Raw genomic sequence first — 71,890 nt, forward strand, 5'->3', positions numbered from 1 at the left:
AAACATTTCAACATTTGTCAGTGAAATGGATTCATTCAGGACAGACAGCAGGGATTATTTCAGGAAATTACACAGTGCCGTTCCCTGATCCTAACCGCCCCCTCTTCACCATGGATGTCCAATCCCTCTGCACCTCCAGCCCCCACCAGGGTGGGTCTGAGTGCCCTCCACTTCTTCCTTGAACAGAGGCCCAAAAAATCCTCATCCACCACCAATCTCTGTCTGGCTGAACTTGATCTCTCACTGAACAATTTCTCCTTTAACTTGTCTCACTTCCTCCAAATAAAAGATGCGGCTATGGGTATCCGCATGGGCCCCTGTTATGCCTGTCTTTTTGTTAGGTATGTGGAACATTTCTTGTTCCAGTCTTACTCAGGCCCCCTCCCACAACTCTTTTTTCGGTACATTGATGACTGTATCGGTGCCACTTCATCCTCACGTCTGGACCTGAAAAAATTTCTATCAATTTTGCTTCCAATTTCCACCTATCACCTTCACATGGTCCATCCCTTCCTTGACCTCTCTGTCTCTATTTTTAATAATAGACTGTCCACCAATATTCATTACAAGCCCATTGACTCCCGCAGCTACCTTGACTACAGCTCCTCACACTCTGCTTCCTGTAGGGACTCTATCCCATTCTCTCAGTTCCTTCGCCTCCATCATCTGATGATGATGGTTCTGATGATGCCACCTTTCAAAACTGCCCTTCTGACATGTCTTCCTTCTTCCTTAACCGAGGATTCCCGCCCCTCACTGTGGTTGACAGGGCCCTCAACTGTGCCTGACCCATTTCCCGCACCTCTGCCTTCCCTTCCCCTCCCTCCCAGAACCATGATAGGTTCTCCCTTGTCCTCACTTTTCACCCCACCAACCTCCACATTCAAAGGATCACCTCCCGCCAGCTCCAGCATGATGCCACCACCAAACACATCTTCTGCTCACCACCCCACACCATCAGCATTCCGTAGGGACTGTTCCCTACAGGACACAATGGTCCACTCCTCCATCACACTCAACACCTCATCCCTTTCCCATGGCACCTTCTCAGGCAATCGCAAAAGGTGCTCCTTTACCTCCTCCCTCCTCACCATCCAAGGTCACAAACTTTCCTTTCAGGAGAAGCAGCGCTTCACTTGTACCTCCTTTAATTTGGTCTACTGCATTCACTGCTCCCAATGCGGCCTCCTCTATATTGGGAAGACTAAACACAGACTGGGTGACTGCTTTGCGGAACACCTTCGCTCAGTCTGCAAACATGACCCAAACCTTCCTGTCACTTGCCATGTGAACACACCACCCTGCTCTCATGCCCACATGTCCATCCTTGACCTGCTGCAATGTTCCAGTGAAGCCCAACACAAACTGGAAGAACAGCACCTCATCTTCCGATTAGGCACTTTACACCCTTCCGGACTCAACATTGCATTCAACAATTTCAGACCATGAACTCTGTCCTCCACCTTTACCCCTTTTTAAATATTTTTTTCCCATGGTATTTATTTATTTATTTTATCCTTTTTACACAAACACTCCCCCTCCCCCCACAGGGCCATCTGTCACTTGTTTCTATGTTGTGCTTTCAGACCGCTGTCCCTTGTTCCGCTATTAACACTTTCTGCTTTCTTACTTCTATGCCACTATCAGCACCTTCACTACTACCATTAACACCCCTTTTGTCTTGTGTCCATGACACTGTTGTCAATCTCTCCTTAGCGCCCAGCAACGCTGATCTTCTATCCTGCCTTACCTGCTACACCCCACTTAAACAGTATAAATTTCACCACATTTTACTTCTCTTTAGCTCTGGAGAAGTTGTGTGGACTCGAAACACTAACTCTGTTTCTCTCTCCACAGCTGCTGCCAGACCTGCTGAGTTTTTCCAGCATTCCCTGTTTTTCTTTGACATCGTGCAATGATTGTTTCTCTTTGAACTCATCCCTTGGAGAACAGTGTAAAATTAATGGAAGGATTCACAGCCAGTTTAATGCTCCTTCCATGTCTGGGACCATTTAATTCCAGCCGATCTGTTGGACTGGCTTCAACCTGGCTCTGGCTATGAACTGAATCAAGCCGCTCCAATGATCATTCTAATTCAGCTTCCATCTTGTTTAATTGTGAACAATCACATCTGCTTCTGTTTTTGTCTTGACTTCATGTTCACTCTGGTTTTACTCGAGTGAAGTTTCTGTGGTCAGAATTCAGAGAAGTGACCTGTCCAGCTGCACATGTTCTCTCAGGGTAACCAAACCAGCCCCTGGTGCCTGTGTTAGACATTTAGTCATGGTTTAATACTCAAATTGTATAAAAGATTATTTGTTTTCCAGCAGAAACTGTGTTCAATATTGGGCACCAAACCTCAGGAAAGACTTAGCAACAGTCCATGCAGATTCACAAATCCATGATGCAACAAATGTGAAGTGATGCCAATTAAATGGGCAAACCCCTTCCTACACATGGAGATAGTGAACTCTCCAGTGTGAATACACCGGTGAATTTCCAGGCCTTATTAAATCCTATTTCACAGCCCCCAGATTTCCACTGTTTCTCCCCAGTGTGACTGTGTATGTGTTTTGAAAAGTCAGGTGATTGGCTAAAACACCATCCACACTCAGAACATGGGTATAATTTCTCCCCATTTTGAACAGGGCTTTTTGCTTCCATGGTCAAATGCCGAGGTTTGTCAAGTCCTTATCATTCGAGTGACTCTAAGGTCTTGAGATGATGCTTGTTTTCAGAGCCCTGTCTGAACCCTGTACCCATAAAAGGATTTTACAAAAACTATCACTGTAAGTACAGGATAGAAATTCAGGACAAATATTTATCATGCTTTGAATTAGCTGCGTGTAAATCCTTCTCCTGTAAAAGAAGTTTCTAAAAGCCAACACTGTCATAACACAAACAGGTAGAGACAACATAGTTTACTGAAAATGAAATCGTGTTTGACAAATTTATTAGAGTCCTTTGAGGATGTAACAAGCAGGTTGGATAAAGGGAAGTCTGAAAAGGGAAGTAGATAAGTTAAGTAAGTGGGAAAAATTTGGCAGACCGAGCATAATTTGAGAAAAAATGAGGTTGTCCACTTTGGAAGGAACAATAGAAAAGCAGAGTATTATTTAAACAGAGAGAGAGAGAGAGAGAGAGACTGCAGAATGCTGTGATACGGAGGGATCATGGTGCCCTGGTACACGAATCACCAAAAGTTAGCATACAGGTACAGCAAGTAATTCAGAAGGCAAATTCAATGTCGGCCATTATTGCAAAGGGGTTACAGTATAAAAGTCATAAGGTTTAGTACAAGTGTACAGACTATTAGTGAAACCACACCTAGGGCGGGATTTCCCGCACCCTCCCAGTGCCGGGATCTTCCGGTCCCGCCGCAAGTCAATGGACTTCTGGCTGGGGCACTGCCTGGCCTGGGGCAAGTTCCACCCACAAAGGGGCCGGAAAATCCTGGCCCCAGAGTACTGTGTACAATTTTGGTCTCCATACTTAAGGAGGGATAGACCCAGCGTGTCCACTCTGAACCAGGTTTGCTGCTCCCTCTGTCTCCGGCACTGTCCACGTCCCTGGCACAAGGGAATGGGATTTCAAAAGGAAGGAAGGAATCTGTCAGCACTTGAAAGAGATTTACAAAGGATTGAAGGTGTTTCTCAGAGGGTTGAGATCTTCCTTTATTGTCAGGGAGTTGGACATCAGACTGTCTCCTGTCAACATAGAGCTGCATTGTGGGGCTGGGACCACCGTTGAAGGAGCTGCCGATGGGTCCTGCACCCCTGCCCTTTCCCCAGAGCCTTCATCAGAATCATAGAATGGTTACAGCATAGAAAGAGGTCATTCGGCCCATCATGTCCATGCCCACGCCGGCTTTCTGAAAGAGCTACTCAGCCAGTCCCACTGCCCAGCCATTTCATCGTAGCCTTGTACATTTGTTTTCTTCAAATAGTTATCCAATTCTGTTTAGAAAGACATGATTGAACCTTCGTCCGCCACACTCTCAGTCAGTGCACTCCAGACTCTAACCACTCACTGCATAAAAAGGGTTTTCCTCATGTTACCATTGCTTCTTTTGCAAATCATCTTTAATCTGTGTCCTCTGATTCTCGATCCTTCTACCAATAAGAACAGTTTCTCTCTGTCTACTCTGCCCAGATCCCACATGATTTTGAGTGTTTCTATCAAATCTCCTCTCAATCTTCTCTTCTCTAAAGAGATCAGCCCCAGCTTTGCCAACCTATCCTCTTAACTGAAGTTGTTCAGCCCTGGAACCATCCTCATGAATCTTTTCTGCCTCCTCTTCAATGCCTTCACATCCTTCCTAAAGTGTGGTGTCCAGAATTGGACACAATACTCCAGTTGAGGCTGAACCAGTGTTTTATTCTGGTTTCTCATAACTTGCTTGTTATTCTCGGGGAGTTGAACACCAGCCTTTCTCCTGTCGACATAGAGCTGCCTTATAGGGTTGTGATCACCTTTGAAAGAGCTGCCAATTAGCCCCACTCCCCTGCCCTTTCTCCAGAGCCCTGCAAACTTTACCTTTTAACTAGAGATCGAATTCACTTTGGAAAGTTATTATTGAATCTGCTCCCATCCCCTTTCAGGCAGAACATTCCAGATCAAAATTTATTGAGTAAAAAATGGTTTCTCATCTTCCTGATGGATTCTTGCCAATTATTTGATGTGATGTGTTTAATTGTTGGTTTTATGTTAAACACATTTCCTGAGTGGATTTAGGGAAACACGCTCATGGCATCTTAGAGAGATCAAACACACGACACACTGTATATTTGAAACAAAGCTGATTTATTTGAGGTATTAAAGTTTTAAACTCCAGCCACATTACAGAAGTTATCAACATCAGCAAAAAGATAAACACCCCAACTGTCAGAATTAATATGGTTCAGTCCTGAATGTGACTAACAGCAGCAATAACAGAGAATCCAGCTCCTGCAGTGACTTCTGAGCTCACGGGTATCTCTGCAGGGTGGATAACTGACTGAATCCCATCCCACACTCAGAGCAGGTGAACAGCCTCTCCCCAGTGTGAACTGGCTGGTGTCTCAGCAGACGGGATGATTCAGTGAATCCCACCCCCTCCCAATCATCTGTTAAATACTTTAAATTTAACCCCCCACCCCGGGTTACTGATCACTCTGTTAACGGAAATAGGTTCTTCCTATCCACTCTTTCTGGGCCCCTCATAATTTTATACATCTCAGTTAAATCTCCCCTCAGCCTCCTCTGTTCCACAGAAAACAATCCCAGCCAATCCAATCTTTCCTCGCAGTTAAAATTCTGTTTTCCTGGTAACATCCTCGTAAATCTCCTCTGTACCCTCTCTGATGTGAACAGATCCTTCCTGTGATGCAGTAACCAGAAACTGTATTCAGTAATCTAGCTGCAGTCTAACTAGTGTTTTATAAAGCTGTAGTATAACCTCCCTGATCCTGTAATAAAAACAGAAAATGCTGGAAATACTCAGCAGCTCTGGCAGCATCTGTGGAGAAAGAGGAGTTTCAGGTCTGTGACCTTTCATCAACAGAAAATGCTGGAAATATTCCCTGTTCTTGTATTCTATTTCTCAGTTAATAACAGAAAGTATCCTGTCTGACTTTTTAATCACCTTATCTATCTCTCCTGTCACCTTCAGGGATCTGTGGATAGAGATAGAGGTCCACAGCACAGAAAAAGGCCCTTCGGCCCATCGAGTCTACACCGGTCAAACAAGTACCTAACTATTCGAATCACATTTTCCAGCACTAGGCCCATAGCCTTGTACGCCATGGCAACACAAGTGCACATCCAAATATTTCTTAAGTGTTATGAGGGTTTCTGCCTCTATCACCATTTTGGGCAGTGAGTTCCAGATTCCCACCATCCTCTGGGTGAAAAAATTCTTCCTCACATCCCCTCTAAATCTCCTGCCCCTCACCTTAAATCTATGCCCCCTGGTCATTGATCCCTCCACCAAGGGGAAAAGTTCTTTCCTGTCTACCCTATCTATGCCCCTCATAATTTTATACACCTCAATCATGTTCCCCCCTCAATCTCCTCTGCTCCAGGGAAAATAACACCAGTCTATCCAATCTCTCCTCATAACTAAAACTCTCCAACCCAGGCAACATCCTGGTAAATCTCCTCTGCACTCTCTCTAGTGCAATCACATCCTTCCTATAATGCAGATTCCAGAACTGCATGCAATTCTCTAGCTGTGGCCTAACCAGCATTTTATACAGTTCCAGCAAAACCTCTTATATTCTATACCTTGGCTAATAAAGGCAGGTATCCCATATGCCTTCTTAACCACCTTATCTACCTGTCCTGCTACCTTAAGGGACTGGTGGACATGCACACCAAGGTCCCTCTGATCCTCCGTACTTCCCAGGATCCTACCATTGATCGTATATCCCAGTGCCTTGTTTGTCCTGCCCAAGTGCATCACCTCACACTTATTCGGATTAAATTCCATTTGCCACTGATCAGCCCATCTATATCCTCCTGTTATCTAAGGCTATTCTACTCACTATTTATCACCCCACCAATTTTCGTGTCTTCCGTGAACCTACTGATCAACCCTCCTACATTCAAGTCTAAATCGTTTATATATACCACAAGCAATAAGGGACCCAACACCGATCCCTGTGGAACCCCACTGGACACAGGCATCCAGTCACAAAAACCCCCCTCGACCATCACCCTCTGCTTCCTGCCACTCAGCCAATTCTGGATCCAATTTGACAAACTGCCTTGGACCCCATGGGCTCTTACCTTCATTATCAGTCTCCCATGTGGGACCTTATCAAAAGCCTTGCTGAAGTCCAAGTAGACTACGTCAAATGCATTGCCCTCATCTACACACCTGGTCATCTCTTCGAAAAATTCAATCAAATTGGTCAGACATGACATCCCTTTAACAAAACCATGCTGACTGTCCTTGATTAATCCCTCCCTCTCCAAGTGTAGATTAATTCTGTCCCTCAGAGTTGCTTCCAATAGTTTCCCCACCACTGAGGTTAGACTGACTGGCCTGTAGTTGCCTGGTTTATCCCTTCCTCCCTTCTTGAGTAACATTGGCCGTCTTCCAGTCCTCTGGCACCTCTCCTGTGGCCAGAGAGGTATTGAAAATGATTGCCAGTGCCCCTGCTATCTCCTCCCTTGCCTCACTCAACAGCCTGGGATACATTTCATCCAGGCCTGGAGATTTATCTACTTTTAAGCCTGACATGCACTTAAGCCTCCTCCTTTTCTATGCTAATTTCTTCAATCATATCACAGTCTTTCCGCCTGATTTCCATATCCATGTCGTCCCTCCCATTTGTGAACACCGACACAAAATATTCATTTAGAACCCTACCTACATCTTCCGGCTCCACACACAAATTACCACTATGCTCCTTAATGGGCCCTATTCTTTCCCCAGTTATCCCCTTAATCTAAATGTACTTTAAATTAACTTTAGATTTTCCTTTTTTTTTACCTGCCAATGCTTTTTCATGCCCCTTTTTTGCTTTAAGTTTCCCCCCTACACGTTCTATACTCCTCTAGGGCTTCCGCTGTTTTGAGCCCTCGGCATCTGCCATAAGCCTCCCTTTTTCTCTTTATCCAATCCTGTATATCCCTCAACATCCAGGGTTCCCTGGATTTGTTGGTCCCACCCTTTGTCTTTCTGGAATATGTTGGCCTTGTACTCTCCCTATTTCCTTCTTGAATGAGTCCCACTGCTCTGACGCAGATTTACCTAAAGGTAGCTGCTCCCAGTCCACTCTGGCCAAATCATACCTGATCTTATTAAAATCGGCCTGCCCCCAATTTAGAACTCTGATTTCTGGCCCGTCCTTGTCCCTTTCCATAACAACCTTGAATCTAACAGAATTATGATCACTATCTGAAAAACGTTCCCCCACTGATACCTCTACCACTTGCCCAGCTTATTTCCCTAAAATTAAGTCCAGGACTGCCCCCTTTCTTGTAGGACCTTTTATGTACTTGGCTTAAAAAGCACTCCTGGATGCATTTTAAGAATTCTGCTCCCACTAAACCTATCACACTATGACTAACCCAATTAATGTTGGGGAAGTTGAAATCCCCCACTCTTACTACCCTATTATTATTCTCTGAAATTTACCTACATATCTGCTCTTCTATTTCTCTCTGACTGGTTAGGTGCCTGTAGTACACTCCCAGCAATGTGATTGCTCCTTTTTTTTTGTTTCTCAGTTCTACCCATATGACTTCAATGTAGGAGCCTTCTAAGATGTCATCCCTCCTTACTGCTGTAATTGATTCCTTGATCAATATTGCAATACCCCCTCCTCTTTTACCTCCTTCCCTGCCTTGCCTGAAGATTCTATATCCTGGAATACTGAGCTGCCAATCCTGCCCCTCTCTCGACCATGTCTCTGTGACAGCAATGACATCATACTTCCATGTGTTAATTTGTACCCTCAGCTCATCTGCCTTATTCGTCAGATTCCTTGCATTAAAATAAATACCATCCAACCTTGCCAAACTCCCTTGTGCCTTAACTGGCCTATAATTTCTACTCCGGACTCACTTGCTCTCTCTTCTAATTTTGGCTGTGCATCTCCCCCTGCTGAACTTCCTCTCAGGATCCCATTCCCCTGCCAAGTTAGTTTAAACCCTCCCCAACAGGACTAGCAAACCACCCCACAAGGATGTTGGTCCCATTCCAGTTCAGGTGCAACCTGTCCGCCTTGTACAGGTCCCACCGCCCCCAGAAACGGTCCCAATGTCCTAGAAATCTAAAGCATTCTGTCCTGCACCATCTCCCCAGCCACATATTCATCTGGACTAACCTCCTATATCTATATTGACTACCGCGAGTACCGAGAGTAATCCAAAGGTTACTACCTTTGAGGTTCTGTTTATTAATCTGCTTCTAGCTCCCTAAATTCTGTTTGCAGGACCTCATCCCTCTTTCTACCAATGTCGTTGGTACCAATATGTACCGTGATCTCAGTCTGTTTGCCCTCCTCCTTCAGAATGCCCTGCAGCCATTCAGTGACATCCTTTGCCCTGGCACCAGGGAGGCAGCATACCATCCTGGAGTCACGTCTACAGCCGCAGAAATGCCTGTCTGTTCCCCTTGTCGAGTCTCCTTCCACTATTGCTCTTCCCCTCTTTTTCCTGACCCCCCCTGAGCAGCTGAGGCCACTCACAGTGCCATGAGCATGGCTGCACTCCCCAGAGGAACTGAACACAGAAAAACAGTTCTCGAGCGAGATTCACCCTGGGGATTTCCTGACTACCTGCCTGACACCTTTCTTCTGACTGATGGTCACTCATTCCCTCTCTGTCTGCACTTCCGTAAGGGGTGACCATGTCATAAAATGTGCTATCCACAAAACCCTCATAGATGCGCCTCAGTGCCTCCAGCTGCCGCTCAAGCTCCGAAACCTGGAGCTCAAGTAGTTGCAGCTGGTGGCACTTCCTACACACGTGGTTGGTCAGAGCGCAAGGAGCGTCTAGGACTTCCCACATGTTGCAGGCAGTACATAACACAGGACTGAGCTGACCTACCATGCCTCTAGTTGAAAAAAACCCCCTTTTTTTAAGTTAAATACAGTAAACAAAATTAAATTATTTATGTGCTTTAAATAAAAACTAGAACTCTTACCTTTCCTTAGCTTAATCTATTTTAAACTGGAGAAAAACACTCACCGGTTACTCACCAATCAGCTCTCACTTTTGTGTGGATGTCACTTTTTGAAGCTTCCCCGCACTCGCGCTGGTTCTGATCTCTCTCGCAATGTCTTGTGATGTCACTCTTGTTATTTTCAACAAGAACTGACTGCAGGACATCCTTCCCAGACTGCTTCACCGCAACGCTGACTGCAGGACACCCTTCCCAGATTGCTTCACTGCAATGCTGACTGCAGGACACCCTTCCCAGATTGCTTCACCGCAATGCTGACTGCAGGACACCCTTCCCAGACTGCTTCACCGCAATGCTGACTGCAGGACACCCTTCCCAGACTGCTTCACCGCAATGCTGACTGCAGGACACCCTTCCCAGACTGCTTCACTGCAATGCTGACTGCAGGACAGTCTTCCCCTCCAATGCACTCCAATGTCCCTCTGTTCCTCTACACTTCTCACTATCATACCAGTAATATTCTTTCCCTTTGCCATGTTTGCCATCCCCAAATGTATTTATTATCTCACACTTCTCCAGATTGATCTCCATTTGCTACTTTTCTGCCCACCTGATCAGACTATTGCTAACTTCCTGCAATCTACAGCTTTCTTCTCCACTGTCAATCACAAGGCAGGATATCATCCACCCCCCAAACAATGTTAAAGTTTAACTCATTGATATATACCACAAAAAGCATGGAATCCTGTCCTATGCCATCCAGAACATCACTGGAAACAGTCTTCCAGTCACAAAAACCCCTCTCGTCCATTCCCCTTTGCCTCCTCCTGCTCCAACTGATGACAATTCCTGCAATCATGACTGTCCTGGACATGAGAAGTGTCCTGCTTTCCCCACATGGAACTGGATGTGCATTCCAAGGGACTGGGTGCCTTGCAATGCCTTTACCTCCTTGATTATTAATTGACTTAAACAAAATAAAGTTAAGATTAAAATAAATAAATATCCATCAGCTTCTCATCAATCAGCTTCTTCCATTGTGCCGAAGTCACTTTATTTTTATAAGGAGTTAAGTGAAACTAGAATTTCTAGAATTCCTTGTTAGTTAGCTTTATCTTCATCCCCTAGATTTGATTAATGGAACACTGACTGCAATTATACAATATATTATCAATTGACTTCAGTTTTATGATAATTCATTAATCTAGTCTTACTTTATAGTTGATTAATGCAATGACCAGAGCTGTACTCAGTACTCTAGCTGTGCTCTAACTAATGTTTTATAATATACTACGTTAACTTCCTGTTCTTATATTCTAGGCCCCAGCAAAGAAAGGAAAGTGTCCAAAATGCCTTCTTGACCACCTGATCTACCTGTCCAGCCACATTCAGGGACCTGTGGATATGCACCCCAAGTTCCCTCTGTTCCTCTACACTTCTCAGTGTTAGCCCATTTATTATCTTGTTTGCCCTCCCAAATTCATGATCTCACATTGCTCCAGATTGAATTCCAAGTCACTTTTCTGTCCATCTGACCAATCAATTGATATCTTCCAGCAATCCAAAGATTTCTTCCTCATTGTCAACCACATGAGCAACTTTTATACCATCTGCAAACTTCTTAATCGTGGCCCCTACATTTGAGTCTAAATCATTAATATAAACCACAAACTGTGGAACCCCATTGGAAACAAGCGTCCAGACAAGATTCAATCCTGGATGTGATTAACAGCAGCAATAACAGCAGAATCCATCCCCTGCTGTCGCATATGAACTTGCTGGTGCCTCAGCAGGTTGTTTGACTGAGCGAATCCCTTCCCACACACGGAGCAGATGAATGGCCTCTCCCCAGTATGAACTCGCTGGTGTGTCAGCAGATTCTGTTTGCTTTTAAATCTCTTCTCACAGTCAGAACATTGAAAAGGTCTCTGATCAGTGTGAACAAGCTGGTGCGTAGTGAGATGGGATGACTGAGTGAATCTGTTCCCACATAAGGGGCAAGTGTACGGTCTCTCCCCAGAGTGAACTCGCTGGTGTATCAGAAGGTTGGATGAATCAATGAAATCCTGCCCACACTCAGGGCAGGTGAACGGCCTCTCCCCAGTGTGAACTCGATGGTGTCTCAGCAGGTGGGCTAACCGAGGGAATCCCTTCCCACAGATAGAGCAGGTGAACGGCCTCTCCCCAGTGTGAGTGTGTTGGTGTTTCAGAAGATCCTTTACGCTTTTAAATTTTTTCTCACAGTCAGAACAATTAAAAGGTCTCTGATCAGTGTGAACAAATTGGTGTGTTAGAAGGTGGGATGAACAAGTGAATCCCTTCCCACACACGGAGCAGGTGAATGGCCTCTCCCCAGTGTGAGTGCGCTCATGGTTCAGTAAATCTTTTTTACTTTTAAAGCTCTTCTCACAGTCAGAACATTTAAAAGGTCTCTTATCTGTGTGAACAAGTTGGTGTGTCAGGAGGTGGGATGACTGAGTAAATCTCTTCCCACACACTGCGCAGGTGAAAGGCCTCTCCCCAGTGTGAGTGCGTTGGTGTATCAGCAGATCCTTTCTGCTTTTAAAGCTCTTCTCACAGTCAGAACATTTCAACGGTCTCTGATCAGAGTGAACCTGTTGGTGAGTCCGGAGGGTTGATAATGCATTAAATCCCTTCCCACATTCAAGGCAGGTGAATGGCCTGTCACCAGTATGAACATGCTGGTGTGTGTAGAGGCTGGATGACTGAGTGAATCCCTTCCCACACACAGAGCAGGTGAATGGCTTCTCCCCAGTGTGAATACGTCGATGAGTTTCCAACTCAGATGGGTAATTGAAACCCTTCCCACAGTCTCCACATTTCCACGGTTTCTCCACGGTGCGGGTATCCTTGTGTCTCTCCAGGTTGGATGATCAGCTGAAGGCTCGTCCACACACACAACACGTGTACAGTCTCTCCCCGCTCTGAACGGTGCACTTTTTTTCTAGGCTGTGTAACTGCTTAAAACTCTTTCCAATCAGTGCACCGGAACACTCTTACTTGTGTGTGTGTGTTTCTCAGTGCTATTCCAGAGACAATATTGCCTGAAATCTTTTCTCAGTCACAACAGACAAACATGTCTCCTTCCACATTCAAAAGCTGATGATATTCAGGTTCTGATTAATCGAATGAATCTGTCAGATCTTGATATGGTGTTTGGTTTGAATTTCCCATCTGCAAATCCAACCCCCTGAATACCCTGTAAAAGGAGTTTAAATTGAAAAATTCAAAATATGCAACAAACAAACAGGCCATTGTGTCCAAATACTCTGCTGGTTTTTATACAACACAATCTTCTCCACCCATTCTGTGCACCTCACCTCAGCCTTTCAGCTTATCTTTCTAGTTCCCTTTTCCCTCATGTACTTATCTCATTTCCTTTTGAAATTATCTCAGCTTTTTCCCTCAGCGGTTTCCTGAGTTCTGCATTGTAACCGCTCTCTGAGTTTCAGGTGGAAACATCCTCTCCAACCCTACCCCGTCCAACCCATTGATCATTGTAAAGACCTCTATCAGCTCACTGCTAACTCTTCCTTTTCCCTAAAGCAAAAAAAAAGCCCCAGCCTGTTTAATCTTTCATAACAGGTGTATTTGTTTTGGTTTACAAAACTCATCACTTTCAATCCAGGATAGAAATTGAGAAGAGACAAACATTTCTCTAGGTTTGAGTTTGCTACGTGTAAATCCTCCCCTTCCAACCCCCTGTAAAAGGAGCTTCCAAAATCCCATCCCTGTCAGTCCAAGATAGAAATGCACAACATTCTCTCCTCCTGCTGACAGGGATGACCGCGCATGCGCACCGCTGCATTCGCTGATCAAAATGTCGGCGGTGACCGGGGGTCTGTCATCAGAAACCCCGCAGCTGCTTCATGAAAACGCGGAACCAATGACTTCGTATTCGGAGCTTGAAGCCCACATTAGGTGTTTGTGATACCTCCCTGTCCGTGCGCCCGCCCTATCCCTCGCCTGCCCGGGGATATTTCTCACCTCCGCGGATCCCACACCACTGCTTCCATTCGATTCTGGCACCAACACCGCTCATGCGCGGGGGGGCGGGGGGGCTCCCGTGGCGAAGTTAGGGCACCGCCCCTCATTCACACTGATTGGTTGGAGGACCGCCAGCTCGCGTTCGGTCCTCCAGCCCCGCCCCCTCGTCCACTCCGATTGGTCGGAGGACCAGCCGCACCCATTCGGTCCTCCAGTCCCGCCCCCCCTTCTCTTCCTATTGGTCTGGAATAACAACCTGCATCTTCCGGCCTCTCTCCAGCCTCGACCCGAACCAAAGGCCCAACTGGGAAAAGGTGGTTATTTCTATTTAATTAAAATTACTGATAGATGCATGAAAGATAATTTGTTGTTTTGAGCCAAAGTATTTGGTGGAATTAGAGTGAAGGAGTGGAATGGATCCACAGCCTGAGTCACCAGTTTAAGGACAGGAGGAGAGAGAATCTGGAGAGAAAAGAATAAGTAGGAGACTGGACACTGAATCTGGAACAATGAGCAGAGAGGGAGAGGAGTGTGTGGGACAGAGATTTATAGATTTGGGGGAATGAAAGGGGAAAAATGTTGCATAGAAACCAGAATTGTCTGTTCTGAGTTTCTATCCTGTACTGACACTGATAACTTCTGTAAAAATAAAAACAGGAAATGCTGGAAAATGTCAGCAGGTCTGGCAGCATCTGTGGAGAGAGAAAAACAGAGTCAATGATTTGAGTCCGTGTGACTCTTCTTCAGGAGAAGCTCTGAAGAAGAGTCATGCGGACTTGAGACGTCAACTGTTTTTCTCTCCCTGCAGATACTGTCAGACCTGCTGAGTTTTTCCAGCATCTGCCGTATTTTGCTTATAACTCCTGTAAACTGCTTTTACAGGGGGGTTACAAAGGGAGGAGTTCCAGGCGAGAAAAGTCACAGCAAACATCCCGTCCGGATCTGACACGGCCACTCAATTCATCAGGACCTGAATGTCGTCAGCCTTCACACAGCAAGTGGTTCGGGTCTGGAATGCGCTGCCTGGAAGTGTGGCGGAGGCAGGTTCAATCGAGCCATTCAAGAGGGCATGGGATGGTTATTTAAATAGAAACAATGTGCAGGGTTATGGGCAAAAGGCAGGAGAATGGCACTAAGTCATAATGCTCATCTGGAGAGCCAGTGCAGACACGATGGGCCGAATGGCCTTCTGCATCATAACAATTCTGTGATTCTGTTTGAATGTGGAAGGAGAAATGTTTGTCTGTTTTGACTGTGGGAAAAGATTTCAAACATCAGTGTAACTGGAAAAGCACTGAGACATTCACACACCCGAGTAGGAATGTTCCAGTGAACTGACTGTGGAAAGAGCTTTAACCAAGTACACAGTCTGAAAACACATCGCATTGTTCACAGCGGAGACAAACTATCCATGTGTTCTGTATGTGGACGAGGCATCAACTGATCATCCAACCTGGAGGGAGACAAGGACACCCACCCCATGGAGAATCCGTGGAATTGTGGGGACCGTGGGATGGGAGTCTTTTCCCCGTTTGAGCTGGGAACTGATCAACGCAGTCAGACTGCGGAGAGACCATTCACCCAGTCCATGTGTGGGAATGGACCTACTCAGTTATCCAGTGCATTGACAGACCAGCAAGTTCACACTGGGGAGAGGCCGTTCAGGTGTTCTGTGTGTAGGAAGGAATTTGCTGAATCATCTGACCTACTGGTACATGAGAAAGTTCACACTGAGGAGAGGCCATTCACCTGCTCTGTGTGTGGGAAAGGATTCACTCAGTCATCCCACCTCACTGAACATCAACTTATACACGGTGATCAGAAACCTTTTAAATGTTCTGACTGTGAGAAGAGCTTTAAAAGCAAGAAGTATCTGCGAGTACACCAGCGAGTTCACACAGGGGAGAGACTGTTCACCTGCTCTGACTGCGGGAAGGAATTCGTTCAGTCACACCACCTTCTGAGGCACCAGCGAGTTCACACAGGGGAGAGGCCGTTCACCTGCTCTGACTGCGGGAAAGGATTCATTCATTCACACAACCTTCTGACACACCAGCGAGTTCACACTGGGGAGAGGCCGTACACCTGCTCTGACTGTGGGAACGGATTCGCTCAGTTATCCCACCTTCTGACGCATCAGCGAGTTCACGCTGGGGAGAGGCCATTTATCTGCTCCGAGTGTGGGAAGGGATTCACTCAGTCACACCACCTTCTGACACACCAGCGAGTTCATACTGGGGAGAAGCCATTTATCTGCTCCGAGTGTGGGAAGGGATTCACTCAGTCATCCAACCTTCTGACTCACCAGCAAGTTCACACTGGGGAGAGGCCATTCACCTGCTTTGAGTGTGGTAAGGGATTCACTCTGTCATACCAGCTTCTGATGCACCAGCGAGTTCACGCTGGAGAGAGGCCGTTCACCTGCTCCGTGTGTGGGAAGGGATTCACACAGTCATCGAACCTGCTGATACACCAGCGAGTTCACACTGGCGAGAGGCCATTCACCTGCTCTGTGTGTGGGAAGAGATTCACTCAGTCATCCCACCTACTGAAGCACCAGCAGGTTCATACTGGGGTGAGGCCATTCACCTGCTCCAAGTGTGGGAAGGGATTCACTCGGTTATCCCACCTGCTGAGACACCAGCTAGTTCACACTGGAGAGAGGCCATTCATCTGCTCTGTATGTGGGAAGGGGTTCACACAGTCATCCAACCTGCTGTTACACCAGCGAGTTCACAAATGACTGCCAGAGTTGGATTCTATTTGCGCTGCTGTTAGTCACATCCAGGATTGAATGTGTGGGTTAATCCTGAGGTGTGTAAGAAACGTGTCCCAGCTGCTCTCTTCCATGGTTCAGAGCTCCTAGATACAGAACAGAAGGCTCCTTTACAACTGGGTTTAGGGTCAGGAAGAACAACGGTGAATGCTGGAAACGTGCTGTCAAATCAAAGATTGGTGTAAAACTGTGATCTGTTCCTGACTGAAAGTGAAATGGCAGGTTTAAGTTTCCAATCTGAAAATGACTGATTATTATGGTACGAGGATTTAAAATGGTTGTGTGACATTCCTGAGTTTACTATTTTAAGGCAATGACAACAACAACTTGCATTTCTACATGGAACATTTATAGCCGCACTCTCTCACCTTCCATTGACTTCAACGTAATGGAAACTGATAGTTGGAACCTGTCAACATTTGAAAGATATTTACAAATGATTGGAGGGTTTCTTACAGTTGGATCTTTCTCTGTTCTGTCCACTTGAGGTGTTAGATAACTGACTTTCTCCTGTGAATATCGAGCTGGAATATTGAACTGTGATGTGTTTCCTTGTTCATCTCATTGACTCTAAATATTGAATCTTGTGGTTTCAGACACCAGATAATCAAGCTCACAACAACAGATTGTCTTTTCCTGACTTTATTAACAGCTCTGCAATCATACAGAGTAATTCCTTATATGGTAATGGTCCTCAATTAAATACTTGAATGATGAAACTTATATGTACTTCAGAGCCTGTATCACAGGAATAGTGTATTGGTCTGTAATTTTAATATAATTTTAATTCAATATTCCCTTTTAATATCATGTTCACCACTTACCTGCTGAATTTGTTTGTCTATTGTCAGGAAGATATAATAATTTTCATAATATTATTGAAATTTATTATAAAGAAGAGTAAAAGTGGTGTGTGTGTGCGTGTTTCTTAATTAAATTAAAGACAGCTGGTCTGAAGGCTTTGATTGAACAAGATAGGCTAGGTTTGAATGTTAAGTAGATCAATATAGGTGTAAAGAGAACATTTGCATTTTTAAATAAACCCAGACCAGGTTGATTTCAAAGGACGGGTGAAATATTTCACCTAGCTAGAGGAAGTTAAGAAACTGTGTGTTTATTTTTCCCAACGATATCTGGTAAAATTAGTACTATGAGAGATTGTTAGTATTAGAGAGGTAAAGCCCAAAGACTTTAGTGAAACAAAGTCGGGGGTTCGTTGCGGGATATATTTGAAATTCCTTGATTGGTTTGCAGTTGATGAACTTTAAGGTTATGAGTACGAGAAGCACTTTGAATTCAGGAGTTGGTGTGAGGTTTTTTTTGATGTGCTGTGACTGCAGTGTGGCTCAGAGTTGTCTGGGAGCTGAAGTTATAACTTTGGCTGGTTTGCAAAAGGTAACTAAAGTTAAGTTAATGGCGGAGAAGTTACAATTAGGATTACCTGCAGGGTCAAAGAAAGCAGACATAATTGAAGGTATAACACAGCATTTAAAGTTGGAAATGATACCTGACACTAGTGATACTTTGGTTAGAAATGAAGAGACTTGACCTTGAACAAGCAAAGGGAATGAAAAAAAACTTGAGCTAGAGGCGGAAGAGAAAGAAAGAGCAGAGAAAGAAAAAGAAAAGGAGAGAGAAAGGGCATTTTAAAGGGAGCAAGCAGAAAGGCAGGAGAAACAAAGGAAGCTGGAACTGGAATTCCGAGCAAGAGAGAAAGATCAAGAAAGAGAGGCAAGGTAGAGAGAGAAGGAACGAGAAAGCTGGAAGTTAAAAAAAAATGGATCTCAGATTCTGAGGAAAGTTCTGATGATGAAAAAATTTTTCACCTGAAACCAAGTGGGGAGATGTTTAAATTTGTACAAGCTCTTCCAAAGTTTGAGGAAAGAGATGTTGAAGCATTCTTTATTTCATTTGAGAAGATAGCTGAACAGATGAAATGGCAAAGGAGAATTGGACGTTGCAGTTACAATCCAGGGCTGGTAGGTAGAGCACGTGAGGTTTATGCTTCACTGTCAGAAGAAATGTTGGTGAACTATGATGTGGTTAAAAAAAAAGGCTATTTTACATAGAAACATAGAAAATAGGGGCAGGAGTAGGCCATTTGGCCCTTTGAGCCTGCTCCGCCATTCATTATGATCATGGCTGATCATCCAACTCAATAGCCTGCTCCCGCTTTCTCTCCAAATCCCTTCGCCCCAAGAGCTATATCTAACTCCTTCTTGAAAACATACAATGTTTTGGCCGCAACTGCTTTCTGTGGTAGTGAATTCCACAGGCTCACCACTCTCTGGGTGAAGAAATTTCTCTTCACCTCAGTCTTAAATGGTCTACCCCGTATCCTCAGATTGTGACCCCTGGTTCTAGACTCCCCCAGCATCGGGAACATCCTTCCTGCATCTACCCTGTCTAGTCCTGTTAGAATTTTATAGGTTTCTATGAGATTTCCCTCTCATTCCTCTGAACTCCAGCTAATATAATCCTAACAAACTCAATCTCTCCTCATATGTCAGTCCTGCCATCCCAGGAATCAGTCTGGTAAACCTTCACTGCACTCCCTCAATAGCAAGAACATCCTTCCTCAGATAAGGAGACCAAAAGTGCACACAATATTCCAGGTGTGGTCTCATCAAGGCCATATAGAATTGCAGCAAGACATCCCCGCTCCTGTACTCGCATCCTCTGGCAATGAAGGCCAACATACCATTTGCCTTCTTTACCGCCTGCTGTACCTGCATGCTTACCTTCAGCAACTGGTGTACAAGGACACCCAGGTCTCGTTGCACATTTTCCTCTCTCAATTTATAGCCATTCAGATAATAATCTGCCTTCCTGTTTTTGCTACCAAAGTGAATAACCTCATATTTATCCATATTATACTGCATCTGCCATGCATTTGCCCACTCACTCAGCTTGTCCACACTGAAGCATCTCTGCATCCTCCTCACAGCTCACCCTCCCACCCAGCTTTGTGCAAATTTGGAGATATTACATTTAGTTCCCTCATGTAAATCATTAATATATATTGTGAATAGCACCGATCCCTGCGGTACCCCACTAGTCACTGCCTGCCATTTGGAAAAAGACCCGTTTATTCCTACTCTTTCTTTCCTGTCTGCCAACCAGTTTTCTATCCATCTTAATACACTACCCCGAATCCCATGCAATTTAATTTTACAGGCAAATCTCATATGTGGGACTTTGCCGAAAGCCTTCTGAAAGTCCAAATAAACCACATCCACTGGCTCTCCCTCATCAACTGTACTAGTTTCATCCTCGAAAAATTCCAGTAGATTTGTCAAGCATGATTTCCCTTTCGTAAATCCATGCTGACTCTGTCCGATTCTGGAACTGTTTTCCAAGTGCTCAGCTATTAAATCGTTTATAATGGCCTCTAGAATTTTCCCCACTACTGACATCAGGCTGACTGGTCTATAATTCCCTGTTTTCTCTCTGCCTCCCTTTTTAAATAGTGGGGTTACATTAGCTACCCTCCAATCTGTAGGAACTGTTCCAGAGTCTATAGAATCTTGGAAGATGACCACCAATGCGTCCACTATTTCTAGGGCCACCTCCCATACTCTGGGATGTAGATCATCAGGCCCTGGGGATTTGTCGGCCTTCAATCCCATCAATTTCTCCAACACCATTTCTCCACTAATACTGATTTCTTTCAGTTCCTCCCTCTCACTAAACCCTGTGTTCCCCAATATTTCTGGTATATTATTTGTGTACTCCTTTGTAAAGACAGAACCAAAGCATGTATTTAGTTGGTCAGCCATTTCTTTGTTCCCCTTTATAAATTCCCCTGTTTCTGACTGTAAGGGACCTACATTTGTCTTCACCAATCTTTTCTCTTCACACACCTATAGAAACTTTTACAGTCAGTTTACATGTTCCCAGCAAGCTTACTCTCGTACTCTATTGTCCCCTTTTTAATCAATCCCTTGGTTCTCCTTTGCTGAATCTTAAACAGCTCCCAATCCTCAGGTCTGTTGTTTTTTCTGGCCAATTTGTATGCTTCTTCCTTGCATCTAATACTATCTCTAATTTCCCTTGTAAGCCGTGGTTTGGCCACCTTTCATATTTTACTTATGCGCCAGATGGGAATAAACAATTGTTGCAGCTCACCCATGCGCTCTTTAAATGTTTGCCATTGCCCATCCACCGTCATCCCTTTAAGTAACGTTTCCCAATCCATCATAGCCAACTCGCTTCTCATACCATCGTAGTTTCCTTTATTAAGATTCAGGACCCTAGTCTCAGAATCAACTATGAGACTCTCCGACTTGATGAAGAATTCTATCATATTATGGTCGCTCATCCCCAAGGGGCCTCGCACAACTAGATTTCCAATTATTCCTTTCTCAACATACAATACCCAGTCTAGGATGGCCTGTTCTCTAGTTGGTTCCTCAGTGTATTGGTCCAGAAAACTATCCTGTATACACTCCAGGAATTCCTCCTTTATGGCATTGTTACTAATTTGATTTGCCCAATCTATATGCAGATTAAAGTCACCCATAATTACAGATATTCCTTTATTGCACATGTCTCTAATTTCCTGTTTAAAGCCGTTCCCAATGTCACCACTACAATTTGGGGGTCTGTATACAACCCCCACTAAAGTTTTTTGCCCCTTGGTGTTTCTCAGCTCTACCCATACAGATTCCACATCATCGGAGCTAATATCTTTCCTCACTATTCCTCTTTAGCCAGCAATGCAACTAACTGCAATGCCTTTTCCTATTTAAACACTGAATACCCCTGGATTTCAGTTCCCACCCCTTCAGCTATGTCTCTGCAATCCAGACTATATCATACCTGTTTACATCTATTTGCGCAGTTAATTCATCCACTTTATTGTGAATGCTCCTCGCGTTAAGGCATAAAGCCTTAAGGCTTGTCTTTTTAACATTACTTGTCCCATTCCCACTATTTTTCACTGAGGGCCTGATTTCTCTGCCTATCACTTTTCTAATTCACCTTTCTGTCTTTTGCTCTTGTCCTTGATTCCCCTTCCTCTGACTTCTTGCATAGGTTCCCATCCCCCTGCCATCTTAGTTTAAACCCTCCCTAACCACTCTAGCAAATGTTCCTCCTGGGACATCAGTCCTGGTCCTGCCCAGGTGTAACCCGTCCAGTTTGTACTGATCCCAGCTCCCCCAGAACTGGCCCCAATGTCCCAGGAATCTGAAACCCTCCCCTTCACACTATCTCTTCAGCCATGTATTCATCCAATATAACCTGCTATTTCTATTCTGACCAGCATGTGGCACTGGTAGTAATCCTGAGATCACTACCTTTGAGGTCCCACTTTTCAACTTACTTCCTAACTCCCTATATTCTGCTTTTAAGACCTCATCCCCCTTTTTTACGTATGTCGTTTGTACCAATGTGTACAACGACCACTGGCTCTTCACCCTCCCCCTTCAAAATGCCCTGTAGCCGCTCTGGGACATCCTAGACCCTAGCACCAGGAAGGCAACATACCGTCCTGGAGTCTCGTTTGTGGCCACAGTAATGTCTATCTATTCCCCTTACAATTGAATCCCAAATAACTACTGCATTCCCACACTTTTTACTCCTCCCCTGTGCAGCAGAGCCAACCATGGTGCAATGAATTTGGCTGTTGCTGCTTTCCCCTGAGAGGCCATTCCTCTCAACAGTATCCAAGGCGGTATATCTGTTTTGCAGGGGAACAGCCACAGGTGATTCCTGCACTGCCTGCCTCATCCTCTTGCTCTGCCTGACGGTCACCCATTCCCTTCCTGCCTGTGGACTCTTAGCCTGCGATGTAACCACCTCTCTATATGTGCTGTCCACGATACTCTTTGCCTCGCGGATGCTCCACAGTTTCCCCAGCTACTGCTTCAGCTCCGATACCTGGGCTTCCAGGAGCTGCTGCTGGAGACACTTCCCACACACATGCTGGCCCTGGGCACTGGACATGTTCCCGGCTTCCCACATAAGCAGGAGGAGCACACAATGAGGCTGTGCCCTCAGGTCCTAGTCTTCCTACTAAAGGAAACATCTTCCCCACGTCCACTCTATCCAGGCCTATCAGTATTCTCTAAGTTTCAATCAGATCCCCGCTCATCCTTCTAAACTCCATCGAGTATAGACCCAGAATCCTCAAACGTTCCTCATATGTTAAGCCTTTCATTCCTGGGATCGTTCTCGTGAACCTCCTCTGGACCCTCTCCAGGGCCAGAACATCCTTCCTGAGATACGGGGCCCCAAATTGCTCACAATATTCTAAATGTGGTCTGACCAGAGCCTTATAAAGCCTCAGCAGCACATCCCTGCTTTTATATTCTAGTCCTCTCGAAATAAATGCCAACATTGCATTTGCCTTCCTAACTACTGACTCAACCTGCAAGTTAACCTTAAGAGAACCCTGGGCTAGGTCTCCCAACTCCCTTTGCACTCCAGATTTCTGAGGTCTCTCCCCATTTAGAAAATAGTCTATGCTTCTATTCTTCCTACCAAAGTGCATGACCTCACACTTCCCCACGTTGTATTCCATCTGCCACTTCTTTGCCCATTCTCCTAGTCTGTCCAAATCCTTCTGCAGCCTCCCCGTCTCCTCAGTACTACCTGTCCCTCCATCTATCTTTGTGTCATCTGCAAACTTAGCCAGGATGCCCTAAGTTCCTTCATCCAGATCATTAATGTATAAAGTGAAAAGTTGTGGTCCCAACACTGACCCCTGCGGAACTCCACTAGTCACTGGCTGCCATCCTGAGAAGGACCCCCTTATCCCCACTCTCTGCCTCTTGCCAGACAGCCAATCTTCTATCAATGCTAGTACTTGCCTCTAATACCATGGGCTCTTACTGAGCAGCCTCATCTGCGGCACCTTGTCAAAGGCCTTCTGGAAGTCCAAGTAGATAACATCCATTGGCTCTCCTTTGTCTAACCTACTCGTTACCTCCTCAAAGAATTCTAACAGATTTGTCAGGCATGACCTCCCCTTGATGAAACCATGCTGACTTTGCCCTATTTTACCATGCATTTCCAAGTATTCTGAAATCTCATCCTGGAGTCTAAAATCTTACCAACGACCGAGGTCAGGCTAATCGGACTGTAATTTCCCGTCTTTTGCCTCACTCCCTTCTTAAACAGGGAGGTTACATTTGCGGTTTTCCAGTCCTCTGGGACCCTCCCTGTCTCCAGTGATTCCTGAAAGATCACCACTAACACCTCCACTATCTCTTCAGCTATCTCCTTCAGAACTCTGGGGTGTAATCCATCTGGTCCAGCTGATTTATCCACCTTCAGACCTTTCAGTTTTCCTAGCACCTTCTCCTTGGTAATGGCCACCATACTCACCTCTGCCCCCCGACTCTCTTGAACTTTGGGGATGTTACTCATGTCTTCCACTGTGAAGACTGACGCAAAGTACCTATTCAGTTCCTCCACCATTTCTTTGTTCCCCACTACTACTTCTCCAGCGTCATTTTCCAGCGGCCCAATGTCCACTTTTGCCTCTCTCTTACCCTTTATATATCTAAAAATACTCTTGCAATCTTCTTTTATTTAACTGGCTAGTTTACCCTCATATTTAATCTTCTCCCTCCTTATTTCTTTTTTAGTTGTCCTCTGTTGGTCTTTGTAGGCTTCCCAATCCCCTGGTTTCCCACTGCTCTTCGCCGCATTGTACGCTTTCTCTTTAACTTTTATGCTGTCCCTGACTTCCCTTGTCAGCCATGGTTGCCTCATCCTCCCTTTAGTATGCTTCTTCTTCCTAGGGATGAATTTTTGCTGTGTCTCCCAAATTACTCCCAGAAACTCCTGCCATTGCTGTTCCACTGTCTTTCCTGCTAGGCTCATTTCCCAGTCAATTCTGGCCAACTCCTCCCTCATGCCTCTGTAGTTGTCTTTATTCAACTGTAATACCGTTACATCTGATTCCAGCTTTTTCCTCTCAAATTGCAAGGTAAATTCTACCATATTATGGTCACTTCCTCCTAAGGGTTCCTTCACCTTAAGCTCCCTTATCAAATCTGCCTCATTACACATCACTAAATCTAGAATTGCCTATTCCCTAGTGGACTCCACCACAAGCTGCTCTAAACAGCCATCTTGTAGATAATCCACAAATTCCTTTTCTTGCGATCCCACTACCAACCTGATTTTCCCAGTCTACCTGCATATTGAAATCCCCCATGAACACTGTAACCTTGCCGTTCTTACACACCTTTTCAATCTCCTGGTGTATATTGTGCCCCACATCCTGACTACTGTTTGGAGGCCTGTACATAACTCCCATTATGGTTTTTTTACCTTTGCGGTTCCTCAACTCTACCCACACAGATTCTACATCATCTGACCCTACATCATTTCTTACTATCGATTTAATTTCATTTCTTACTAACAAAGCAACCCCACCCCCTCTGCCAACTTGCCTATCTTTTCGATAGGATGCATATCCTTGGATATTTAGCTCCCAGCCCCGATCCCCTTGCAGCCATGTCTCCGTAATGCCCACTACATCATACCTGCCAATTTCAATCTGCGCCACGAGCTCATTTACCTTATTTCGTTTACTGCACGCAATCAGATACAACACCTTCAGTCCTGTATTTCCCATCCCCTTCTCATTGTCGTCCCTTTATCTGATGTGCTTGAAGTTAGATTCCTAGACCTTTCCAAACACTCTGTCCTATTTCGTGTTCTGGCGACTTTAATAGCCTCTCCTGGGCTCTCCTTTCTTTTCAGTTTTTTCATAATTTTCCATGCAGTTGAATCCACCCCCCACATGCTAATCTGCTGCTTTATTTCCCATTAGTCATACTTCTTGGAGTTTTACCCTTCCCTTCCCCCCGACTTTCTAGTTTAAAGTCCTGTTGACCACCCTATTTATATGAGTAGGTTCCTGCAGCATACAGGCAGAAATTTAGGAATATGAGAAAATAGGCTGGGCAAACTTAATTTGCAGTTCAAACAAAGTTTGAAAGAATAAACCAAAGGAATTTTGACCGGTGGATGCGGGCATTAAATATAGAGATGACACATTCAGCTCTTAGGGGGGGTAATTCTTTTGGAAGAACTTAAAGATTCGATTCCTTCAGTAGTGAGAACTCATGTGGAGGAACAGAGAGTTTAAACAGTAAGACAAGTGGCTGAGATAGCTGATGATTGTGAGTCATTTCAAAGAGCTAAACATTTTTTTGTCACCCTTTTAAATGAGGGAAGGAAAGAAACTGGGAAGGTGAAAGGAAGGTGGGTAGTCAGGGAAGAAGAGTAGGTGGGAATTCCCAGGAAGCTTTCTCTCAGAATTAAAAGGACGGTGCTGAGTGTGTGAGGTGACATTCAAAAATTCAGGTGTTTTCATTGTCATAAAGTCGGACATACGGAATCTGTGTCTTGGAAATTGCAGGGAAAATTTGTTGGAATTATAGGGGTGCAGAAAAGTTCTGGAATAAAAGTACTGTGGTTCTGAGGTTCAGGCACAGGAAAAATCAATGGTTCGTGTACAGGTAAAACAGGAAAAATCAGTGATAGGTAAAGAAGTGGGAATGTGTTCACAATTTACCCAAGAGAGTTCTGAGTAGCAGGTCGCAGAAATATTTAACGATTTTGTACGTGAAGGGAAAGTCTTTCCATGTGTATATGGTGGAGTAGGTAAAGATGTTAAAATTTTAAGAGACAGCAGGGGCTAGTCAATCCTTAATGTTGTGGGATAATAGCATTTGTTGTTCAGAGGGAGTATTGCAGGAACAGGTGATAATAAGTGGGGTTCATGGAGATGCTGAACCTATTCCATTGTGGAAGGTAAATTAACAAGTAAGTGGAAAATGGGTGAAGCAATTGTTGGAGTAGTGGGAAAATTGCCCATTGCAGGGGTCCAATTTATTTTGGGTAATGATATAGCTGAATTACAGATGTGGGTGATGCCTATGGTAGTTGAGTAGCCTATAGAAGTGTTTTCAACAGAAGTGCTGCAGAGAGAGAGCATCCTGGATTGTTTCCAGATTGTGTGCTAAGGAGAACAGGAAGTTCGAGGGCAGAGAGAAGGTGTGGAAGTCCAGTTAGCTGGCACTGTGTTTGATAACGTTGTTCAGCAAGAAAGACCGGAAGATAATGCAGCTGAAGTGTTTAACTCAAGGCAGTTAGTGGAGATTCACAAATAAAACATTTATATCAGGCAGCTTTCTCAGAAACAGGCAAAATGTATACCAGAATGTTATTACCTTAAGATAATATTTTAATGAGAAAATGGAAGCCTTATCATGCTTCAGCAAAAGGAAGCTGGAGGAGGTGCATTAGACTGTATTACTATTTGGATATAGAAATGAGATGCAGAGGATAGCTCATGAAATTCCAACAGGGAGAGATTTAGGAATTAGAAAGACACAGGCAAAGATCCAGAAACTTTTTTTGGGCCTAGATTGCATAGGGATGCAGTCAAATACTGTAGAACATGTCACACCTGTCAGGTGATAGGGAAACCACAAGCAGTGATTAAGCCGGCACCTTTAATTTCCATTCCAGCATTTGAAGAACCTTTTACTCGGGTCATGATTGATTGTGCAGGACCCCTCCCTGAGACTAAAAGTGGAAATCAGTACTTACTGACAATAATGGATATGTCTACCAAGTTTCCTGAAGCAATACCTTTGAGGAATATTACAACAAAGAAAATTATGGAAGAGTTAACTAATTTTTTTTTACAAAATATGCTTTACCTAAGGAAACACAATCAGAATCAGGGTTCAAATTTCACGTCACAGCTGTTTAAGGAAGTAATGAACAGTTTGGGGATAAAATAATTTAAGTCAACAGCTTATCATCCTGAGTCACAATGGGCTTTGGAAAGATGGTATCAAACTCTAAAAACTATGATGAGGGCTTATAGTCAGGATTATCCACAGAATTGGGATTGGGGAATTCCATTCTTGTTATTTGCTTTTAGGGATGCTCCTAATGCATCAACTGGGTTTTAGTCCCTTTGGACTGGTTTATGGTCATGAGGTAAGAGGGCCACTGAAATTGATTCATGAGAAATTGGTGGGTCAAAATTCAGAAACTACTCTCCTGGATTATGTATCAAACTTCAGAGAGAGATTGGACAGAGCATGTGAGTTGGCTCAGGAACATTTAAAAATATCACAGCAAGAAATGAAAATTAAGGCAGACAGGAAAGCTACAGCTTGTAGTTTTGTTGCTGGGGAGAAAGTGTTAGTTCTGTTACCGGTACTGGGTGACTCGTTAAAGGCAATATTTAGTGGGCCTTACAGGATTGAAAAGAAACTGAGTGAAGTAAATTATTTAATAAATACTCCAGATAGAAGAAAGAAGTCGAGAATGTGCCATGTAAATATGCTTAAACAGTACTTTGACAGAGAAGAGGACCAAAAGGAGGTGTTAGTGGTAGTAGATAATGAGAAAGAGGTAGAAATGCAGGATTCTGAAATTTATTTTCATCCAGTCAAATTGGATAATGAGGGGGTAGTTGAAAATTTAAATATAATGTTGAGTTACCTTCCAGACAAGTGTCAAAGTGATTTGGAGAAACTATTGCAGTCACACAAATCTGTTTGTGGAAATAAGCTGGCAAGGACAAATTTAGCTATACATGATGTATGTGTAGAAGTTTCATCTTTGCTCAGGCAACATCCTTATAGATTAAATATGGCAAAGTTATCACAAGTACAGAAAGAAATTGAATTCATGCTTCAAAATGATATCATCGGGTCTAGTTGCAGTAACTGGAGTTCACCTATTATGCTACTACTGAAACGAGATGGACCACAAACACTGTGTGAACTATCGAAAGGTGAATGCAGTGACAAAAGTGGATCCATGTCCTAGACCACAGTTTGAAGATTGCATTGAGAAAGTGGGACAATCAAAATTTATCACAAAGATGGACTTGCTAAAAGGATATTGGCAAGTACAGTTATCGGAGAGAGCAAAGGAGTTATTGGCTTTTGTGATGCCAGATGGACTATATCAGTTTAAAATTGTGCCGTTTGGAATGAAAAATGCACCTGCAACATTTCAAAGTCTGACAAACAAAGTAATTACAGGTCAGCAATTGTGCGGTGTATATTGATGACTTGATAGTTTTCAGTCAGACATGGGAGGAGCATTTACAACACCTGGAAGACTGCAAGAAGCTAATTTGATGGTGAATATGGCTAAAAGTGAATTGGAAAAAGCGGAAGTTGTATATCTCGGCCATACCGTTGGACATGGTAAGCTGGCTCTAGGCGATGTGAAAGTCAAGGCTATCTTGGATTTCCCCATGCCTACAACAAAACAAGAAGTTTGGAGATTTCTGGGCGTGCGTGAGTTTTATTGGAAATTTGAACCAAATTTTAGCCGTGTGGTTGCTCCATTGACTGAGCTATTAAAAAAGAACAAGAGGTTTCAATGGACACAGGAGTGTCAGAAGGCATTTGACAGTTTGACACCAGTTTTGGCAGTAGCCAATTACTCCAAACAATTTAAGTTGGCTATTGATGCAAGTGATATAGGCATTGGGGCTGTACTGTTACAAGATTACGACACTGGAATTGAAAAACTGATGGGGTTTTTTTTTCACGCGAGTTGAATGTACAACTGAGAAGATACTCAATGATCGAAAAGCAGACTTTGAGTCTGGTGTTAGCGTTGCAGCATTTTGAAATTTATGTTGCAAGCAATTCACCCGAAACAATTGTTTATACAGACCAAAATCCTTTAAAGTATCTGGACAAATTTCGAGACCGAAGTGCAAGACTATTCAGATGGAGTTTATTACTGCAGCCATTTAATAAATACATTTAAATAAATTTAACAGGCTCCTGTTAAATACAGAGCATCCCAGGAGCACACTAACAGTTTAGCAGAGTCTCATCATCCTGTGGCTCCTGTTAAATTTGCTGTGAGGATTTAAATTTCTTTCAGGTTTGCAGGTGTGGTGATTGATTCACATATCGAAGGTGAGAGAGATGGTACAGGATACACACTAAGCCCAGTGCTGAAAGTGATTACCAGATCGGGTTTTGTGTTTAGCGATACTGGGAATGTTACCAATACATCCTGTAAGAAATTGGGGTCTTGGATAAACTGGTATTTCCTGCATAATATCGAACTCTTGTGAGATTAGCTCAACAGCATTGATTTGCTCTCTTTGGAAAGGCAATTGCTAAACAGGCAACAACTCTAAACATTCTCTGGAAACAGCAAGATCACTTGGTTCAGGCTGCCATGTTGACATTCCTAAGTTGCTGCTGTCAAGCCAAAAAGGCAGCCTGCCTATTACACAAATCAATAATGTGGTATATGAATTTCAGCGCCAGAGTGAAGGTAGATATGTGGGCCATTCGTATCATATCAAATAGCATGTTCCTTACGCTGTTCGTAATGGCAAAGTACGAACCATGCCCAACAAGCATGTGTTTGCAAGAAAGAAAAGAGAAAGAAAAGAAAAGTACAGCACAGGAACAGGCCCTTCGGCCCTCCAAGCCTGCGCCGATCATATTGTCCGTTAGCTAAAACATTTTGCCCTTCCGGGGTCCGTATCCCTCTATTCCCATCCAATTCATGTATTTGTCAAGCTGCCTCTTAAACCCCACTATCATACCTGCTTCCACCACCTCCTCTGGCAGCGAATTCCAGACACTCACTACCCTCTGTGTAAAAAACTTGCCCCGCACAACTCCTCTATAGTTTTCTCCTCTCAGCTTAAATCTATGTCCCCTAGTAATTGACTTTTCCACCCTGGGAAAAAGCTTCTGACTATCTACTCTGTCCATGCCACCCATAATTTTGTAAACTTCTATCAAGTCCCCCCTCAATCTCCGTCACTCTAGTGAGAACAATCCGAGTTTCTCCAACCTCTCCTCATAGCTAATAACCTCCAGACCAGGCAGCATCCTGGTAAACCTCCTCTGCACTCTCTCCAACACCTCCATATCCTTCTGGTAACGTAGTGACCAGAATTGCACGCAATATTCCAAGTGTGGCCTAACCAAGGTTCTATACAGCTGCAGCATGACTTCCCAGCTTTTATACTCAATACCCCTGCCGATGAAGGCAAGCATGCCAAATGCCTTCCTGACTACCTTATCCACCTGCGTTGCCACTTTCAGTGACCTGTGGACCTGTACACCCAGATCCCTCTGCCCGTCGATGCACTTAAGGGTTCTCCCATTTACTGTGTAATTCCTGCCTGAATAAACCTTCCAAAATGCATTACCTCACATTTGTCCGGATTAAGCCCCATCTGTCATTTCTCCGCCCAAGTTTCCAACCGATCTATATCCCGTTGTATCCTTTGACAATCCTCTTCACTATCTGCAACTCCTCCAACCTTGGTGTCGTCTGCAAATTTGCTAATTAGCCCAGGTACATTTTCCTCAAAAGATTCAAAACACAGGGTCTGACATGAGATTTGATTCCATTATTGGACAACATTTGCTAAATAATCTTCAGTGGGCTGAGAATTATGCTGACAATTAATTTAAGATTGTCAGTTGGGCTCACAGTATGGTGCATTTGCATGTACTGGAAGTTACGTATATTAATACACAGTTCTTTGCAGACAGAAAGAACATGTGCACACATTATGCCTATTTCACCTAAACAAAATAAGTGACAGCCTTTTGCTGCTTCAATCCCCAGGACAAGGTCTTGACCAATCAGAGTCAAGCTGCCTGGTTTAAATTTCAAACAATGGTTGGTGGTTGGCAGTTAACTGTCAGCCACCATCAATTGGTGCAGTTTCCAGGGCAACGCCTCTACCGATCAGACTGCACTTACCAGCTGATCAGCACTCTCTTTTTGTACAGTATAAAGGTGTTGTTTTCCTTTTTGTTGCATTTTTGCGAATTGTCCTGTTGAGTGCAGGACGAAAAGCTTTGACAAAATGTCTCCTTTTTTCAGCAATACTCAAGTTCTGTACGACCAAACAAAAAATAAGTTAGTCACTAATAAATATAATGTGTAGTTCAGGAGACTTATTGAACCAATGGTGATAACAGAAAATCCTTAAAATACTCAGCATATCTGGCAGCATCTGTGGATTGAGAAGGAATTAACATCTTTGCTCTGGTGCTCTGTAGTTCTGACAAAAGGCCACAGACCTGTACTGTAAACTGTGTTTCTCTCTCTCTGAGACACTATCAGATCTACTGAGTATTTCTATCATTTTCTGTTTTATTTCAGATATCCAGAATCTGCAGCATTTTGCAATTCTTTAATTAAAGATGCTGAGAATGTGGAACTCGTTACCAAAAGGATTTCAGATTCCCTTCTGATCCGGAAACTCATTGGTAAATTGCACTCATTGGTGAAAGATTGTTCGCCAGTTGAAAGTGCAAAGGATCATCCCATTTACTGACACAGTGACACAGTTACACCTGATGGAGACCATTTGGATACCAAGGGATTTACTTAGTTTCCTCACTTGTTAACACTGCAGCCATAATGTTCAAGGTGTTTAACCACAAATGGTGCATTCGTACTGGCAAGACAAAATTTAAATGTTCTGTGTGTTGGGTTGGGGTGCTGGGGATGTGGAATCACATGTTCACCCCAGCTGCTGAAACTCCAGTGAGGTTACATCCGACTGTAGGGCTTTGTTCTGCTGTTAATTACTCCCAGGGCAAAAATATGATTGAGGGCCTGTGCACTTTGGTTGCTGTATCAATTGATCTGATGGTTTTATATCTTGGCCATAATTGTAATTGGATCACAAAATATCAACTACCAGTCAACAATTTTGCCTTTCAATGATGGGACTATTATCCAGTGTTCGCTTATCTATTGATTGGTGGAGGCATTGCCATGGAGAATGGACCAATTGATGGTGACTGACAGTTAACTGCCAAACGTTGTTTGAAATTTAACAATGGGGTGGGGCGGAATGTGCCCTACCTTCACGGCAGTAGCCCCTTATGCAGGCGAATTGGTGGATTGTGAATGGAGCGTGCTCAGTGCACTCTCATACTGAAGCATGCACAGTACTGGTCCCGACTGGCGCATGCCCAGTATGTGGCTGCTGGAGCTGCAGGGAGGTAGAGAGATAAAAACAAAAAACTGCGGATGCTGGAAATCCAAAACAAAAACAGAATTACCTGGAAAAACTCAGCAGGTCTGGCAGCATCGGCGGAGAAGAAAAGAGTTGACGTTTCGAGTCCTCATGACCTTTCAACAGAACTGATTTTTCTTTACAAGGAGAGGGAAATATAGGCTGGTTTAAGGTGGTGGGGCGGGGGGGGTGGGAGGGGGGTGGGGGAGAGAGAAGTGGAGTGGGGGTGTTATTGTAGGGACATCAAGCAGTGATAGGAGCAGATCATCAAAAGATGACACAGACAAAAGAACAAAAGAACACAGGTATTGAAGCTGGTGATATTATCTAAATGAATGTGCTAATTAAGAATGAATGGTAGGGCACTCAAGTTACAGCTCTAGTGGGGGTGGAGGAGCATAAAAGATTTAAAAATAATGGAAATAGGTGGGAAAAGAAAAATCTATATAAATTATTGGAAAAAAAAACAAAAAAAAACCTTCCTTGTGTTTTTTTCCCCAATAATTTATATAGGTTTTTCTTTTCCCACCTATTTCCATTATTTTTAAATCTTTTATGCTCCCCCACCCCTACTAGAGCTATACCTTGAGTGCCCTACCATCCATTCTTAATTAGCACATTCGTTTAGATAATATCACCTTCAACACCTATGTGTTCTTTTGTTCTTTTGTCTGTGACATCTTTTGATGATCTGCTTCTATCACTGCTTGTTTGTCCCTACAACCACACTCCCCCCACACTTCTCTCCCCCACCCCCACCTTAAACCAGCTTATATTTCACCCCTCTCCTTGTAAAGAAAAATCAGTTCTGTTGAAGGGTCATGAGGACTCGAAACGTCAACTTTTTTCTTCTCCGCTGATGCTGCCAGACCTGCTGAGTTTTTCCAGGTAATTCTGTTTTTGTTTGGGAGGTGGAGAGAAGCGGCCGAGTGTAGAAGGGGAATGGAAGTGGCAGAGTGGGTGGAGAGGCTTCATAAACACCCAGGCGAGGAGGCCTCAAAGCCTGGCTTGCAGCCTCTCCCTGTCCCTGACCCACCCTCTTGCTGAAACTTCCGTTCCCGGAGTCTCCTGATCTTGGATTCTTGATCCAGCTCCAGATCCAGGTGTGAAGCTGGAGCTCTGGGATTGTGGAAATCCGGGCCTCCACGCTGAACAAGTGCTGAGTCTGGGGTTGTTGTAATCCAAATTTTTTTTTATGGTCCCACTCCACCATTTCCCTCTCCTGAACCTGCAATTGCTCTTCAAGATCCAGGGTTACTTGTTACAAGTTGCAAATTACAAGTCCCAGTTCCCCAATCCTGGCACTGAATTTCCTTTCTCACTACACTGTTATTCCTTCAAATCATCCCTGCTGCCTGTCCTGAATGAATCCATTTCACTAACAAATGTTGAAATGTTTGCTCCACAGCCACAGGGTTTCATCTGTTTAAAGCCACAAACAGAGAGGTCCAGGTTTCTCCTGGAGTTGGAGACAAATCAGCTTCCAAAATGACGCAGAGTTTCAGCCAATGAGGGAGATCCGGGCTCAGCTTCGCCCCCTCGTTCGTTCCGATTGGTCGGAGGACCAGCCTCTGCCCGTTCGGTCCTCCGGCCCCGCCCCCTCTTCCTATTGGACCAGAGGTGACGTCAATCGGCGGTGCATTGTGAGCTGGAGCATGCGCAGTGCGGCTGATGGCGGACGACTTTGAGTCGGTTGTGTGGAAATCCTCAGCCGGTAAATTGCTGCCGGGCGGGTCATGAGGGCGGGAGGCAGTGGGATGGGAGGCTTCGTAAACACCAGCTGCGGGGCTTCTCCCTCCCGGGAACAGACCCAGGTTAACGGCCGCCATCCTGGGTCAGCGAGTGGAGGGTGGTTCACATCAGAGGATGGGGGAGGGGAGGGGGGACAATAAATAAGAGGTTACACTTTGGGCTCAAACCAATGAGGAATCTGATCCGTGGGAAGGAAGGAAACCCTGGGAGGTGGGCGGGGAGGATTCAGAAACACCCGCTGGAGGCCCTAAACCCCCAATAAGAACCTGCAGGTCCCGCGTTTTGCAGCTGGGGGACATTTTGCTTTATGCGCCGCCATCTTGGTGACGCAATAGGGAGTGGGCGGGGCTTCAGGGTCCCAGTGAGCAGGAGAGAAAACGATTGATTCATTGATGATATTTTCACTCTGCACAGAGGGGCTTGAGAGCTCAACCGAGCCAGAGTAGAGGAGGGAAAGAGAAAACTGGGAGTTGAGGAAAAGAAATGGTCGCCATGTTGTGATGGGTTTGGCAGGCTGACTAACTCTCATGGAGAAAATTAAAGGACATCCTGCCACGGGAGCCCATGTGGGTCGGTGGGGAGATGGTTGGGGGGGGGGGTGGGGGGTGTGTTGGGTGGGGTGCTGACAGAGCTGTTGGAACACAGTAACCTTAGGGGACAAGGTTCCGCGCAACGGGAGGGGTCCAATTCAGGGAACAAACAGTACCCAGCACCATGCGGCCTAGGATATTTGACTCAAATGCAGGAAAATTCCATAAATTAAGGGATGGTTGTTCACTCTGGGATTTGGATTCCAGCGTGGGGAGGAGGGAGAGCGTGCGCGATGAGGATTTACTATTTTGCAGGAACAAGTGGGGAAAACAGCTTTCATAGAAATTAGAATTTTCTGCTCAGAATTTCTATCCTGTATTTACAGTGATGAGTTTTGTGTACTCCTTTTCCAGGGTATTAGAACGGGTGGATTTAAAAACAGGAACTCAAACTGAACATCGCAGCATGATCTGACAGAGTCACTTGACTCATCTTTGAATGTGGAAAGAGAAATGATTGTTCTGTCTGTGGGAAAAGATTTCAAACATCAGTGTGACTGGAAAAGCACCGAGACACACACACCCGAGCGTTCCATTCAACTGACTGTGGAATGAGCTTTAACCAATTACACAACCTGAAAAAAAAATCACACCATTCACAGTGAGGAGAAAACGGACACATGTTCTGTGCGTGGATGAGCTTCAACTGATTGTCCAACCAGGAGAGAGATAAACACACTGGCATCATGGAGAAACCATGGAAATGCGAAGACTGTGGCAAAGGATTCAATTCTTCATCCCGGTTGGAAATCCATCGACGCATTCACACTGGGGAGAGGCCGTTCAGCTGTTCCGTGTGTGGGAAGGGATTCACTCGGTCATCTGGCCTTCGGTCACACCAGCGAGTTCACACCGAGAAGAAGCCATTCAGTTGCACAACCTGTGGCGAGAGGTTCAAGTCTTCATCCATCCTCACTGAACACCAGCGAATTCACACGGGTGGGAGACCATTCACTTGTTTCGTGTGTGGAAAGGGATTCACTGAGGTATTTGCCCTCCAGTCACACCACCGAATGCACACGAAGGAGAATCCATTCAGCTGTACTTCCTGTGGAAAGAGCTTCCGGCAGTCAACCGACCTCCTTGAACACCAACGCACTCACACTGGGGCGAAGCCGTTCACCTGCTCCATGTGCGGGAAGGGATTCTCTTGGTCTTCCCAACTGCTGACACATCAGCGAGTTCACACCGGGGACAGACCGTTCACCTGCTCCTTGTGTGGGGCGGGATTCACTCAGTCACAACACCTGTTGAGACACGAGCGGGTTCACAAGTGACTGCAGTGATTGGATTCTGCTGTTATTGCTGCTGTTAATCACACCCAGGACTGATAATCTGACAATATTTGGGTTGTTTCTGCTGATGTTAACAACCCTATAACTGACTGCAGTTTAATATTCTGGAGATGTCACAATATCTCTTTTTAAAAGTGCCATGTACAATCTTTCTGCTTAATTCAAGAATTCTCACCAGGAATTAGTTTGCAATAAAATCAGGAACTTTTACTTGAGTCCTAAATTGATTGTTGATGCGAAATCTACAATTCTGCGTCTGAGAGATTCTACTGATTACCATCACCAATTAGAAAGTGCTGATTAATCCTTGCTTACAATTCTTACCGATTGCCACATTCGTCATAGCGATGCCTCCTTTTTGAAATTAAATTTTAAAGGAACGTGAAACAGAATAGTAAAATATTTTACAGGCACATCAATAAAAGCTTCATCGATCAACATTGATATTGATGAAGCTTGGAAGTCGCTGAGTTCAATCATTTCTGACACAGCAGCAGCAACATTTGATAAAGGTGGAACCCACATCAAAGACTAGTTTGAGAACTAATCAGCAGAGGTGACAACTGCCATTGAAGCAAAAAGCAAAGTCCACCTGATGCACAACATAAACCCAACAGTTAGAGCACTGCATAACTTGAACGTAGCCAAGATGGTTGTGCAAAAGAGAGGGAGATACTGTGTAAATAAACACTGGATCAGCCTACAGCAAGAAATCCAAACTGCCTGTGGAATCTCTATGCTATGTATGATGGGATCAAGAGGGCGTTTGGGGTTGACTCCATGAAATTGGCAGATGGTGAAGTACTCACTGACAGAAGTCCTGTGAGTTGAGCACTATCGTGAGCTGTACTCCCATGAGACAGACACCCAGTCTCTGTTTGACTCTCTTCAGCAGCTTCTTGTCATGGGCGAGTTGGATGCGAAACCCCTCATCAGTTGAACTCGAAAAGTCCATTGATTGTTTAGGAAGCAGAAAGGCTCCTGGCTAGGATGGAATTCCAGCTGAACTGCTCAAGCACGGAAAGTCCCATCTGCCACACCTTCATGACCTCAATTCCACAGGACATGCATGATTCAAAAGACAGCATATTATGTAAAAACAATTATGGCGAAAAAAATTGCAACAACTACAGGGCCATCTCACTCCTCAGCATCACAGGGATGACCTTCGCTGGGGTCATGCTTAAAAGACTTTATCTACTTGCAGACTGAGTGTATCCAGAAGCACAGTGCGGTTTCTGTGCTGGCAGATCTACAGTGAAGATGATCTTCTCCATATGCCAGTTACAAGAGAAAGTTCATCTGGTATTTAATCTAAAATGCTGCCAGCTTCTGTGCTGAGACAAGTGAAATGTTATAAATACTGTGTGAAAGTAAACCTTTAAGTATGAATTACAATTGACTTGTAGAATTGTCAAAGGCACCGAAAAATTGGATTCCCCAAAGATCAGCTTCAGCCTTGAAGTTATGTTTCAGAGATCACAAGTTGTGGGAAGCTCCATCCTCTTTAACTCTTTGATCGAAGGAGGTTGAAGTTTACCTGTGAAAGCTGATTTTGTTTGTTTTATTTTTCTTCAGTTTTATTAGTCATTTGGAAAGGTGCCTGAAGGAGAATGAAAAAAAAGTAATATGGGGCAAAGCTGAAAAAAAAACAGAATTGGAAACGCAAAGTTTAAGATGGTATTTGGTTCGTCTTTGACCTGAAAGGAAAAGTTCCGTAGAGTCAACATAATTGTGCACAATTTGAGAATGTTTGCTCCAACCCCTTTGAAAACAAGCAGAGGAGTTAACCCTCTCCACTGACAACATGGTGACGGATTGAACTAAAGACTTTGCCTTTTAAAGATTTGGTTTCATGCCAATTGTCATCTTTCAAGACAAAGTGCTTGAGGAGGAGAGATATGGGAGTTATCTCCAAACTAATTGCAAATACTTGTGTCTCTGCTCTACAAATAGTATATTATGTGAATATTGAATTGGACAGTAAAGTTTCTCCAGGGCTTCCGAATGAGATAGAATGGTAATTAATGGGATGTCCCAGCTAGAATAAAAGATAAAGAAAATCACAACACCAAATGGGAATTGGAATAACTCACCCTGGGTATAGTTCAATAGAATAGATCAATCTGGTATCCATATCCATTCTAGTGAAAGTCAGGAACATGTAAACGAGACTCGTAAATTGATAGCTTTCTCTCGGAGATACTTGTATTCTTCCCTTTGAACTTTTTTAAAAACCTGAATTTGATAGTCTGGCTACTACCTGAGGTATTGGAACTTGCAGGGGGGAGTTAAATCAAGATCTTCAGACAGAGGGCCCCCGCCAACTCTTTTCTCCACCACCCCCGCCCCCCCCCATCTTTTGGCAGGATTACCTGAAAGCCCAAGAGTGACTTGTGTCAGGTGGTCCATGGGGCATGATACTGAGATACCGCTGTGAGTGTGCAGATGTGATATGTTATTGTGGTGTAATAAACATGCAGAAATGCACGGTGAACCTGCACTGAAGACTAAGACCCCAGACATGCTCAGCTGCTCAAACAGGACAACATGAAGTGAATCATGTGGTCAGTATGAGGCAACATTTTAAATCATCAACATATTGACACATAGTCCATGGAGAAACTGACCTTAAACAATCCAGACAGAATTAAACGCACAGGTATCTATCAGAGGGAGTAAAATTAAAGTGAATATGCATTTAGAAAATATCCACAAGGTGGATGGCAGGTGAACAGAGAGCTGGAGAATCTTTAAAGTCCATGCATGAACTTTTGTTTGAACCATATGTATTTATGAAATGCCAATGTGGTTTTGTGAAAGGGAAATCGTGTTTGACAAATTAGATAGAGTTCTTTAAGGATATAACAAGCAGAGTTGTGAAAGGGAGACTGATGTACGTAGTGCATTTGGATTTCCAGAAGGCATTCAATAAGCTGCCACATAAAAGGTCATTGCACAAGATAAGAGCTCATGGTATTGGGGGTAATGTATTAGCATGGATTGAGGATTGGTTAACACACAGATGACAGAGAATTGGGATTAATGGGTCTTTTTCAGTTTGGAAAAACGTAACTAGTGGAGCGCCACAAGGTTCAGCTCTAAGGCCTCAATTATTTACAATCTATATTAATGACTTGGAGGAGGGGACAGAGTGTATTGTATCCAAATTTGCTGGTGATACAAATATAGGTGGGAGGGCATGTTGTGATGAGGACATAAGGAATCTCCACGGGTTATAGACAGGTTGAGTGAGTGGGAAAAAACTTGGCAGATGGAGTTTAATGTAGGAAAGTGTGAGGTCATGCACTTGGTAGGAAAAATCAAAAGGCAGACTATTATTTAAATGGAGAGAGACTCCAGAAAAGTGCAGCACACAGGGATCTAGGTGTTCTTGTGCATGAAACACTAAAAGTTACCATGCAGGTGCAGCAAGTAATTAAGAAGGCAAATGGAATTTTGGCCTGTATTACTAGGGGGTTGGAGTTTAAAAATAGGGAAGTCTTGTTCCAACCATACAGACTGTTGGCGAGGCTGCATCTGGAGTACTGTGTACAGTTTTGGTCCCCATATTTAAGAAAGGATGTATTGGCCTTGGCAGTGGTTCAAAAGAGATTCACTAGTTTGATTCCTGGGATGAGGGTTGACTTATCCAGAACAGCTAAACAGGTTAGGCCTTTATTCATGAGAGTTTAGAAGAATGAGGGAAGATCTTATTGAAATGTACAAGATTCTAAGGAGGCTTGACAGGGGAGATGTTGAGAATATGTTTCCACTAGTATTCAATGAATGGCATGACACTAGGAAGTTCTGAAGAACAAAGGGACCTTGGCGTGTGTGTGTCTAGATCTCTGAAGGCGGAGGGGCATGTTAGTGGGGTGGTGAAAAAGGCATATGGGACACTTGCTTTTATCAATCGAGGGAGATCATGTTGGAGTTGTATAGAACCTTGGTGAGGTCATAGCTGTGTGCAGTTCTGGTCGCCACAATATAGGAAGGATGTGATTGCACTGGAGGGCGTGAAAGGAGATTCACCAGGATGTTGCCTGGGATTAAACATTTAAGTTATGAAAAGAGGTTGGATAGACTTGGGTTGTTTTCATTGGAGCAGAGAAGACTGAGGAGTGACCTGATTGTGAGGGGGATGGACAGGGTGGATAGGGAGCAGCTGTTCCCCTTAGTTGAAGGGTCAGTCACGAGGGGCCACAAGTTCAAGGTGAGGGGCAGGAGGTTTAGGGGGGATGTGAGCAAAAACTTTTTTACCCAGGGGGTGGTGAGGGTCTGGAATGTGCTGCCTGGGAGGGTGGTGGAGGCGGGTTGCCTCACAACCTTTAAAATGTACCTGGATGATCACTTGGCAGGTCATAACATTCAAGGCTATGGGCCAAGTGATGGTCAATGGGGATAGGTAGGTAGGTCAGGAGTTTCTCACATGTCGGTGCAGACTCGATGGGCCGAAGGGCCTCTCCTGCACTATGTGTTTCTGAGATAGTGGGGAATCTTGAACTAGGGGACATTGTTACAGAATAAGGGGAGGCTCATTTAAAACTGAGATGCGAAGGAATTTCTTCTCTGAGAGGATATTGAATGCCTGGAATTCTCTACCCCAGAAAGTTATGGAGGCTGGATCACTGAAAGTAGTTAAAGGTGAGGTAGATAGATTTTTAAAATATCGTGGAGCCAAGGGCTATGAGGAGCTGGCATGAAAGAGGAAATTGAGGCCTGGGGCAGATCAGCCATGATCTTATTGAATGGCGGGGCAGGCTTGAGGGGCCGAATGGCCTACTCCTGCTCCTATTTCTTATGTTCTTAATAATTTAGAATTAAAAAAAAATTCTTCACGGGACGTGGGCATTGCTGGCTCGGCCAGCATTTATTGCCCATCCCTAATTGCTGTTGAGAACTGAGTGGCTTGCTCGGCCATTTCAGAGTCACCACATCGCTGTGGGTCTGGAGTTACACGTAGGCCAGACCAGATAAGGACTCAGATTTCCTTTCCTAAAGGGCATGAGTGAACCAGATGGGTTTTTTTTTTACAGCATTGGACTGTTAATGCCAGATTTTTGATTGAATATATATTTCACCATCTGCCATGATGGGATTCATACTCGGTGCTCAGATCATTACCCTGTGTTTCTGGATTATTAGTCCAGTGACAATACCACTACACCACTGTAGGTGGGGAGGATGAATCGAAGTCGATAGTTATCACATTTACTGGAAAAGTTTCTAATATTTATTCTTGGTGGTAGCTCAACGGTTTGGTTTGCTGATTCTGATAATTCTAGTAGCTTTACTATGTTATCTACGGTATGTAATCAAGAAATTAGGAAAACAAGCTCGTAGCTTAGGAATAGCTGGGTTAGCCAGAAATCAGCTGTGAGGAATCAATAAGGATATTCTCTTCTCAAGGTGTGGCAATCTGTAAAAAAAAAAGATCCGAAATTATAGGAATAGCTCCCTCCCTCCCTCTCTCTTGCTTACGAAGAAAGATTCCATAGCAGCTTGCTGGGTGACAAACACAGGACAGACCTGTTCTCTCTGCCAAGGACACGTCTCTAGCACAGGTCCTGAAATGGAATATTTCTAACTCTGATATGATTTAACCTCATGACCCATACGTAAACCATTTGTCTGTGTAAATGTTCAAACAGGCTCTCAATCAGAAAAAAAACCCACTTTGAACAAGACAGAGGTTCCAAGGTGATCAACACTCTGGCTTCAATACCCCCACACTGGCTTCAACACCCACACTCTGGCTTCAATACCCACACACTGGCTTCAATACCTCCACACTGGCTTCAACACCCACACTCTGGCTCATACCAGTGAACCGCTCAGAGGATAAAAGCAAAATACTGCGGATGCTGGAAATCTGAAACAAAAACAGAAAATGCTGGAAAAAAACTCAGCAGGTCTGGCAGCATCTGTGCAGAGAGAAATAGTATTAACGTTTCTAGTCTGTATGACCCTTCTTCACAGGACAGAATTGTTCTCTCTGTCCAGAGGGGACTGTTTCAGGGGAGACTGAATAAGAGATTTCAAAGTGATCCACACTGGCTTCAACACCCACACTCTGGTTCACACCAGTGAACTGTTCAGAGAAGACTACAGCTACCAGCCACAGAGACCAGCACTCACTCTCTGTCATCTGTTTGTCCCCAAGGACCGGTGAACCATTCTCATCCGTCACAGATTGTATGTTTTTTGCTGTCCATTATGCATCATTTTTAAACAGTTGCTTCTTAATAAACCAACTGAAAATCGCGTGTGAGCTTGAGCCCCTTTTTTGGGTATTCTGTGACTCCTGGATCAAAAATCTTCCTGACCACTGCATGCAGTTCTGGTCACCATATTGTAAAAAAGGATATTGAGGCTCAAGAGGGGGAGCAGAGAAGATTCACAATGATGATACTAGAAATGTGCAGGTTTATGCATCAGGAAAGGATTGACAGACTGGGTCTCTTGAGAAATGAAGGCTCTGTGGGGACTTGATAGAGGCCTTTAAAATTATGAAAGGGTTTGATAGAGAATGTTTCCACTTGTGGGGAAGAGAATGACAAGAGACCATCAACTTAAGTTAGTCAATGGAAGGTAGAAAGAGAGATGAGGTCCTGCAAGCAGAATTTAGGGAGCTAGGAAGCAGATTAAAAAATAGGACCTCAAAAGTAGTAATCTCTGGATTACTTCCAGTGCCACAGGCTAGTGAGTATAGAAGTAGGAGATTAGTCCAACTGAATGCGTGGCTGGAGAGGTGATGCAGGAGCGAGGGCTTTAGATTTCTGGGACATTGGAACCGTTTCTGGGGGCGGCGGGACCTGTACAAGGCGGAGGGGTTGCACCTGAACCGGAATGGGACCAACATCCTTGCAGGGAGATTTGCTAGTGCTGTTGGGGAGGGTTTAAACTAACTTGGCGTGGGGGACAGGGGTGGTGGGGGGGGGGTCCTGAGGAGGTTCAGCAGGGGGAGATGCACAGCCAAAATTAGAAGAGAGAGCAAGTGAGTCTGGAAGGTGTAAAATTATAGGCCAGTTAAGGCACAAGGGACTTTGGCAAGGTTGGATGGCATTCATTTTAATGCAAGGAGTCTGACAAATAAGGTGGATGAGTTGAGGGCATAAATTAACACTTGAAAGAATGATGTCATTGCTGTCACAGAGAAATGTTTGGGAGAAGGGCAGGATTGGCAGCTCAATATTCCAGAATATAGAGTCTTCAGGCAAGACAGGGAAGGAGGTAAAAGAGGAGGGGGGTATCGCAACATTGATTAAGGAATCAATTACAGCAGTGAGGAGGGATGACATCTTAGAAGGCTCCTCAAATGAAACCATATAGGTAGAACTGAAAAACAAGAAAGGAGCAATCACATTGCTGGGAGTGTACTGTAGGCCCCCAGAGAGAAATAGAAGAGCAGATATGAAGACAAATTTCAGAGAAGTGTAAAAATAATAAGGTAATAATAGTTAGGGATTTCAACATCCCCAACATTAACTGGGCTACTCATAGTGTGAAAGGTTTAGAGAGAATGGAATTCTTAAAATGCATCCTGGAGAGCTTTTTAAGCTGGTACTTAGAAAGTCCTACAAGAGACGAGGCGGTCCTGGACTTAATTTTAGGGAATGAAGGCAGGTAAGTGGTAGAGGTATCAGTGGAGGAACATTTTTCAGATAGTGATCATAACTCCGTTAGATTCAAGGTTGTTATGGAAAAGGACCAGGATGGGTCAGAAATCAGAGTTCTAAATTGGGGGAAGGCTGGTTTTAATAAGATCAGGTATGATTTGGCCAGAATGGACTGGGAACAGCTACTTTTAGGTAAATCTGCATCAGAGCAGTGGGATTCATTCAGGAAGGAAATAGGAAGAGTACAAGGCCAACAGATTCCAGTAAGGATAAAGGGTGTGACCAACAAATCCAGGGAACCCTGGATGTCGAGGGATATACAGGATTGGATAAAGGGAAAAAGGGAGGCTTATGGTTCAAAACAGCGGAAACTCGAGAGGAGTACAGAATGTTAAGGGGGGGGAAATTGGGAGAGCTAAAAGGGGGCATGAAGAAAACATTGGCAGCTAAAATAAAGGAAAATCCAAAATTATTTTTCAAGTATATTAAAGAGCAAGAAGATACCTAGGGAAAGAGTAGGGCCCATTAAAGACCATAGTGGTAATTTGTGTGTGGATCTGGAAGACGTAGGTAGGGTTCTAAATGAATACTTTGTGTCAGTGTTCACAAGTGAGAGGGATGGCATTGTTATGGAAATCAGAAGGACTGTGATATAATGAAATTAGCATAGAATGGGAGGAGGTTCTAGGTGGTCTGGCAGACTTAAAAGTAGATAAACCTCCAGGCCTGGATAAAATGTATTGCAGGCTGTTGAGTGAGGCAAGGGAGGAGATAGCAGGGGCGCTGGCAATAATTTTCAATACCAATCTGGCCACAGGACAGTTGCCAGAGGACTGGAGGACAGCCAATGCGGTACCGTTATTCAAGACAGGAGGAAGGAATAAACCAGGAAACTACAGGCCAGTCAGTCTAACCTCAGTGGTGGGGAAACTATTGGAAGCAATTCTGAGGGAAGAATTAATCTACACTTGGAGAGGCAGGGATTAATCAAGGACAGTCAGCGTGATTTTGTTAAGGAGGGGTCATGTCTGACCAATTTGATTGAATTTTTCGAAGAGGTGACCAGGTGTGTAGATGAGGACAATGCATTTGACGTAGTCTACTTGGACTTCAGCAAGGCTTTTGATAAGGTCCCACATGGGAGACTGATAACGAAAGTAAGAGCCCATGGGATCCAAGGCAATCTGGAAAATTGGATCCAGAATTGGCTGAGTGGCAGGAAGCAGAGGGTGATGGTCGAGGGGTACTTTTGTGACTGGATGCCTGTATCCAGTGGGGTTCCACAGGGATCGGTGTTGGGTCCCTTTCTGTTTGTGGTATATATAAACAATTTAGACTTGAATGTAAGAGGGTTGATCAGTAAGTTCATGAATGACATGAAAATTGCTGGGATGGTAAATAGTGAGGAGGATAGCCTTAGATTACAGGAGGGTATAGACGGGCTGATCAAATGAGCTGATCAGTGGCAAATGGAATTTAATCAGGATAAGTGTGAAGTGATGCACTTGGGCAGGGCAAACAAAGCACAGGAATACACGATGAATGGTGGGACCCTGGGAAGTACTGAGGATTAGAAGGACCTTGGGAGTATGCATGTCCACGGGTCCCTCAAGTTAGCAGGGACAGGTAGATAAGGTGGTTCAGAAGGCATATGGGATACCTGCCTTTATTGGCCGAGGCATAGAATATAAGAGCAGGGATGTTATGCTAGAACTGTATAAAATGCTGGTTAGGCTACAGCTAGAGTATTGCATGCCATTCTGGATTCTGGAATCCTTATAGGAAGGATATGATTGCACTAGAAAGAGTGCAGAGGAGATTTACCAGGATGTTGCCTGGGCTGGAAAGTTATGAGTTATGAAGAGAGATTGGATAGACTGGAGTTATTTTCCCTGGAGCAGAGGAGATTGAGGGGGTACATGATTGAGCTGTATAAAATTATGAGGGGCATAGATAGGGTAGACAGGAAGGAACTTTTCCCTTTGGTGGAGGGATCAATAACTAGGGGGCATAGATTTAAGGTTAGGGGCAGGAGGTTTAGAAGGGATGTGAGGAAGATTTTTTTTTTACCCAGAGGATGGTGGGAATCTGGAACTCACTGCCTGAAAGGGTGGTAGAGGCAGAAACCCTTGTAACATTTAAGAAGTATTAGGATGTGCACTTGTGATGCCATGGCATACAAGGCTATGGGCTGAGTGCTGGAAAATGGGATTAGAATAGTTAGATACTTATTTGACTGGCACAGACTCGATGGGCTGAAGGGCCTTTTTCTGTGCTGTAGACCTCTATGACTCACCAAGAAATACAACAGGGAATTCAGAGGAAACATCTTCACCCAGAGAGTGGTGAGAATGTGGAACTCACTACCACATTGAATGGGTGAAGTGAATAGTACAGATGTCTTTCAGGGGAAGCTTGACAAGCATTTGAGATTTTTATGGCTCACTCAGGATTTTCTTCAAAAAGACAGAAGATATTTTGATGGGTGTGAGAGTGTGTGTATGGGTGTCTGTGAGTGTTATTGCTGTTTTTCATTAGCTGCAATGCACCTTCCTCTATCTGAGCAGACAATGTTGTGCGTCTTAGAATCCCATCAATTGGTTTGAGGGTTGGTTCATTTATTGAAACCAGGGACTTTCCCTGTTCTGAGGATGGCATTGACGTTGGTTGATAGCCAAAGTTAACTAATTTACTGCAGAAACACCTTCAACAGGGAATCAGTGAATTAGGAGGAAAGATCTCAGACAAGCTTTTCAGAACAGTGCACTGCAGGCGTAACATTTAGTTCAATGACTAAATTGTAATTTCCTGAAATAATCCCTGCTGTCTGTCCTGAATGAATCCATTTCACTAACAAACGGGGTTGCATCTGTTTCAAACCACAAACAGAAAGGTCCAGTTTTCTCCTGGAGTTTGAGACAAATCAGCTTCCAAAATGATGCAGCGTTTCAGCCAATGAGGGAGATCCGGGCTCAGCCCCGCCCCTCATTCACTCCGATTAGTTGGAGGATCATCCGCTGCTGCTGGGTCCTCCAGTCCCGCCCCCTTGCCCCCATTGGTCCGAAGCTAGTTGGAGCATGCGCAGTGCACGTCTGAACGGGTCATGTGAGAAACCGCCGGAGGCAAAGTGTAGGCCCCAAACCCGCCCTCCCCACAATAACAAAAACAGAGACAGTCGTGTCAAATGTAAAGCGGCTGAGAAACGGCAGAGTGCGGAATAGTAATGGAGCCAAGCCTTCACACACCCCGGATGGAGGCCTGAAATCCCAGATAAGAAGGTGGTTGTCGCAAAAAACAGCGATTGTTCCTCGGTCACAGGCCCGAGTTAACGGCCGCCATTTTAATAGGGGCAACGAGAAGCAAGTGCATGCGCGGCCGCCATCTTTATAGGGTCAATGTACAGCAGGGCGCATGCGCGGTCCTCCCTGTCCCTGTCAGCAGGAGGAGAGATGTGCATTTCTGTACGGGACTGGCAGGGATGGATTTTGGAAACTCCTTTTACAGGGGGTTAGACGGAGGATTTACACACAGCAAACTCAAATCAAGAATGAGGTTCGTTTCTTTAGATATAGGTTTTTAAAATTCTGAATGGGGTGGTCTATCCAATACTGGGAGCCTTCTTCAGTTCTACATAACATAAGAACTAGCAGCAGGAGTAGGCAATTCAGCCCCTCGAGCCTGTCCCGCCATTCATTACGATCATGGCTGATCTCATTTCGGCCTCAACTCCAATTTCCCGCCCTCCCCCCATAATCTTTCAACCTATTACTAATTAAAAATCTGTCTATCTCTTCCTTAAATTTATTCAGCGTCTCGGCATTCACTGCATTCTGAGGTAGTGAATTCCACAGATTCACAAGCCTTTGAGAAAAGTAATTAGGCTCTTCCCTGATTTAAATTTCCTACCCCTTAGCCTAAAACAATGGCCTCACATTCTAGAATGTCCCAGAACGGGAAACATCCGCTCCATGTCTACTTTGTCTATCCCCTTTAGCATCTTATATGCCTCAATTAGATCTCCTTTCATCCTTCTAAACTCTAGCGAGTATAAGCCTAAACTGCTCAACCTCTCCTCATAAGACAAGCCCCGCATCTCTGGAATCAATCTAGTGAACCTCCTCTGAACCGCCTCCAGTGCAACTACATCCTTCCTAAAGAAAGGGGACCAAAACTGTGCACAGTACTCCAGGTGCAGTCTCACCAATGCCTTGTACAGTTGCAACAACACTTCCCTATTTTTATACTCTATTCTCTTACCAATAAATGCCAAAATTCCATTTGCCTTCCTTATTATCTGATATACCTGCACACTAGCTTTCAGCGATTCATTCACGAGGACACCAAGATCCCTCTGCACTGAAGCATTCTGAAATTTCTCTCCATTTAAAAAATAAGCCACCTTTTTATTCTTCTGACCAAAATGGATAACCTCACACTTATCCGCGTTAAACTCCATCTGCCAAATTTTGGCCCATTCACCTAACCTGTCCATATCCATTTGTAAATTTCTTACTTCTTCATTGCAAATTACTTTCCCACCTATTTTGGTTTCATCTGCAAATTTAGCTACAGTACCTTCTATCCCTGAATCCAAGTCATTAATATAGCTTGTAAATAATTGGGGCCCAAGGACCGAACCCTGTGGGACCCCAATAGTTACAGCTTGCCATCCAGAAAAAGACCCATTTATTCCCACTCTCTGCTTTCTGTTGGTTAGCCAATCCTCTATCCAAGCTAATATATTACGCCTAACTCCGTGTGATCTTATCTTGTGTATTAATCTTTTGTGCGGCACCTTATCAAAAGCCTTCTGGAAGTCCAGTTATACTACATCTACAGGATCCCCATTATCCACTTTGCTTGTCACATCTTCAAAGAAATCCAGCAAATTAGTCAAACACGATTAACTCTTCATAAAACCATGCTGACTCTGATGGATTGCATTTTGACTTTCCAAATGCCCCATTACTATTTCCTTAATAATGGATTCCGACAATTTCCCAACCACAGACATTAAACTAAATGGTCTATAGTTTCCTACTTTCTGCCTCCCACCCTTTTTGAATAAGGGTGTTATATTAGCATTTTTCCAATCCACTAGAACCTTTCCAGAATCCAGGGAATTTTGGAATATTATAGCCAATTCATCCATTATATTTGTTGCCACTTCCTTTAAGACCCTGGGATGCAGGCCATCAGGTCCTGGGAACCTGTCAGCCTTTAATCCCAATAGTTAGCTCAGTACTTTTCTCTAGTGATGGTGATTGTTCCAAGTTCCTCCTGAATATCCTCTGCACTACCTATTACTGTTGGGGTGGTACTAGTGTCCTCCACTGTGAAAACTGAGGCAAAATATTGATTACGCATCTCTGCCATTTCTGCGTTCCCCACTATTAACTCCCCAGTCTCGTCTTCCAAGGGACCAAAGGCAGCTCTGACCGACAGCGTCACGATCTCCACCACGGGTGGGGCAAGGAGGCACGTCCCGAATCCATCCCAGCCGGAATGAGGCTTGAATCCTGTGCAGTTGGCACCAATCGGATCTGCACCGGTCATCCAGCCACCCATGGAATCCATGTTGCTGTGGCAACAGACACTTCTACATGCATGTTGTAACCTGGAGCTATGGATAGTGATGGGAGAGGTTCCAATTTCTTTCCATCTCATGTGGCTGACCAGAAATCTCTCCCATTGTTATTGTCTGCTATTGATATATGTTGGCAGGATTTACAGATTGACACTCAATTTGTTTGGCTCAATAATAAATGTACCATCATTGGCCATCAAGACCTGGGGTGGGAATCGAACCTGGAGCATCAGGGTCAGAGGCAGGGGCACTTCCACTGCACCACAGCCTCCCAAAAACACAATAGAGACTAATAAATCCAACAAGAAAATAGGAGATCTTTCATTCCTCAGGCAGCAGTTAAAATGTGGAACTCACTACTACTGGAAGTGGTTGACACAAATAACTTAAGATGCTTTCAAAAGGAAACTAGATGAGGACATGAGAGAAAAGGGATTCAAAAGATAAGCTGAAAGACTGAGATGAGGTTGGCAGAACAGCAGGAGACTCGTGGATTGGAAACTCTCGCAGCAACTGGATGGTCCAAATAGTCTGTTTGGTTACTGTATATTATGTGTAATTCATTGTAAACTTATCTTACAGGGTGTTAGAAGAGGAGGATTTGCAGTCAGGAAAAACAAACCAAACCTCATGTCAAAATCTGAAAGTTACTCGATTCATCGGGATCTGAAGATTTGTACATCTGAAGGTATTTAATTGACCATCTCAGCTGGAAACTGGTGAGAGTCTGTCCACCTCCTCCTCCTGTGTGAAGGGATTGATACAGCTGGTAAACATGCTGACACGACATGGCGCTCGCAATAGTGAGAGTCCGTCCACCTGCTCCGTGTGTAGGAAGAACTTCATGTGTTCATCCAACCTGCTGGCACACCAGCTCGATCACGTTGATGAGAAACCTCTTCAATGCTCTAACATTGGGAAAAGCTTTGAAACCTCTGAGGAACTGGTCCAACACCAGCGAGTTCACACTGACGAGAGATGGTTCAGCTGCTCCCACTGCGGGAAGAGGTTCAGGCTGTCCTCCCGCCCTGCGGAGCACCAGCTCCTTCACACACATGAGAGACCGTTCAGCTGCTCTCACTGTGGGGAGTCATTCAGCGAGTCAGTGCATCTCACTGAGCACCAGCCAGTTCACACCAAGGACAGGCCATTCAGCTGCTCCCAGTGCGGGAAGAGATTCACTCAATTCTCCCATTACACTGAGCACCAATTGGTTCACTCAGAAAACAGACCTTCTAAATGTACTGAATGTGAGAAGACCTTTAAAAGAAGTGTTAATTTGCTGAGACACCAGTGCATTCAAAGTGGGGAGAGGCTGTTCCCCTGCTCGATGTGTGGGAAGAGATTCACTCATTCATTCCATCTTATGATACATAAGCAAGTTCACACTGGAGAGAGACCATTCACCTGCTCCATGTGTGGGAAGGGATACAGTCAGTCATCTGATCTTATGATACACAAGTGAGTTCACACTGGGGAGAGTCCATTCAGCTGCTCCGAGTGTGGGAAAGGATTCACTCGTTCAACCCACCTTTCAATGCACAAGCGAATTCACACTGGGGAGAGACCATTCCCTTGCTCTGTGTGTGGGCAGAGATTCACTCAGTGATCCACCCTGCTCACACACAAGAGAGTTCACACCGGGGAGAGACCGTTCACCTGCTTCGTGTGTGGGAAGAGCTTCCCTCTTTTATCCCACCTTTTGATACACGAGCACATTCACAGCGGGGAGAGGCCGTACACTTGCCCCGTGTGCGGGAGGGGATTTACTTGTTTACACCACCTGCTGAGACACCAGGCTGTTCACACCGGGGAGAGGGCGTTCATGTGCTGTGTGTGTGGGAAATTTTTCACTGAGTCGTCCAGCCTCCAGAGACACCAACGCATCCACACTGGGGAGAGGCCATTCACCTGCTCCATGTGTGGGAAGAAATTTGCTCAGTCATTTGATCTGGTGAGACACGAGCGAGTTCACACCAGGAAGAGGCTGCTCACCTGCTCCGTGTGTGAGAAGGGATTTACTCGCTCATCCAGCAACTTCACACGTCACTGACAAAGTTGGATTGTGTTGTTGCTGCTGAGGACCATGTCCAGGACTGAACCTTTTCTCCTTTCTAACTTCAGATTCTTTCAATTCTCAGACCTTCAGTTACTCTCAAGGACAAGTCCCAGCTCCCCATACCTTCCAGAGTGTCTCTCATAGCCTTGGGATCCAGGGAAGGTACCGGTAACGCACCCGGGATCACGAAACACAAAACCCAATCTGTTAATCACTTTCAGGTACTGGAATTAGTTTGTGTCCCACAGCATCTCTCTCACCTTCAAACATCACACCTGTAAACGAGGTTTAAATTTAAATCATAGCAAACTTAACAGGAACCTGGAGGCTGATGAGACTCTGTTAAACTGTCAATGTGCTCCTGTACTGCTCTGTATTTAACAGGAGCCTGCAGGCTGATGACTGTTAAACTGTCAGTGTTCCTGTACTACTCTGTATTTTGCCTATAATGGCAAATGCCTGAACCTTATGTCCCAATGGAACCTTTGCTGTTATGAAATATGGGTGAATATTAATAAGCCTCACATCCTGCTGCAATTGTGTAGAAAGGGGATGTGTAAAGAGCTGGTCTTTGTATGGAGATGCGAACCAAGGAAATGGTATGTGTGTGTGATAGTAACACAGCCTTGTGCTCACACTCAGAACAATGCAGATATCCTTGCGATTATGGTTTGAGCAGGGTCAGATCACGGATGTAGCGAACAAGTTAATTATAAATATCTCCAGTGTTGCTGCAGCTGTTTAGATCACAGCTGGGGAGAAGAGAGCACTGAATCCACTGTATTATCTCTGTTCTCTGGATCGGGTAACCACGTTTTTTTGAATGTAATGGTGTTTTATTCAAGAAATACATTCACAGCCCAAAGGCCGAATTGTAACTTACAGCAAGAAAATTCATAAAATTTAATACAGAGACAATATAATCCAGTTAAAAACATGGGAATATGTGACAATCTGTAATAACAAAAATCATCAAACAAATGCAGCAGGTAACAGGGAAGCAGTGGACGAGATATTAGAGGAAGGAATATTGAATTAAACTTAAATTAAAATTACAGACCAATCCACCATTCATACATTATAGGCTCTGAAATATATAAATGATAACATTTATAAGTACTTCACTGAGGACCGGAACCATGTAAGGAATTACTCTGTCCGTATGATTGCAGAGCTGTTAATAAAGTCAGGAAAAGACAATCTGATGTTGTGAGCTTGATTATCTGGTATCTGAAACCACAAGATTCAACATTTAAGAGTCAACAAGAAATATGTCACAGCCCAATATTCCAGCTCGATATTCACAGGAGAAAGTCTGTTATCTAACACCTCGAGTGGACAGAACAGAGAAAGATCCCAACTGTAAGAAACCCTCCAATCATCTGTAAATATCTTTCAAATGTTGACAGGTTCCAACTGTTAGTTTCCATTACATTGAAGTCAATGGAAGGTGAGAGAGGTTAAAGGTTCCATATAGAAATGCAACCTCTTGTTATTGCCTTACATTGGTAGACTCAGGAATGTCACACAAACATTTTAAATCCTCGTACCATAATTATCACAATTGTTTCCAGACTGGAAACTTAAACCTGCCGTTTCACTCTCAGTCAGAAACAGATCACAGTTTTACACCAATTTCTGATTTGACAGCACGTTTCCAGCATTCACCATTGTTCTTCCTGACTCTAAACCCAGTTGCAAAGGAGCCTTCTGTTCCGTGTCTAGGAGCTCTGAACCAGGGAAGAGAGCAGCTGGGACACATTTCTTACACACCTCAGGATTAACCCACATATTCAGTCCTAGATGTGTTTAACAGCAATAAAACAATCCAACCCCTGCAGTCACTTGTGAACTCGCTGGTGTCTCTGCAGGGGGCTGACTGTATAAATCATCCCTTCAGATACATGGAGTAGGTGTACAGTTGCTCCCCAGTGTGAGTGTGTTGGGGTCCCTGCAGGTGTTGTGACCAAGTGAATTCCTTCCCAATTCGGAGCAGATGAGTGACTTCTCTCCAGTGTAGCTGTTTATGTCTCATGAGATCAGTGCTATACTTAAATCTCTCTTGACAGTCAGACATTTACAAGTTTCATATCAAAGTGAATAAGCTGGTGTCTCAAGAGGTTGGACGAATTAGTGAATCCCTTGCCGCTCCCAGAGCTGATGAATGGCCTCTCCCGGCATGAGTGTGCTGGTATCTCAGCAGATTCTTTTTATTTTTAAATTGCTGCTCGCATTCAAAACATTTGAAAGGTCTGTAATCAGTGTGTAAAAGGTGGGCTGACTGAATTAATCCCTTCCCACACTCAGAGAAGGTGAACACCTCTCTCCAACGTGACTGTGTTGATCAATATCCAATTCAGAGGGGTAATTGAATCCCTTCCCACAAAGCCCATATTTCCCCAGTTTCTCCAGGATGTGGGTGTCCTCGTGTCTCTTTAAGTTGGACAATAAGTTAAAGTATTATCTACACCAGAACACGTGTACGGTTTCTCCTCATGTGAATGGTGTGATGTTTTTTCAGGCTGTGTAACTGGTTAAAGCTCTTTCCACAGTCAGTGCACTGGGACACTCTCACTCGGGTGTGTGTGCGTCTTGGTGCTTTTCAGGCGACAATGGTGCTTGAAATATGTTTGCAAAGAGAGAACAGACAAATGTTTCTCCTTCCATATTCAAAGGCCGATGATATTCAGGTCCTGATGAACCAAGTGATTCTGTGAGATCTCCATGTGATGTTTGATTTGAGTTCCCTGTCTTCCAATCCTCTCCTAATATCCTGTGAAGGGAGTTTACAAAAGTCTCAGATAATCTCCTGGATCATTGGAGACCAGGGACTTCCCCCTTCATGTGAGGAACTGCACTAATGAGGCCCGGGAATGCCACAGCCAGAGCCACATGACCACCAGACATGATATTAAGCGAAGCATCACAATGTTGAAGGTGTGTTTCTAGGTGTCTGGGTAGGTCTGGAGGTGACCTTCAGAACTCGACAGCCGGGGGCTCTAGAATAATAGTGATGTGCTTCATCCTGTACAACATTATACAGCAGGGAGGAGGAGGAAGGGGCAGACCCTTTCTATCCCCCAGTTTCATCACTCCCCATCTGACTATGCTGTTCTCAGCTGCCGAGACCCCAAGCTTTGGAGTTCCCTCCCTCAACCTCTCTCCTCCTTAAAATCTCCCTTTCAATCAAGCTTTTGATCATCTGTGAGCACCTTTGGATGTTTTACTGTGTCAAAGGAACTACATAAATGCAACTTGTTATTGCCTTACAATGGTGGCCTCAGGAATGTCACACGAATATTTTAAACCTCCGTACCATAATTACCAGTCATTTTCAGACTGGAAACTTAAACCTGCCAGAAAAACAGAAAATGCTGGAAAAACTCAGCAGGTCTGGCAGGATCTGTGATGACAGAGACAGAGTTAATGTTTCGAGACTGGACGACTCTTCTTCAGAGCTAATGAGAAGTAGAAATGTGATGGGTTTTATAATGTTTATGAGGGGATAAAGCAACATAAAAGATCAGGGACAGGTGGGACTAAGGAGAGATTGACAAAGATGTCATGGAAACAAGACAAATGTAGTGTTACTGGTAAAGGCAAGGGCTAAAGAATGTGCTGATAATGGCATTGTCTGTGTTTATTTCAGATTTCCAGCATCCACAGGGAATTTGCTTTCAACTTAATCCAGCTGTTTCACTTTCAGTCAGGAACAGATCACAGTTTTACACCAATCTTTGATCTGACAGCATGTTTCCAGCATTCACCGTTGTTCTTCCTGACTCTAAACACAGTTGTAAAGGAGCCTTCTGTTCTGTGCCTAGGGGTTCTGAACCATGGGAGAGAGCAGCTGGGACACATTTCTTACACACCTCAGGATTAACCTGCAAGTTCACTTGGTTGTGATTAACAGCAGCAACAACAGAATCCAACTCCTGCAGTCGCTTGTGAACTCGCTGGTGTATCAGCAGGTTGGATGACTGTGTGAATCCCTTCCCACACACAAGGCAGATGAATGGCCTCTCTCCAGTGTGAACTCGCTGATGTCTCAGCAGGTGTGAAGACTGAGTGAATCCCTTCCCACACACGGAGCAGGTGAATGGCCTCACCCCTGTATGAACCTGCTGGTGCTTCAGAAGGTGGGATGACTGAGTGAATCTCTTCCCACATACGGAGCAGGTGAATGGCCTCTCCCCAGTGTGAACTCGCTGATGTACCAATAGGTCAGATGACTGAGTGAATCCCTTTGCGCATACTGGGCAGGTGAACGGCCTCTCCCCAGTGTGAACTCGCTGATGCATCAGAAGCTGGTATGACTGAGTGAATCCCTTCCCACACTCAGAGCAGGTGAATGGCCTCTCCCCAGTGTGAACTTGCTTGTGTGTTAGAAGGTGGGATGACTGAGTGAATCCCTTCCCACATTCGGTGCAGATAAATGGCCTCTCCCCAGTGTGAACTCGCTGGTGTGTCAGTAAGTGGTATGACTGAGTGAATCCCTTCCCACAGTCAGAGCAGGTAAACGGCCTCTCCCCTGTGTGAACTCGCTGGTGTGTGAGAAGGTCAGATGACTGAATGAATCCCTTCCCACACTCTGAGCAGGTGAACATTTTCTCCCCAGTGTGGAGTCGCTGGTGTATTCGCAGATACTTCTTGCTTTTAAAGCTCTTCTCACAGTCAGAACATTTAAAAGGTCTCTGATCACCATGTACAAATTGATGTTCAGTAAGATGGGATGACTGAGTGAATCCCTTCCCACACACAGAACAGGTGAATGGCTTCTCCTCAGTATGAACTTGCTCCTGCACCAGCTGGTCAGGTAAGTTAGCGAATTCCTTTCCAAACACAGAGCACCTGAATGGCCTCTCCCCAGTGTAAACTTGCTGGTCTGTCAACGCACTGGATAACTGAGTAAATCCATATCCACGCATAGAGCAGGTGAATGGTCTCTCCCCAGTCTGACTACGTTGATCAGTCTCCAGCTCAAATGGGGAAATGAATCCCATCCCACAGTCCCCACAATTACACGGAGTCTCCATGGTGCCGGTGTCCTTGTCTCTCTCCAGCTTGGATGATCAGTTGAAGCCTCATCCACACACAGTACACATGTACTGTTTCTCCCCGCTGTGAATGGTGTGATGCTTTTGTCAGCCTATGTAACTGGTTAAGGCTCTTTCAGTCAGTTCGCTGGAACATTCTCACTTGGTGAATGTCTCGGTGCTCTTCCAGTCACACTGACATTTGAAATCTTTTCCCACAGACAGAACAGACAAACATTTCTCCTTCCACATTCAAAGGCCGATGATATTTAGGTCCTGATGAATCGAGTGACTCTGTCAGATCTCAACATGGCGTTTGTTATGGTTTTCTCGCCTGGAACTCCTCCCTTTCTAACCCCCTGCAAAAGGAATTTAAAGAAGTTATCATTGTAAAGGCAGGAAGGAAATTCAGAACAGACAATTCTGGTTTCTATGGAACATTTTTCCTCTTTCTTTCCCCCAAATCTATAAATCTCTGTCCCACACACTCCTCTCCCTCTCTGCTCATTGTTCCAGATTCAGTGTCCAGTCTCCTACTTATTCTTTTCTCTCCAGATTCTCTCTCCTTCTGTCCTTAAACTGGTGACTCAGGCTGTGGATCAATTCCACTCCTTCACTTTAATTCCACCAAATACTTAGGCTCAAAACAACAAATTATCTTTAATGGCTCGATCAGTAATTTTAAATAAACAGGAATAACCACCATTTCCCAATTGGGCCTTTGGTTCAGGTTGAGGCCAGAGAGGAGCCGGAAGGTGCAGGTTGTTAGTCCAGACCAATAGGAAGCGAGGGGGGCGGGACTGGAGGACCGAACGGGAGCGGCCGGTCCTCCGACCAATCGGAGTGAACGAAAGGGCAGGGCGTGAGGACAGCGCGAAAGCAGCTGGCCTTCTAACCAATCGGAGTGAATGAGGGGGGGGGGCGGGAGGGCAGAGCGAGAGCGACTGGTCCTCTAACCAATCGGAGTGAACGGGGTAGGAGGACAGAGCGAGAGCGACTGGTCCTCTAACCAATCGGAGTGAATGAGGGGCGGGGCCCTATTATTGCTGCAGCAGCTCATGCGCAGGCGTGGTAAGGAAGCCGTGGAATGAGCATGCGTACTGTCGGTGCCAGAATCCGACGGCGGAGGCAAGGTGGAATCTGCGAACGGTGAGAAATGGCCTTGGGTAGGAGAAGGATAGAGCCGGTGGATTCATAACTTACGTGTGTTTTAAAAACCGAAAAGAAAGCTGCCGGTTCCGCGTTTTCGCCAAGTGCAGCTGCGCGGTTTCTGATGGCAGGCCCGGGTTAACGGCCGCCATCTTGATAGCAGGAAGATGCAGCAGGGCGCATGCGCGGTCATCCTGTCCCTGTCAGCAGGAGGAGAGAATGTTGTGGATTTCTATCCTGGACTGATAGGTTTGGATTTTGGAAACTCCCTTTGCAGGGGGTTAGAAGGGGAAGGTTTACACTCAACAAACTCAAACCAAGAGAAATGTTTGTCTCTTCTCAGTTCCTGTCCTGCACTTAGAGCTTTAACTTTTACAAACACCTTTCACAGGATAGTAGAAGAGGGTTTGCAACAGGAATTTAAAAACAAATATCACATCAAGAAGTGACAGAGTCGCTGTGGACCCGAATATCATCAATCTTTGAATGTGGAAGGTGAAATGCTCATCTCTTCTGTCCCTGGAAAAGTATTTCAAACATCATTGTAACTGAAAAAGCACCAACACATACGTGCACATGCCCAAGTGAAATTGTTCTAGTGCACCTGTGCAAAGAGCTTTAACCAGTTACACAGTGCCAAAAACATATCACCATTCACAGCAGGAAGAAACTGTAAATGTGTGGACAAAGCTTCAACTGATAATCCATTCTTGAGGGACACATTGACACTGGCACCACGGAGAAACCATGGAAATGTGGAGACTGTGGGAAGGGATTCAATTACCCATCCAAGCTGGAGATTCATCATCGCATTCACACTGGTGAAAGGCCGTTCACTTGCTTCATGTGTGGGAAGAGATTTACTCAGTCCTCGCACTATCTGGCACACCAGCAAGTTCACACTGATCAGCGACCTTTTCAATGTTCTGACTGTGAGAAGAGATTTAAAAGCAGAAATGATCTGCTGTCACACCAGCGCACTCACACTGGGGAGAGGCCATTTACCTGCTTTGAATGTGGGAAGGGATTCACTCAGTTATCCCATCTTCTGACACACCAACTTGTTCACACCGATAAAAGACCTTTTAAATGTTCTGACTGTGAGAAGACTTTTAAAAGCAAAAGTGATCTGCTGACACACCAACGCATTCATTCTGGGGAGAGACCGTTCACCTGCTCTGAGTGTGGGAAAGGCTTCAGTAATTCATCTGATTTACTGACACACCAGCGAGTTCACACTGGGGAGAAGCCGTTTGTATGTTCAGTGTGTGCAAAGAGATTCACTCAGTCATCCACCCTGCTGATACATCAGAGAGTTCACACAGGGGAGAGGCCGTACACCTGCCCTGTCTGTGGAAAGGGATTCACTCAGTCATCCCACCTTTTGAAACACCACCGAGTTCACACTGGGGAGAGGCCTTTCACATGCTGTGTGTGTGGACAGGGATTCAATCAGTCATCCCATCTTCTGAGGCACCAGCAAGTTCACACTGGGGAGAAACCATTCATCTGCTCTGTGTGAGGGGAGGGATTCACTCAGTCATCCACCCTGCTGAGACACCAACGAGTTCACAAATGACTGAAGGGGTCAGATTCTGCTGTTATTGCTGCTGCTAATCACATCCAGGACTGAACCATGTACATTCTGGCATTTGGGGTTTATTTCTTATGTTTATGCCCCCATAACTGGCCATTTTAAAAATATTTGTTTATGGGATGCAGTCATTACTGGCTGGGCCAGCGTTTCTTGTCCACCCCTAATTGCCCTTGAGAAGGACGGTGATCAGTTGCCATCTTGAACTGCTGCAGTCCAGGTGGCATAGTTACACCCACAGTGCTGTTAGAAAGGGAGTTCCAGGAGTTTTACCCAGCGACAGTAAAGGAACGGCGATATATTACCAATTCAGGATGGTGAGTGACTTGGAGAGGAATTTCCAGGTGGTGGTGTTCCCATCTATCTGCTGCCCTTGTCCTTCTAGATCGTAGTGGTCAAAGGCTGTCTAAGGAGGCTTCATGAGTTCCTGCAGTGCATCTTGTAGATGGTACGCACTGCTGCCACTGTGCATCAGTGGTGGAGGGAATGAAAGTCTGTGGAAGGGGTGCCAATCAAGCCAGCTGCTTTGTCCTGGACGGTGTCCAACGTCCTGGGTGTTGTGGGAGCTGCACTCATCCAGGCAAGTGGGGAGAGTATCCCATCACAGTCCTGACTTGTGCTGGAGTTTAATATTCTGGATAAATGTCAAGTCATTCAGCTTTGTTTTAAACACGTTGTTGTAGATTTTTGTCTTTCCCACTCGTGTGTTTAACATCACCTGGCTGGTGCTTAAAGTACAATCTATGGGGAGGATTGTAAGGCAGGAACAGAACTTCAGCCTCGACACAGTCCATCAGGGTAACACTGAGAGGGACAAACAGCACTTTGGTGTCAGTGAAGAGAGATGCGAAAGACCAAAGTCCCCATGCAGGTGAATCCTGAGGTGTGTAAGAAATGTGTCCCAGCTGCTCTCTTCAATGTTTCAGAGCTCCTAAACATGGAACAGAAGGCTCCTTTACAACTGGGTTTAGAGTCAGGAAGAACAATGGTGAACGTTGGAATGGTGCTATCAAATCAGAGATTGATGTAAAACTGTGACCTGTTCCTGACTGAGAGTGAAACGGCAGGTTTAAGTTTCCAGTCTGAAAATGACTGGTTACTAAACTCCGAATATTGAACATGTTTATGTGACAGTTTTGAGTATCACTTTAAGACAGATGTTATCTAATTTCAAATAAAGCCAATGAAAATAAATTGGTTAAAGTCTCCATTATAATAGCAGATGGAGAAGTTCACAGGACCCTGTTAACTGCTGGGACAATTATATAACAGAAACGTGATCTCCAGATAAAGACATGTTTACTGAGAGTTGAAGCTGGATTTGAACAGAATGGGCTGAACCCCAAATTGTTTGCGTGAAGAGTTGGGTTAACGGTGAGTTAAATCTGGTGTCTCTGCCTATTGGTTCATTCTTGACAGAATCAGCAAGTGGTATCCAATCAGGTCCTTTGTCCTCTTATTTATCCAATCGGCTGAAAGCTCCTTTAATGTCCAATTCATGACATCAGAGCGGGCAGCAGTGAACGGAACAGCGAACAGGACAGGAATTAAACACAATGTTGTCCCTTCAGTTTCAGTCTGGGAGGTGGGTGGAGTGAAGGGAAATAGTTCCTATTGTGCTTGTAGAAGTGCCAGAGGCTCCCATTAAAAGGGCTGTTCATTATCATCAGAGCTACACACAGTGAATCACTGTCTGCAACTGTAATGACTAAAGTCTGCTGCCGAGACTTGGTGATGCTTTTAATTTGATTTAAACATTCCTGCTTTACAGTCAGGGGCTAAGGTTAGCATTACTGCAGGATGCACTGCAGGAACTCACCAAGCCTGCTTAGACAGCACCTTCCAAACCAATGACCGCTACCATCTGGAAAGACAAGGGTAGCAGACACATGGGAACACCACTGCCTGGAAGCTCCCCTCCAAATGACTCACCATCCTGATTTGGAAATAAATCGGCCATTCCTTCACTGTCACTGGATCAGAATCCTGGAACTCCCTCTCTAACAGCAATTTGGGTGTACCTACAACACAGGGACTGCAGTGGTTTAAGAAGGCAGCTCACTATCAATAAATGCTGGCCTAGCCAGCGATGCCTATATTCATTCCATGAATGATTAAAAAAAATCAAAGCATTATGTAGAGATACCACTGGCAGTATGAGATCAGCTGGTTTGAGGAGAGCCCAAATAACCTTTTCCCTGTGGAATGGATGGTGCCTGTGGAACTATAGCTCATGAAGGAGTCAACCTGTTGCAGAGGTCAGAGGCTGGGGTGGAGATTGTCTGCTTGGAATGTACAGGAGATATTTTACAGGAACCATCAGGTTTTGACTCTCAGTGCCTCACTGCACATTAATACACTCCAGCATCGGCACCGCAATGTTGTCTGAACAAGAATGTTATAACTCCTTGTTGGGTCAATGAGGAGTTTGAATCGTCCTTCTGTGGTATTTCCACTGAAAGCCGATATGAGAAATTACTGTTCAATAGCTTCTGTACCAGTGGCTACTCTTCGAGACTCTGGTGACTGCATTTCCCTGGATTTCGATTGGCTGTGCCTCCTGTGTAAACACTGCTGTGATTGGTGGAACAAAGCCTCTTCGTTGCATATTCCAGGTTTCTGCACTCGGTTGATCGGGAATATTAAAGGAGAATTGGTTTAATGGGGGTTATTGAGATGTACAATCAAGGATATTATTTTTATGGTAAATATCTTTCACATGAATTAGGAGCAGGAGTAGGCCACTTGGCCCCTTGCGCTATCTTCACCATTCGATAAGATCATCATGGCTGATCTGATTGTAACCTCAGCTCCACATTCCTGCCTACCCCCGATAACCTTTCAACCCCTTACTTATCAAGAATCTATCTAACTTTGTCTTAAAAATATTCAAAGACTCTGCTTCCACCGCCTTCAGAGGAAGAGAGTTCCAAAGACTCACCACCCTCTGAGAAAAAAAAAATTCTTAGTTCTGAATGTGAATGGCAGATTTTGCAAACAGTTGATATGGTGTATTTTTGCTTAGAAACGCCAATCTCTGATCTACTAAGGGGAGAGATAGAGACAGGTGATTTTGGACAATAAGGATTAACTTTGTTTCTAAGGTTTGCAAGGGGAGTGAATAGAAGCTGAAGAGCACTCCATTCCAACTTGAATGGCCTCTGAAAGGACTGTAGTGTTAGCTTGGGGAAGGGCAATATTCCATTCAACATGTCTATACATAGCGGGCCGTTTTACCCCTCACGAATGGGTGGGTTTGGTTTGTGTGAGAAGTTAAATGAGCAACCCCTTATTTCAAAACAGTGACCCCTAGTTCTAGATTCTCCCACAAGAGGAAACGTCCTCTCCACATCCTCCCTGTCAAGACCCCTCAGGGATCTTATATGTTTCAATCAAGCCACCTCTTACTCTTCTAAACTCCAGCAGATACGAGCCTAACCTGTCCAACCTTTCCTCATAAGACAGCCCGTCCACTCCAGGTATTAACTAGTAAATCTTACGAACGTAAGGAGCAAGAGTAGGCCATTCAGCCACTCAAGTCTGCTCTGCCATTTAATAAGATTATGGCTGATTATGATTTGCATCCTACCTACTCCCAATAACCTTTCACCCCCTTGCTTACTAAGAATCTATCCTGCTCTGCCTTAAAAATATACAAAGACTCTGCTTCCACCACCTTTTGAGGAAGAGATTTCTCTGAGCTACTTCCAACACATCTACATTTCTCCATAAATAAGGAGACCAGTACAGTAGGCAATATTCCAAATATGGTCTCACCAATGCCCTGTACAACTGAAGCATAACCTCCCTACTTTTGTATTCAATTCCCCTCACAATAAATAACATTCTGTTAGCTTTCCTAATTACTTGTTGAACCTGCATGCTTACTTTTTGTGATTCATGCAGGAGGGCACCCAGATCCCTCTGCACCTCAAAGCTCTGCAATCTCTCACCATTTAGATAATAAGCTTCTTTATAATTCTTCCTGCCAAAATGTACAACCTCACATTTTACTACATGATAATCTATTTGCCAGATCTTTGCCCACTCCCCTATCCTATCGATATCCTTTTGTAGCCTCCTTATGTCCTCTTCACAATTTACTTTCCTACCTACCTTTGTGCCATCAGCAAATTTAGCCACCACACCATCAGCCCCCTTATCAAAATCATTAATATAGATTGTAAATAGCTGAGGGCCCAGCACTGATCCCTGTGGAATTCCACTCGTCTGTCACATCTTGCCAATCTGAAAATGACCCATTTATACTTATTCTCTGTTCCCTGTTAGCTAACCTGTCCTCTACCCATGCTAATATGTTACCCCCTGCACCAGTGATCTTCACTATTTTTCAAGCAAGGGCCACTTCAACAAAAAACCTGCAACATGAGGGCCTCATCGACAACTTTACTAAATGATCATTGCTTACCACTCCTTCATGATGTAATGTTACAGAGCGATGCGTGCAACTAAAACAAAATCATATAATGTGCTTAAAAATAAATGCACATGTATTTATTTAAAGTTGTGGTTACTTTTCTGAAAATCACAACTTTAACTCAAATGGCTTTAAGTGGATAATTGGTTCCCATTGGAATCAAGGGTAAGACTGTAGTTAGGTTCTGTCGGAACTTTATCAGAAAAAAAAAATTGGAATATTATTGTGTTTGTGACAATGTGCGTGCACACGAACAGGGGAGAGACCTCATCTTGAGTAAGACACAGCCAGAGTGAGTGTGGGTATTGGCAATTTGGTGCACAGTGGGAATTCGGTGCAGAGGGGAAGAGATGCTCTTTGCATTTTTTCTTTGCTATCCAACTTCTTAAATCTTCAGAGAGTGGCCTTGCCCTGCTGCAGCAGTAGAGGCTACAAGGGAAAGGAATGATTGGTAAGTAGTGGGTAAAGTCGGGTAAGTATTTACTACTTTTATCGCTTATAGTTTAAGGTCTTTTTGTGGTTTATAGTTTTGTCTATTCTGTAGTAACGAGGATCAGGAAAGAAAGGCCCTAGAGTAATTGATTTAAAAGATTTAATTTGAAGGGATAAATCATGGCAGGAGAGCTCAAAGCTGTGGTGTGCTCCTTGTGCTCCATGTGGGAAGCCGAGAACATTTCCAGTGCCCGGGACCAGCATGTGTGCAGGAAGTGTGTCCAGCTGTAGCTCCTGGAAGCTCTGGTTTTAGAGCTGGAACGGCAGCTGGGGACACTGGAGCATCCGCAAGTCTGAGAGCTTCGTGGATAGCACATTTAGAGAGGTGGTCACACCACAGCTGAAGGGACTTGAGGAAGGAAGGGAATGGGTGACCACCAGGCAGTCCAAGAGAAATAGGCAGGTAGTTCAGGAATCCCCCGTGGTCCCGCTCGCAAATCAATATTCCATTTTGGAGGCTGATGAGGACGCTGGTTCCTCCAGGGAGTGCAGACAGAGCCAAGCTTCTGGCACCACAAGCAGCCTGTCTGTAAAGGAGGGGAGGAAGAGCAATAGTAATAAGAGATTCTATGATCAAGCGCTATTGTGGCCATCAACGTGACTCCAGGATGGTGTGTTGCTGCCTCCCTGGTGCCAGGGTCTGGGATGTCACTGAATGGCTGCAGGGCATCCTGAAGGGGGAGGGTGATACGGCAGAGGTCATGGTACATGTTGGTACCAATGATATAGGTAGAAAGAGAGATGAGGTCTTGCAGCAAGAATTCAGGGAGTTAGACGGTAGACTAAAAAGCAAGACCTCTCGGGTTGTAATCTCTGGATTACTCCCAGTGCTATGTGCTAGCGAGCTCAGAAATTGGAGAATAGCGCAGATGAATACGGATTAAGAGTTGGTGCAGGAGGGAGGGTTTTAGATTCCTGGATCACTGGGACTGTTTCTGGAGAAGGTGGGACCTGTACAAGCGGGACAATCTACATCCGAACCATAGCGGGACTAACATCCTTGCGGGCGAGTTTGCTAGTGCTGTTGGGAGGAATTTAAACTAATTCGGCAGGGGGAGGGGACACAGAATGTTAGCAAAATAGGGACACATCATATTACAGTAAAACAAGTCAGAGGGAGTACCGCTGCATTAAGTTTCAAGGGATTAAGGCAAGGCTGGATGGCTTCTACTTTAATGCCATGAGTATTACAGGTAAAACGGATGAGTTAAGGGTGAGGATTGACACGTGGAATTGTGATATAGTAGCCATCACTGAGACATGGTTGAACGGAGGGCAGGATTAGCAGCTCAACATTCTGGGATATAGAATCTTCAGGCGAGACAGGGGAGAGGATAAAAGAGGAGGGGACATTGCATTATTAGTTAAGGAGTCAGTTACTGCAGTAAGGAGAGATGATATCTTGGAGGAGGCATCGAATTAAGCTTTGTGGGTCGAGCTTAGGAATAAAAAAGGGGTCAGCCACATTGTTAGATGTTTATTGTAGACCCCTAGATAGTCAGCGGGAAATTGAGGAGCAAATATGTGCACAATTTGCGGAGGTGTGTAAAAACAATAACAGTAAGGAATTATATTAGGTGATTTCTACTTTCCCAACATTAATTGGGATAGACATAGTGTTAAAGGCTTGGATGCAGTGGCTTTCTTGAAATGTGTACAGGAAAACTTTTTAGGTCAATATGTAGAGGGTCCAACAAGGGACGGCACAGAGCTGGACCTAATTCTGGGGAATGAAGCCGGACAGGTGGCTGAGGTGGTGTTGGGGGAGCATTTTAGTGATCGCGACCACAACATGGTACAGTTTAAGCTTGTTATGGACAAAGAAATAGACAAGTTGCAAAAATATGTTTTGGATTGGGAGAGAGCGGATTTTAGTAAAATAAAGCAGGATCTGGCCAAGGTAGACTGGGGACAGTTACTTGTGGGGAAATCTACAGAGGAGCAGTGGGGGGCATTCAAAAAGGAAATGAGGAGGGTATAAGCTCAACATGTTCCCTCTGGGGTGATAGGAAGGAGTAACAAGCCCAGAGAACTGTGGATGACCAGAGATATTCAGGATACGATGAGAAGGAAAAGAGAGGCTTTTAGCAGGTACAAGGGAAGCAAATCAGCAGAAACATTAGGACAGAAGTACAGAAAGTGCAGGGTGGAGCTTAAGAAAGCAATTAGGAGAGCAAAGAGAGGATATGAGAAAGCTCTGGCTGGTAAAAGTAGGAAAATCCCAAGATATTCTCTAAGTATATCAATGGGAAGAGGATAACCAGGGAAAGAGTAGGGACCAAGGGTGGATTCAGAGGACATCAGTAGAGTGTTGAACAAATACTTCACATCCATCTTCACCCAAGAGAATGAGGATGAAGGTATCGAACTTGGGGAGAGAGACTGCGAGGCTCTTGAGCAAATTGATATAGGGAGTGACAAGGTATTGGAGGTTTTGGCAGGCTTAAAAGTGGACAAATCTCCAGGTCTGGATAAGAGAGCAAGGGAGGTGAACGCAGGGGTTCTGACCCAAAGTTTTATTTCCTCTCTGGCCATGGGGGCGGTGCCAGAGAACTGGAGAACAGCTAATGTGGTTCTGCTATTTTAGAAGGGTTGTAGAGATAAACCAGGAAACTACAGGCCAGTGAGTCTCATGTCAGTGGTAGGGAAACTATTGGAGAAAATTCTGAAGGAGAGAATCTATCTCCACTTGGAGAGGCAAAGTTTGATCAGGAATAGTCAGCATGGCTTTGTCAGAGGGAGGACATGCCTAACAAATTTGATTGAATTTTTTGAGGAGGTGACCAGGTGTGTAGATGAGGGTAGTGCAGTTGATGTAGTTTATATGGATTTCAGCAAAGCCTTTGACAAGGTCCCACATGGGAGACTTATAAAGAAGGCAAATGCACGTGGGATACAGGGTAATTTGATAAGGTGAATTCAAAATTGGCTTAGTTGTAGGAGACAGAGAGTGATGACAGAAGGATGCTTTAGTGACTGGAAGCCAGTGTCCAGTGGCGTACCACAGGGATCTGTGCTGTGCCCCCCTACTATTCGTCATTTATATAAACGACATAGATGACTATGTGGGGGGTAGGATTAGTAAGTTTGCAGATGACACAAAGATTGGCCAAGTGGTTAACAGTGAGGCTGAGTGTCTTGGGCTACAGGAAGATATAGACGGGATGGTCAAATGGGCAGATAAGTGGCAGATGGAATTTAACCCTGAAAAGTGTGACGTGATACACTTTGGAAGGAGTATTTTGACAAGGAAGTATTCAATGAATGGCATGACACTATGAAGTTCTGAGAAACAAAGGGACCTTGGCATGTGTGTCCATAGATCTCTGAAGGCTGAGGGGCATGTTAGTGGGGTGGTGAAAAAGGCATATGGGACACTTGCCTTTATCAATTGAGGCATAGATTACAAAAGTAGGGAGATCATGTTGGAGTTGTATAGAACCTTGGTGAGGCCCCAGCTGGAGTACTGTGTGCAGTTCTGGTCGCCACATTATAGGAAGGATGTGATTGCACTGGAGGGGGTGCAGAGGAGATTCACCAGAATGTTGCCTGGGATGAAACATTTAAGTAATGAAGAGAAGTTGGATGGACTTGGGTTGTTCTCGTTGGAGCAGAGAAGACTGAAGACTGAAGGGTGACCTGATTGAGGTGTACAAGATTATGAGGGGCGTGGACAGGGTGGATAGGGAGCAGCTGTTCCCATTAGTTGAAGGGTCAGTCACGAGGTGACATTAGTTCAAGGTGAGGGGCAGGAGTTTAGGTGGGGGGGGGGAACGGGGGGGGGGGGATGTGAGGAAAATCTTATTTACCCAGAGGGTGGTGACAATCTGGAATGCGCTGCCTGGGAGGGTGGTGGAGGCGGGTTGTCTCACATCCTTTAAAAAGTACCTGGATGAACACTTGGCAGGTCATAACATTCAAAGGCTATGGACCAAGTGCTTTTAAATGGGATTAGGTAGGTAGGTAGGGTCAGGTGATTCTCAAGTGTAGGTGCAGACTCAGTGGGCCAAATGGCCTCTTCTGCACTATGTGATTCTGTGATTATACCCTCTAAGTTACAATATTCCACATTGCTAAATTCTTACATTGATAAATGAAGTCACTTTTATATTTTTAAACTTATTTTAGTTTGAACAAAAAATGTAACTTTTTACTTAAGTTACCTCCTGCCTACCACCAACCCTGCTTCCTGAGCCTCCTGGTCGCTGCAAATCATCCTCCTCCCTAGCCCTTAGCATTGTGGTCTCTCCCCCTCCCCAACATTCAAGTTGTGGCCTCTTCCCCCTCTCTGACCCACCTTCTTGCAGAAACCCCCCACTTCCTGACTCACCCTCTCACTGCTTCCCTCTCCTGGAATTGCATTCCTGTTCAAGATCCCACTGCAACTCAGAGGTCAGGGAGCAGCGAGAGGCTGCGCCAAAATGGCGCCAGGCTAGTCACATGGGAAACGACAGTAAAAAAAATCTTGCGACACTCGACGAGATTACAGGAAAGGCAGAGTCAAGGAGCTGCAATTAGTGAGGATGAGAGCTGCCACTGGCTTGTGGGTGTCGCAGTGGAGAACAATGTCCTACACCATGAGCTCTTATTGTTTGTAGAATCCTTTGATGTGGCACCTTGTCAAATGCCGACTGGAAATCCAAGCACATCACATCTAAAGGTTCCCCTTGATCCACATTGCTTGTTACTTCCTCAAAGAACCCCAATAAATTAGTCAAACATGATTGACTCCTTAAACTCCAAGAGTTTTAAGGAGTGTCTTACAGGGGGAAAGCAAGGTAGGGAGGCAGAGAGGTTTAGGGAGGGAATTCCAGAGCCAAGGACCCAAATAGCTGAAGACAATGTGGAATCATTAAAACCAGAGATGCTCCAGAATGAGAGGAGCACAGATATTCCAGAGGGTTGTAGAGATGGCGAGGGGGTGAGATCATGGAGAGATTTCAAAAGAATGGGCCAGATTTTAACTCAAAATCCCGTTCACTTGCATGGAGGTAAAATCGGGCTCAAGGGTGAGAATTTTAAAATTAAGGCATTGCTTGAGCACAGGGTGTGATAGGTGAATGGGACTTATCGCAAGTTGGGATGTGGGTAGCAGAGTTTCTGCACATATGAATTAGGAGCAGAAGTAGGCCACTTGACCCCTTGAACGTGATTATGTTTGACCTGATTGTAACTTCAATTCCACATTTCCACCCATCCCCAATAACCCTTACTTATCAAGAATCTATCTAGCTCTGCCTTAAAAATATTCAAGGACTGAATTGGAAAAACCAAGTCCAGTTCTGTATGTTTCTCATCACACTGCTTCTGTCTTGCTTTTGTATTTGATGACCTCACATTAAGGTTCTAGTAAATAGAAATGTATCAAATGCTCAAACAGAGGTAAGGAAATAACCCAGAAAGAAATATCCAAGGAAAAGGAGGGCCACGGCAAATTGGGTCACTTCAAATCTGGTTTTGAAAATCCTCTCATCCCAGGAGCTCACTGAGCTGAGGAGCCACCGCTGGAATGTGCAAATTTGGACAGCCTTAAACTTGTCTCCTGGAAGAAAAACCTTATGTGTTTGAAATCCCATCTGTTTTTTCTATCAAACCCTGGATGTGTTCAGAGACCCTCAGCCCAAGAATCATGGGGTTTTGTGGAGACCTCATACTCCGAAATCCTTGGGTGCTCCTCTGTGGACAAAGTCAATGCATTGAAGCTGTGGAGTGGGTGAGATGAGCTGTTCTCCCCTCACTGCACACGGTGTGATGCTTTGCCAGATTGTGTAAATGGTTGAAGGTATTTCCACAGTCAGTGCACTGGAACACTATCCCTTGGGTGGGCATGTCTCGCTGCTTTTCAATTCACACTGATGTTTGAAATATTTGCACTCATATGGAAGAGGCAAACATGTCCTTTTCTGGATTCAAAGACTGATAATATTTAGATCCGATGAATTTAATGACAGTCAGATCTTGATATGCTAATTGTTTTGAGTTTAATGTCCAAAAATCCTCCCTCTTATACTTACAAAGGGAGTTAACAAAAGTCACTGTAAGTTGCAACAGAAACCCAGAACTGACAATTCTAGGTGTCACAGACATCCTTCTCCCTCTCAAACCATAAATCCCTGTCTCCTGCACACTCCCTCCATCCTATTGTTTGTAAACCCAATTCATCCTACTATCCCTCATCGTGCTTCTTCCCCATTTCGCCTCTTCTAACAGGTTCAGTTTGACACCTATTATCATCCCCAATATGTCACTCAGGTGTCTAAACCTTTGTGCCTGAATTGAACAAGCTGCTTTGCTAAGGGGGCGTCACAATCAATCCCACATTAACTTTGTGTTAGGGCGTTGTCACTGCGCCCCACCCCCACTTTTCGTCCTACTCCCAGAAGTTTGGTGACTGGTGAATAATGGCGGTCTCAGCTCCCACAATCCCCCGCGCTGGGGAACCCTCTCTATCCGCCCCGCGGGCGGGCGGTCTGAGACTGCGCATGTCCAAAGGAAAAGGGGGAGCCGCGCATGTGCGGAGGAAGGCCCGCCCTCTTTTATCTTCATGTTGAGGTGTTGACCAATGGGGAAAGTTGGAGGACCGGAAGGTTCCTGGTCCTCTAGCCAATCAGAGCACGGGCTTTGCGCGAATGCAGCTTGAGCTTCCCAGAGGCTGAAGCTTCCTCCTGTGTTCAGCATCTGTGAGTAAAACACTTTCTTTTCTTCCCCCTTCCATTTCTTTTCTAATTCTGGGTTTAAATTGTTGACTTGCAGGAACTGAAGGGAAAGGAAGTGAATCCAGGGAAGGTGCAGACTCTGGAAAGGTTGGCCCAGGTCTCTCCCTGTGTCTTAAAAACATGAGCACTCGCTGCCAAAATAAAGTTCCTCCTCACATCCCACCTGTATCTCAGTTCAAGTAACACAGTAGTGTATCTTACACTTTCAGTCCATTATTATGTACACATATATATATTTAGACTTGATGATTTTCAGTGCTGCAAAGGTTAGTGGTAGGCCAGAAGATTGGAAAAACCTTAGCGAACCAGCAAGCCATAACAAACTAAAAAAATGAAGAGAGAGAAGTTTATATATGACTGAAAATCAGCAAAAAATATAAAAACAGACATTAAAGGCTTCTAGAAGTATATAAAAAGGGATAGCGTGTGAAAGTGAGCATCGATCACTTAGAGGGTGAAACTGGGAAATTAATAATGGGAAAGAAGGAAACGGCAGAGATTTTGAACAAGTATTTTGTGTCTGGGGTCTTCACAGTAGAAGACACAAAAACATCCCAAGAATAGTAGAGAAGCAGGGGCAAGAGGGAATTGAATTATCATAATCTGTAGAGCAAAAGTACAAGGACTACTGACGGGATTAAAGACTGACACGTTTCCGGGACCTGATGGCCTGCTTCCTCGAGTCTTAAGGGAAGTGTCTGCAGAGATAATGGGTGCATTGTTTGTCAGCTTTGAAAGTGCCCTCAATTCTTGAAAGGTCCCAGCGGACTGGAAAATCACAGTTGTAATACCCCTATTCAAGAAAGGTGGGAGACAGAAAGCAGGAAACTAAAGGTCAGCCAGTCTAGCATCTGTGATTTGGGAACCAACAGATGTCACATATTTGGATTTCCAAAAGGCATTCAATAAGGGGCCACATAAAAGGTAACTGCACAAGATAAGGCTCATGTTCTTGGGGTAATATATTAGCACGGATAGAGGATTGGTTAACTAACGGGAAACAGGGAGTTGGGGTCAATGAGCCACATTCAGGTTAGCAAAGTGTCACCTGTGGAGTCCTGTAGGGTTCAGTCCTGGGGCCTCAACTGACTGTATTATTGTTGGTGATACGACAATAGGCTGGAAAGCAAGTTTTG

General features: G+C 44.6%; 4 protein-coding genes and 1 pseudogene across 6 annotated transcripts in view; 3 read left to right on the forward strand and 2 right to left on the reverse strand.

Annotated features, from left to right (window-relative positions):
* Window positions 1–10,039: 10,039 nt before the first annotated feature.
* LOC121270337 (zinc finger protein 229-like) lies at window positions 10,040–12,507 on the reverse strand (the record flags this gene model as incomplete). The annotated part of the gene is made up of 1 exon (XM_041175630.1): window positions 10,040–12,507. A coding segment is annotated over one exon (1,182 nt), but the record flags the coding sequence as incomplete, so codon positions are not given.
* Window positions 12,508–14,783: 2,276 nt separating this feature from the next.
* LOC121270338 (zinc finger protein 2 homolog) lies at window positions 14,784–38,979 on the forward strand. Its single transcript, XM_041175631.1, has 5 exons — window positions 14,784–16,355; window positions 16,997–17,084; window positions 31,568–31,666; window positions 33,516–33,580; window positions 35,429–38,979. Exons 1-5 carry the CDS (start codon window positions 15,105–15,107, stop codon window positions 36,041–36,043), a joined length of 2,118 nt encoding a protein of 705 aa, XP_041031565.1. The 5' UTR covers window positions 14,784–15,104; the 3' UTR covers window positions 36,044–38,979.
* Window positions 38,980–52,151: 13,172 nt separating this feature from the next.
* LOC121270495 (zinc finger protein OZF-like) lies at window positions 52,152–57,671 on the reverse strand. Of its 2 annotated transcripts, none has more exons than XM_041175824.1 (2): window positions 57,569–57,671; window positions 52,152–56,724 (listed from the first exon to the last, which is right to left on the reverse strand). In XM_041175824.1, exon 2 carries the CDS (start codon window positions 56,363–56,365, stop codon window positions 55,055–55,057), a length of 1,311 nt encoding a protein of 436 aa, XP_041031758.1. In that variant the 5' UTR covers window positions 56,366–56,724; window positions 57,569–57,671; the 3' UTR covers window positions 52,152–55,054. The 2 variants fall into 2 exon arrangements, with proteins under 2 accessions (XP_041031758.1, XP_041031757.1); XM_041175823.1 differs by lacking the exon at window positions 57,569–57,671 and adding an exon at window positions 57,069–57,194.
* LOC121270526 lies at window positions 57,445–59,301 on the forward strand (annotated as a pseudogene).
* Window positions 59,302–70,684: 11,383 nt separating this feature from the next.
* The window catches only part of LOC121270524 (gastrula zinc finger protein XlCGF8.2DB-like), a 9,231-nt gene continuing 8,025 nt past the window's right edge, over window positions 70,685–71,890 (forward strand). For both annotated transcript variants that reach the window (XR_005941559.1, XM_041175891.1), the window contains exon 1: window positions 70,685–70,718. The gene's annotated coding sequence lies outside the window, so the exon portion shown is untranslated. The remainder of the gene's footprint in view (window positions 70,719–71,890) is intronic.

This window comes from Carcharodon carcharias, chromosome 27, assembly GCF_017639515.1.
Source record: "Carcharodon carcharias isolate sCarCar2 chromosome 27, sCarCar2.pri, whole genome shotgun sequence".
Taxonomy (NCBI): domain Eukaryota; kingdom Metazoa; phylum Chordata; class Chondrichthyes; order Lamniformes; family Lamnidae; genus Carcharodon; species Carcharodon carcharias.

Bases quoted from the DNA above. Each gene is read 5' to 3' on its own strand.
- LOC121270495 (XM_041175824.1), bottom strand. From the start codon at position 56,365: ATGGAGACTCCGTGTAATTGTGGGGACTGTGGGATGGGATTCATTTCC.
- LOC121270338 (XM_041175631.1), top strand. From the start codon at position 15,105: ATGGAGAATCCGTGGAATTGTGGGGACCGTGGGATGGGAGTCTTTTCC. The intron at 31,667-33,515 runs GTAAATTGCACT...TTCTTGATCCAG, and splicing joins TCTGATCCGGAAACTCATTG to CTCCAGATCCAGGTGTGAAG. The intron at 33,581-35,428 runs GTGCTGAGTCTG...TTGTCCAACCAG, and splicing joins CGGGCCTCCACGCTGAACAA to GAGAGAGATAAACACACTGG.